This window comes from Eptesicus fuscus, chromosome 6, assembly GCF_027574615.1.
Source record: "Eptesicus fuscus isolate TK198812 chromosome 6, DD_ASM_mEF_20220401, whole genome shotgun sequence".
NCBI classification, from domain to species: Eukaryota; Metazoa; Chordata; class Mammalia; order Chiroptera; family Vespertilionidae; genus Eptesicus; species Eptesicus fuscus.
In genome coordinates, this window is record NC_072478.1 from 22,822,300 (window position 1) to 22,886,508 (window position 64,209).

The 64,209-nt window shown below is 43.1% G+C and overlaps 3 protein-coding genes across 3 annotated transcripts; all 3 read right to left on the bottom strand.

Annotated features, from left to right (window-relative positions):
* Positions 1-2,147: 2,147 nt before the first annotated feature.
* On the bottom strand, positions 2,148-26,257 carry LOC129147102 (zinc finger protein 791-like). Its single transcript, XM_054717402.1, has 4 exons — positions 26,201-26,257; positions 13,666-13,792; positions 13,187-13,259; positions 2,148-2,359 (listed from the first exon to the last, which is right to left on the bottom strand). The coding sequence occupies exons 1-4, from the start codon at positions 26,201-26,203 to the stop codon at positions 2,206-2,208; spliced, it is 357 nt and encodes a 118-aa protein (XP_054573377.1). The 5' UTR covers positions 26,204-26,257; the 3' UTR covers positions 2,148-2,205.
* LOC129149499 (zinc finger protein 14-like) lies at positions 7,962-10,136 on the bottom strand. The gene has a single exon (XM_054718006.1). The coding sequence runs from the start codon at positions 10,134-10,136 to the stop codon at positions 7,962-7,964; it is 2,175 nt and encodes a 724-aa protein (XP_054573981.1).
* A 14,947-nt stretch (positions 26,258-41,204) lies between the features above and the next one.
* LOC103301152 (zinc finger protein 791-like) lies at positions 41,205-60,202 on the bottom strand. The gene is made up of 4 exons (XM_054717405.1): positions 60,095-60,202; positions 46,235-46,361; positions 45,284-45,356; positions 41,205-44,454 (listed from the first exon to the last, which is right to left on the bottom strand). Exons 1-4 carry the CDS (start codon positions 60,095-60,097, stop codon positions 42,816-42,818), a joined length of 1,842 nt encoding a protein of 613 aa, XP_054573380.1. The 5' UTR covers positions 60,098-60,202; the 3' UTR covers positions 41,205-42,815.
* Between the last annotated feature and the right edge of the window lie 4,007 nt (positions 60,203-64,209).

The following is a 64,209-nucleotide window of genomic DNA, read 5'->3' on the forward strand; positions in this document are numbered from 1 at the left end:
AGTGGATAGTCAGGAGTGTAAAATGCACTGACATCGTGAAACTAATCTTTGGAATTGTTTTCATCTTGCAAAAATGAAACTCTACTTCTTAGATGACAATTCCTCCTTCTCCCTTTACCCCTGGCAACAAGCATTCTACTTTTTTGTCTCTGTGAATTTGACTATTCTAGGTACCTCATGCAAGTGTAATCAGTGTGATCTTTTGAGACAGGCTGAATTCACTTAGCACCATGTCCTCAGGGATCATCCCTGTTGCAGCATGTCAGATTTGCTTTCTTTTCAAGCTAATGCTCCTGATATGTGTATCCATTTTTTAAAAATTCATTCAACTGTTGGTGAGTGGTTATTTACTTCTCTTTTGGCTGTTGTGACTAATGCTAATATGAACATGAGTGAACATGTATCTGTTTAAGTCTCTGCTTTCTATTCTACTTCTAGTCTGAGAAGTGGAACTGTTCATCAGTTTGTAATTTTTTAAGTAATTACTATGTTGTTTTTCATACCATGACAAAATACCATATCCCCAGGAGTAGCACACCGGGTTCCAAAGAGTGTTGATGGTGCCCCTCAAGCATAAGTCATTAATTTGATGAATTTGATTACCTGTTTCCCCCTCACAAAATGTTCCTTAAAAGGGGGGCAGCACAGGGACCTTGAACCACAGACAGGTGACCTTGGAGACCCAACAAAACAGTGGAAGCTCTTGCAAGACCATGGGTGTGGCTCATTTCTGACTCTTCCTGCAAGTACAGGGCATGGCTCCAACAAGGGGACTGGAAATCAAAATGGTAGTTAGGCTAGTGTTCCAAGTAGTGTTTAATGTGCCTTTAAAAAGCCAGTATAACACCAGTGTCAAAATAAAATCTCAGAGCTCAAAACAACAGACCAGGGGAATGTGTCAGAGTCTCTCTAGAACTCTTGGAATACGTTTTAGAACCCGAACATCTCTACTGAATTTTGAAATACTGAGAATTTGTATTCAAAGCGCATTGTGTTTTTCCTCCTCCTGCACCTGTGCACTTCAGGGAAGGGGGAAATCACTAGCACTTTGAGCCCCTTAGTGAGGTGTGGTGCTGCACTGCATTCTGGGAGACAAGTGAGGTGAGACTGACCCCAGGTGTGCTGAGATGTCATTTGCCTCAGGCCATGGAGGTGAAATTGTGGAGCATTATTCCACAGGAGTAGGCACCAGCTTTGGTGGGTGGGCTGCACACTGTGGAGGCAGATCTGAGGTGAGGAGGCCGGGTGAGGCAGCACATGCACTTCTGGAACACAGAGGAGTGTGCACAGGACACAGGGAAGGCTCTTTAGTGACCGTAGGCTCCTGGAGGCTAGGAAAAGGCAGGGCATCCCCTTTGACATTGCTGATGGATTGGAGACTGTTGTGAAATGTGCTTCCTGGCATTGGAGCGGGGGAGGGTCATGGGACAGAGGGGTTATTGTTTCAGGGGCGTGTTCTTCATGACATGGGCTCTGGGTTCTGTCCTTGCTTTACCTCAGAGTCACCTGGGGCTACATTTTGCCAATACTGCTTATCTTCCCAAACACTTAGGAAGAAGGAATATGAACATTAAACTACAGGGACCACTTGTGCTTATTTTGACGTTAGATTTGGCTATTTCCACCTCACTGATCCCATAGCAGGAAATTGACAAAGTGGGACAGGTGTTGCAGTTAAACATGTTTCCCAGAGAGCAGGCACAGAGTCGGCTTGAGATGGCAAATGTAAGGACTGGAAAAGGCCTCAAGACCTGCCCTGGGAAGACATGAGGCTGATGCCCAAGGATTAGGTTAGGACATTCCCAGGCTGACCTCCCTTGTGCAGACCAGTTAGATTCCCCATTTCAGATCTAGCATTTCCTGAACAGGACTCGAGAACCCTGGCGTCACCTCAAAGGTGGGGGCCAGGAGCCCTATCCCTGTCTCAGCAGGTGTGTGAATGAGGGCAGAGGTTGCCTGAGAGGGTGTTTCACAAAGTCAAATCCAGTATCAAGAACATCTTGTTGTGGTCTGTGTTCTTCTCGAGACCTCTCAGTTCTTTATCAAAAGGATGCCCAGATGGTGGAAGGAAGTGTTACACATGCAGAACAAGCTTACCACTTTTGTTGTTTCACATTGTTTTTAATATTTACACATACTGTTTCAAGAGCAGTTATGAGTTTTCATAAATACAGTTACACCACCATCAAGACGGAAAGCACTCCATCAACCCAAAGGAACACAGTCATTGTGGCTGTTTATACTGTATCTGCTTTTGAACATGGATTTGTTAGAGGGTCCTCCAACCCTGGAGCTTTTCCGGAATGTCATGCAGTGGATGACCATGTTGTCTTTTAAGTCCTGTTTAGAAACTTTGACACTGCATTTGCAGTGTCATGAGACTCTAGCAACATTCTCCTGAATTAAAGTTTTTGATATTGGACAATATGGCACACATTAGGACTTCAAAATGGAGATTCTACTATATTAAGACTTATGTAAATCGGGACAAGATTTCTGCTTGCCTTTCTTCATTTGCATGGTGGGAGGAATGCTGGGGGCAGGCGATCATAGGAGATACCAATGATCATAAAATCATAAAATATCTATACCGCTAAGAAAACAAATTAGCACTGAAAAAAAAAAAAAAAAAAAAAAAAGAGGGACCAAGTCTGGATGTCCTTTGCTCTCAAAAGAAAAGCAACACCTTTCCCCCCATGTTTCATAACATCTCCTGGAAGTGTAAACATGGAAATGATCCCTGAGAATGGCATAAATGAGCACAAACGGCTTGGTGCCTTCTGCTGAAACAAAAAATTTTCAGCCATTTTTATCAGAGGCACAGAAAAGGCCCCAGATTGAGGATATCAAATATACCTGCTTTGCTGATACTCTGCCTGCAGGTCACCTTAAACTTTCCTTAGATCATTGTCCTCTGAACAGCAATGGCTTCCTGGTGTTTAAACCAGAAAATCACCTTAGACATGCACAGGGATCACTGTACTTACAGAAAACCTATGATGGGTACAACCGTGCAGATGACCAGAACTATCAACTGGGAGGAACTCAAAAGTTTCAAAGGGTACACAAATTGTGTCACTCCGTTTGAATAGTGGCAAAATGATATGCCATTTCATAAGTAACTTTCAAATGATTTCCATTGGTTTTAAATAGAAACACCATGGCCTAAAGCAATTAGAAGTCCCTCACGTCACATACCCATGCCCATATTTTAAAAAAAATTTTTTTTAAATATATTTTATTGATTTTTTACAGAGAGGAAGGGAGAGGGAGAGTTAGAAACATCGATTCAGCTGCCTCCCGCACACTCCCTACTGGGGATGTGCCCGCAATCGAGGTACATGCCCTTGACCGGAATTGAACTTGGGACCCTTCAGTCTGCAGGCTGACGCTCTATCCACTGAGCCAAACCGGTTAGGGCCCATGCCCATATTTTTCATCAAGTAGCACATGCTCTGAAACTTGGAACCATGTCTAGAGCTTTCTGGAAAACCATTGCTATGAAACCAGGAAGGCAGTACTTTGGGGTTGTTTGTCCATTGTTTAAATCCACTCTAGCAGATCCACAAGACTTTAAGAAGCATTACATGGGAGGAAAGATGATCAATGATGACACTCCCATTTACTGAGGCCCCTACCCTCCATAATGAAGATATATAATCCACCTCAGTTCACCATTATCTCACCTGTCAGTGTTTGCACTTACTTTCAACTTTTTTTCTTTTCTTTTTAAAGTATCTATTTTTTGTGTGTTTCGAGATGGACAGTGAGACAAAAACATCAATGCGAATGAACATACATCAGCTGCCTCCTGCACACACCATACTGGGGATCGAGCCCCCAACCTGGGCATGTGCCCTGAACATCAATCAAACCATGACCTCCTGGTTCATGGGCTGATGCTCAACTACAGAGCCACACTCACCTGGCAACAACTTCATGTTCTAATACAGGAAAGCTTTTTTATTTAACCATTATCTCCTTTCCCACAAAAACATAAACACCAGCAATGCTAAAAAATTTTTTCTTTCATGACTGGGGCAGGTGTGCTAAATTGGGCATGTTTTCCATTAAATTGCCTGGAACATGCAGGATGTTGACATTATCATCATGATCATACTTCCACCTGGGCCAGGCAACTCAGATGATTAGAACGTTGTCTCCATATGCCAAGCTTGTGGGTTCATTCACAGGTCACACACAGGAATCAACCAATAATTACATAAACAAATTGATGCTTCTCACTTTCTGTCTCTCAAATCAACTTTTTTTAAAAGGTGGGGGGGAAAGGGAATTTCCATCAGCAAGAACGGCTTCTTGGAAGAGAGATCCTAACTTTGTTTTCTTTTCTTTCTTTTTTTTTTAAATATATTTTATTGATTTTCCACAGAGAGGAAGGGAGAAGGATAGAGTTAGAAACATCGATGAGAAAAATCAATCAGCTGCCTCCTGCACACCCTCTACTGGGGATGTACCCACAACCAATGTATATGCCCTTGACCGGAATCGAACCTGGGACCTTTTAGTCCGCAGACCGACGCTCTATTCATTGAGCCAAACCGGCTTCGGCCTAACTTTGTTTTCTTGCTAGGTTTGTTTTCTTTGACAATATTCCCAAATTTATAAACCTCAAATGACCCATAAAGGAGTTAACAAGTCACAGATCTTGTTAAGAAGTATGTGCTTTTATATTAAAATTTATTTAATATAAGTACTAAACTGAAGTAATTTTTGGAAAAGTGCCCAATACATCATAGCAAATATTTCAGTATTTGGATAACAACTGGTTGCTGGCCTGTTGAAAAGAAATACATCTTATTGAAAAGAAAATGTCACACGTCCATCATCACACAGAGCTACTCCATGACCACAATGAATCAAGACAGAAGCAAAGGCATTCATGTCTACACATTTGATCAAGGAGGAGAACAGGTTTTAAAGGAATAAAAATAACGAATATTGCTTTTCTCACTAATATGATTTGTGCTTCTTACAATTTTGGTTTAGCATTTTTTTAGCCTTCTAAAAAAAAGATTATCATTATGCAAGATAGAATTAAGTTCATTTCATCCCAGAATTCAATACAGAAAAATGTATTGCTTCCTTGAATGGAAATCATATTGTCTATTACAGTGGTCGGCAAACTCATTAGTCAACAGAGCCAAATATCAACAGTACAACGACTGAAATTTCTTTTGAGAGCCAATTTTTTTTTTCATTTAAACTATATAGATAGGTACATTGTTATTAACTTAATTAGGGTACTCCTAAGCTGGCCTTTGCTAAAAACTCAAGGGGCCAAAGAGCCACATGTGGCTCAAGAGCTGCAGTTTGCCCACCACTGGTATATTATAAAGCAAAATATAACCAGAAATCCTTTTAAGGCTGCTGTTACTGTTACATCCTCAGGAAGTTAACAAAACACCATAACATGTCTTAGCATAGGAGTGGTTGGGAAACAGTTAATATTTCATTAAAAATTACAGAAGCACTGCCCTAGATGGTTTGTCTCAGTGGATAGAATGTAAGCCTGGAAACTGAAGGATCACGGGTTGATTCTGGTCAAGGGCACATGCCTGGGTTCCAGGCTCAATCCACAGCAGGGGGCATTCAGGAGGCAGCTCATAAATGATTTCAATCATTGATGTTTCTCTCTCTCCTTATCTCTTGCTCACTGAAATCAATAAAAAAAATTTAAATTACAGAAGCATATATTAGAAAAAAATGCTCATAATTTGAATCACATACAACCAAAGATACATGAAAACAATGAGACTAGGCTCAGCTCTGAGTGACAGCACACATCAGAGTCTGCCTGAAATGAGGAAAGTGGCGATTCTCACATGGAAGGACTGGATCAGAGCCCTCACTGCAGAGGGTGGCACAAGAGCAAACTGTCACGGGGCTCCTTGGCACTGCACCATTGCAGCTGGCACAGTGGGATCTGAATCACAGTCAGTAATAGTGTCAACAGGACAAGGTGATTACTAGTCAAATTAGACCTCATGCAAATGCAATCTAGAGAAGAGAGCGTACCCTTCAGAAAACAGCCCCAACCATGACCGTCTACGTTTGTTGCCTGGTGGACACCTATGGGCTTGCAGGAAAAGCCAACTTATGCTGGAACTTTAATGTTGAATTGTGAACAGCTGTAAAGCTTCCACCCAACATCAAGGGAAATGAAGCGGTAGCTGGCTATTTTGAGGATATTCTTGGCTGGCAGAGCAAAGATTGAGAAAAACAAACTAAAATATTCTCCTCTTAATGTGAATTCCATACACAATTCTCAGCCAAAAGCAAAACACACACACACACACACACACACACACACACACACGAAACTAAAACACAGGAGGACTCTACAGTGAACAGTAAGTATGTACAAATCTATGGTAAACACTTATTGACTCAAATAATAGTGAATATCAAGTGCAATTGAAAAATTAAAAAAGAACATACAGGTGTGTAGGGCCTATTCATTCAATACCTGTCAGGGCACAGGAAAGAAAACCCATCAATGTTTCTCTCTCAAATTGATTTTTCCCTCTACTTCTCTGTCTTCCTCACTCTAAAGCATCAGTTTAAAGAAACTAACAACAAAAGAATGAGTCCTGATAATAAAATCTGTCAAAAGTTTATAGGACTTCTTTAATGCTGTGAGTTTTGGGGAGTATATGACTTAATTCGAAACAGGCTTACATGTACCAGTTAGTTACACTAATAGGATTTCCTTCTAGTGCAGTTTTCAAACCACTCTGAAAGTATTTGTTAAAATTTTTTTTTTTTTTTTTTTTTTTTTTAGTTGTCGATTATACAGTGTACATGCTCACATGGTATTGTAGGGATATGAGGCAACATGAAGGTTTTCTTACATTTTTACATTCAACACAATTCTACACTTTTGTTTTTTCATGACCTGAGGAAAAGGGACAGCTGAAGGCTTTCCCACCTTCTCTATATATTTACACTATTTCTCCAGGTGCATTCTCACATGTCCAAGAAAGGCTCTCCCACATTCCTTATGTTCATACACTTAGACTTGGATGAGAATCTCTTCATGATTTTGTAAAGAACTAGGATGGCTGAAGACTCTTCTGCAATCTTTACATGACAGGGCTTCTGTTCAGTGAGTTCTTTCATTCTTTCAATAAACTAGAAGAAATTAATGCTTTCTAACACTAACATTTCTAGGGTCCATCCCCAATATGGATAATCATACATGATGGCACAGCTGAGAGATAAATGAAGGCTCTTTACTACTCTTTACATTAACAGTGTTTATCATTACTTTTTTTCCCCCACATATCTGAAAAAAAAACTAGTTGGGAACCTAAAGGCTTTACCACATTCCTTACATTGATAAGGCTTCTCTTCTTTGAGAATTTTTGTGAATTTGAAAGGATCTGGGATGACGATGGGTTATTCCACATTACTTGTATTCATAGGGTTTCTTCCCAGTATACATTTCATGTATCTAAGAGAAAAGGCATGGCAAAGAGGTTTACTTCATTCCTTATCCATGAGGATTCTTTCTATCATGACTTCTTTTGTCTTCCAAGATGTGTGATGCAACTGAAGGCTTTCCCCTAGTGTGTTCTTCCTTGCTTTCTAAGAGACTTGGAGAAACTGCAAATTTTACCAAACTCCTTACATTGTAAGAGCTTTTCTCTACTGTGTGTGTTTTCATGTCTGGGCACATGACTGAGGCAACCAATTGATGTTTCTCTTACATCAATACTGCTCTTTATCTTTCTCTTTGATTTCCACTCTAATGGAAAAATATCCACAAGTGAACATTCAGAAAAAAAAAGAACGAGGATGGTCAAAGGCTTTTCTACAATCTTTACATGACATGGCTTATTTTCAGTGTGCATTCTTTCATTCATTATGCTTTCTCCACTATGAGAATTTACATAAATTTGAAGGGAACTGGGATGAATAAAGGCTTTCCCACATTGCTATCATTCATAGGGTTTTTTCTTACTATGAGTTTTTTCATGAAATCGCAGTAAAGTTGGATGAGAGAAAGCTTTACCACAATGGTTACATTCATAAGGTTTTTCCCCAGTATGAATACTTTCATGAACTCGGAGGGCACAGAGATCACGAAATGTTTTACCACATTCTTTACATTCATGAGGCTTCTTTCCATCATGACTTCTTTTATGTCGTCGAAGAGAGGTGCCAAAACTGAAGGCTTTGCCACATTGGTTACATTCATAGGGTTTTTCCCCAGTATGAATCCTCTCATGAAGTCGGAGATAATATGGATCATGGAAAGTTTTACCACATTCCTTACATTCATGAGGCTTTTTTCTGTGATGACTGCTTTTATGATTTGCAACAGAGCTGAGACAACTGAAGGCTTTCTCACATTGCTTACATTCACAGGGTTTTTCCTTATTATGAGATCTTTCATGACGTCGGAGGTAAGTTGGATGAGAGAAAGCTTTACCACAATGGTTACATTCATAAGGTTTTTGCCCAGTATGAATACTCTCATGAAGTCGGAGGCAATATTGATCACTGAAAGTTTTACCACATTCCTTACATTCATGAGGCTTCTTTCCATCATGACTTCTTTTGTGTCTTTCAAAAGAGCTGAGATAACTGAAGGCTTTCCCACATTGCTTACATTCATGGGGTTTTTCCACATTATGAGATCTCTCATGACGTCGGAGGTAAGTTGGATGGGAAAAAGCTTTACCACAATGGTTACATTTATAAGGTTTTTGCCCAGTATGAATACTCTCATGAAGTCGGAGGCAATATGGATCACTGAAAGTTTTACCACATTCCTTACATTCATGACGCTTCTTTCCATCATGACTTCTTTTATGTTTTTTAAGATCGCCTCGATAACTGAAGGCTTTCCCACATTGATGACATTTATGGGGTTTTTCCTTATTATGAGACCTTTCATGACATCGAAGGTAACTTGGATGGGAAAAAGCTTTACCACAATGGTTACATTTATAAGGCTTTTGCCCAGTATGAATACTCTCATGACATCGTAGGCAATATGGATCACTGAAAGTTTTACCACATTCCTTGCATTCATGAGGAATGGTTCGCTTTTTTCCATCATGACTTCTTTTATGTATTCCAAGATATTTCAGACAACGGAAGGTTTTCCCACATTGCTTACATTCATAGGGCTTCTGCCCAGTATGCATTCTTTCATGATATCGAAGGGAACTAGAATACCTGAAAGCTTTCCCACATTGCTTACATTCATAAGGGTTCTCCCCAGAATGCATTATTTTATGATTTTTAAGAGATGTGGAAAAAGTAAAATGCTTACCGCATTGCTGACATTCATAAGGTTTTTCACCAGTATGAATTCTTTTATGTTTTCGAAGGGAAGTTGAATGCGAGAAAACTTTACCACAAAGCTTACATTCATAGGGTTTTTCCCGAGTATGAATTATTTCATGACTTCTAAGGTAAGAGGGATAAGGAAATGTTTTACCACATTCCTTACATTCATGAGGCTTCTTTCTGGCATGACTTCTTTTATGACTTCCAAGAAAGGTGAGAGAACGGAAGGCTTTCCCACATTGTTTACATTCATAAGGTTTCTCACCAGTATGTGTTCTTTCATGATTTCTAAGAGAAGTGGAACTGAAAGCTTTACCAGATTTCTGACATTGATAGGGCTTTTCTGCATTGTGTGTTCTTTCATTTTCTTGAGAGTACTTGGGAGAACTGAAAACTTTTCCACATTGCTTACTTTGATATGGTTTCTCTCCACTATGAGTGTTTTTGTGAAGTTTAAAGTAAATGAGACGACTAAAGCCTTTCCCACATTGCTCACACTCATATGGTTTCCTAGCGATATGTGTTCCTTCATGATTTCTAAGGGAAGCTGAATAGTGGAAAGCTTTCCCACTGGGGCTGCCTGCATGTCTTTCACTATGTTGGTGATGCCTGAAAGCTTTCTCAGGTTCCGTACATTTATAAGGGTTTTCTTCATATTCCTGACACAGGTACAGTTTTGGTCCAATGTGAGAGCTCAGGTGGTTATTCAAGGATAAATAATGCATGAAGATTTGCCTACACAACCTGGACTTAGGTTGTTTTATATCAGTAGGAGTTTCCTTCTTTTCAGTATGATTTGGAGTCTGGCTGAACATTTCTCTGCAGTGACTACCATCCTTTCTTGTACCGAGTCTCTCTACCATATGATTGCTGTAAAAATCATAAGTATATTATTAATACTCTGTTAACGAATTAATATTTATTACTAGTATGATAAGGACATTTTTACCATTTTCAAGGAAAGTGGGGGGTTTCTGTACATTCTGATTTTTGAAAGTGGATATCCTAAAACTTCTGAAATAGGCTGGATCATAAATATTATGAAAACACTTATACAGTAGGTCCTCAGGTTACGTTGGAGATTCATTCCTACGGCACGATGGGACGCAATTTTCACCGAGAGTCAGAACCCACCTACATAAGCACCTACGTCAGTCACATGGAGCATGTACACAGCAGTAATAAAGTGAAACAGAGTAAAAAAAATTTTAAAAGAAAGATAACAATTCCTTACCTTTACTTGTGGTAAATACAGTTCTATATAATAAAGAGTAATTTGCAAACTAACCATCACACCCTCACAATATGGCTGCCTACAACCAGGCGGGTAAGTGTGGGATGACCAAATGACTGAACAAGCTGGCTGTGTGGGTGACCAGGCCAGCTAGGGGGGCTGTGAGGGGTGACCAGGCCTGCATGGGGGGCAGTTGGCAGCCACCAAGCCAGCAGGGGGAGCATTTGGGGGTGACCAGGCCATTCGGGGGGCCATTTAGGGGCAATAAGGATGACAGAGGGAGGCAGTTGGGGTCAACCAGGCCAGCGGGGGGGGGGGGCGGGGGCGGGGGGTTGTTGGGGTTATTAGGCTGGCAGGGGAGGCAGTGAGGGGCGACTGGGCCAGTGGGGGGGGGGCGGGGGGAGGTGGAGGTGTGAGACAGTTAGGAGTGACCAAGCCAGTAGGAAGGGGACAGTTGGGGACAACCTGACCGGCAGGGGCGCAGTTAGGGTTGATCAGGCCAGCACATAGAGGCAGTGAGGGGTGATCGGGCCAGTGGGGGGATGGTGGGGTTAGTTAGGGGCCACCAGGCAGGCAGACAGGTGAGCGATTAGGAGCCAGTAGTCCAGGATCATGAGAGAGATATCCAATCAGTAGTCAGAGGGGTCCTGGATTGGAGAAGGTACGGGATGGGCTGAGGGGACCCTGCCCCCATGCACAAATGTTGTGCACTGGGCCTCTAGTAAATAATAAAAAACATATAGCACATATGTACATATGTCAAAATGACAATTAATTTTTCTAATAAATAAACTAGATGCCTGGTACATGAAATTTGTGCGGTGGGGGGTGTCCCTTAGCTCAGCCTGAACCCTCTTCAATCTGGGACCCTTTGAGGGATGCCCAACTGCCCGTTTAGGCCTGATCCTGGTAGAATTATGCCTAAATGGGCAGTCAGACATCCCTCTCACAATCCAGGACTGCTGGCTCCAAACTGCTCACCTGCCTGCCTTCCTGATTGCCCCTAACCGCTTCTGCCTGCCAGCCTGATCACCCCCTAACCACTCCCCTGCCAGCCTGAATGATGCCTAACTGCTCCCATGCCAGTCTGTTTGCCCCTAATTAACCTCCCCTGCAGGCCTGGTCACACCTAACTGCCCTCCCCTGCAGGCCCGGTCACCCCTAACTGCCCTCCCCTGCAGGTCTGGTGCCCCCGTACTGCTCTCCCCTGCAGGCCTGGGTCCCCCCAACTGCCATTCCCTGCAGGCCCAGTAGCCCCTAACTGCCCTCCCCTGGAGGCTTGATCGCCTCCAACTGCCCTCCCTTGCAGGCCTGGTCCTTCCCAACTGCCCTCCCGTGCTGGCCTGATCGCCCACAAGTGCCCTCCCTTGCAGGCTTGGTCCCTTCCAACTGCTCTCCCCTGCTGGCCATCTTGTGCCGGCCATCTGGTGTCCACATGGGGGCAGCCATCTTTGACCTCATGGGGGCAGCCATCTTGTGTGTTGGAGTGATGGTCAACCTGCATACTACTCTTCTATTAGATAGGATTGAGGCCTGGTGCACGGGTGGGGGCCAGTTGGTTTGCCCTGAAGGGTTTCCCGGATCAGGGTGAGGGTTCCCTTGGGCAGTGGGGTGGCCCGGGCAAGGGGCCGGTGGTGGTTTGCGGGCTTGCCACGCCCTCCAGCAACCGAAGCGAAGGCGCTGGTATCTGGGATTTATTTATCTTGTATAATTGAAACTTTGTAGCCTTGAGCAGAGCCAAACCTTCTGCTTACTCTGTGGCTGCAGCCATTTTTGTTGGGATTTATTTATCTTCTATAATTGAAACTTTGTAACCTTGAGTGGAGGCCTGGGCCTACCGGGTGTGTGAAAAGCTTAGCTTCCTCCATTGCCGGGGAAACCCAAGCCTCCTGCTCACTCCATGGCCGCAGCCATCTTGGTTGGGTTAATTTGCATAATCGCTCCTGATTGGCTGGTGGGCGTGGCTTGTAAGTGTAGTGGAGTGATGTTTAATTTGCATAATACTCTTTTATTAGATAGTATGGGAGATGGAGACATAATCACAAAATGATGTACATCGAGTCCAACTTAACCCAAGGACTGCCTGTTTTCATTACCGGTACTTCTGTATATTGATTTTGATGAGATTATTCTATGAATCAATAAATTGAAAACTGGGCTGATACAATTGGATTACCTATTTTTAAGATTGTTTTATGGACTGGGCCCATGTGGCTCAGTGGTTCAGCATGGACCCACCTACCAGGGGGTTGTCAGTTCAACTCTCTGAAAGGGAACATGGCCAGGTTCCAGACTTATTAATCCCTGTGCAGGGCATGCAGGAGGCAGCCAATCAATGTTTCTATGTCTTCCTCTCACCTCCACTCTAAAACCAATAAATACATATTTTCGCACCACCGGCATTGCTCAGTGGTTGAGCGCCAACCTCTTAACCAGTAGTTCACAGTTCGATTCTCTCTCATCATTGATGTTTGCCTCTCTTTCCCTTTCTCCCTAAGTCTCTGAAATAAATAAATACATATTAAATAATTAAATAAGTAAATGAAATAAATATATAAAAAAACATATTAACAACAACAACAAAAAAGATGCTCTTACAGGGTAATGCTTTCTCATGTCAATGCAACTCACCTAAGATTCATCCCATGATTTTCATACTGATCTTCACAGTCATGGTCTTCCCATTTTTCTTCTAAAATACATGCTAGAATAAGCATTAAAAACTATTAAAGGATATTAGAATGGTTAGATTTTTAAGTACACAATGAGCTGTGATCATTCATAGTTTAATTAGCAATGTATTCCGTTTCCACATTAAATTCTTGAAATAGCATTGATGAGCAAGCAACACTAGTTTTACAATTGACTAAATAAGTAACAAATCGTTGCAGGTCAGAGTTGCTATGTAGTCAACCTATTGACCAGGAGGTCAGGGGTCAAATTCCCAGTAGGCCCAGTTTGCAGGCTAGATCCCCAGTATGAGGCATACAGGAGGTAGCAAATCAGTGATTCTCTCTCATCATTGATTTTTCTATCTCTCTGTCCCGCTCCCTTCCTCTCTGAAATCAATAAAAACATATTAAAAGAAAAAAAGAATTTATGATACCTACCTACTGATGCCAGGTTCCAGAAGATTTCCAGCATCACATCTGTGTAGAGTTTCTTCTGGGTCGGATCCAGAAAAGCCCACTCCTTCTTGGTGAACTCCACATTAACATCCTCAAAGGCCACTGAGTCCTAAAACATCCCACATATGTGTGTGTGGGTGAGACAGACAGCACTGGGGAGCTATACATACTTCATAAGAAGTTTGCATAGGACACATGGTCCCCAACATTCAATCTGCGACTTGATTGTAAGACTATCAAGACTTTATTTGGCCCTAACCGGTTTGGCTCAGTGGATAGAGCATCAGCCTGCGGACTGAAGGGTCCCAGGTTCGATTCCGGTCAAGGGCATGTACCTTGGTTGTGGGCACATCCCTACCAGGGGGTGTGCAGGAGGCAGCTAATCGATGTTTCCCTCTCATCGATGTTTCTAACTCTCTATCCCTCTTCCTTCCTCTCTGTAAAAAAAAAAAAAAAAATCAATAAAATATATATTTTTAAAAAGACTAGTTATTTGCCACATTCACTTCCTGATGAACACATGGAATTTATTGATATGATTTTAGTGTGATCACATCAAGTGTTCATTGCTCTCTAATGTCAGGGTAAAAAAGCACCTTGAACAATTTCTATATTAATAGATAAAAATACTTCCATTAAGCCCATGGATTCCTTGTTAGAAAACTCCTCTTCATTATAACCACCATTTGATACAGCAGACCATGAAACATACTGTCATATTTGCATAAATTTTTAATGACTATGAATACAATAAAGGCCTGGTAGCTTTCTCTTCTATTCTTATCACCAATCAGGAGAGGCCAGGAGGTGTGTGGAAAGTCAATTTAGAACAAAATGTACTTGGCCATATTGTCCTGAAGTACTTCAGAGTACAGTAGGTCCTCGGGTTACATCGGAAATCCGTTCCTACAGTGCGACGTAATGTGGTTTTCACTGTTAAGTCAGAACCCACCTACTTAAGCACCTACGTCACTCACATGGAGCACATACACAGCAGTAATGAAGTGAAACAGTAAAAAAAATGTAAAAGAAAGATAACAATTCCTGACCTTTGTTTGAGGTAATTACAGTAAATGATATAAAAAACAGCCCTAACCAGTTTGGCTCAGTGGATAGAGTGTTGGTCTGCAGACTCAAGGGTCCCAGGTTCGATTCCGGTCAAGGGCATGTACCTTGGTTGCAGGCATATCCCCAGTGGGGGATGTGCAGGAGGCAGCTGATGGATGTTTCCCTCTCATCGATGTTCTAACTCTATATCCCTCAGCCTTCCTCTCTGTAAAAAATTAATAAAATATATGAAAAATAATTAAATAAAAAATAAAGCATATGTACATACATCGAAATGACAGAACTTTTTAAAATATATATATATATTTTATTGATTTTGGAGAGTAAGGGAGAGGGAGAGACAGAAACATCAATGATGAGAGAGAATCAAGGATTGTCTGCCTCCTGCATGCCCTCTACTGGGGATCGAGCCCGCAATCAAAGGCATGTGCCCTTGGCTAGAATCGAACCTGGAATCCTTCAGTCTGCAGGCTGACGCTCTATCCATTGAGCCAAATCAGGTAGGGCACTTTTTGTTTTTTTTTTAAATAAATAAATTGGAGATGGAGACATAACCATGAAATGACATACGTCGAGTCTGATGTAACCCAAGGACTGTCTGTGTTAGAAGTAGTCAGATACACCTGAATAAGTGAAAATATTCTTGAGGATTATGAATGATCATTTCTTGTAGTAATATTTGTTAGTTTGACCTCCTTTTGCCTCTCTCATTTCATGGAAATAGGACGTTAGAGTTAGAGCTCAGGCATGAGAAAGACACAACAATTTCGCCCTCTACTAAATTCCTCTACTGATGATTTTTAGGACATATAGACACATAAATTCTATCTAATCTAATAATAGACAAATATGCAAATTGACCACACCTTCGCTACACCTAAGCCACGCCCACCAACCAAGCCACGCCCACCAACCAATCAGGACGAGTATGCAAATTACCACAACAAAGATGGCGGCTAATTTGCATATCAAGACAGCGTCAAAATGGGGGGGAGGGGAGGAGAAGGGAGGAGCGAAGTCAGGGCTGGGGGCGAACGGAAAAGCAGGCGGGCTGGAGGAGAAGGCGGGGCGGGAGACAAGGGCGGGGCGGAGGCGGGGCCGGGGGCGAACGGAAAAGCAGGCGGGCTGGAGGAGAAGGCGGGGCGGGAGACAAGGGCGGGGTGGAGGCGGGGCCGGGGGCGAACAGAAAAGCAGGCGGGCTGGAGGAGAAGGCGGGGCGGGAGACAAGGGAGGAGCGGAGGCGGGGCCGGGGGCGAACGGAAAAGCAGGCGGGCTGGAGGAGAAGGTGAGGCGGGGGACAAGGGAGGAACGGAGGCAGGGTAGAGTGCAGCAGGAAATCCTATTGCAGGATTTTTCCTGCAACGGGAAAGCTAGTCTATATATATAAAAGGGTAATATGCTAAGTGTCCCTCAACCCATGGCTATGACACACACTGACCACCTGGGGGCAGACGCTTGACACAGCTGTGACGCACACTGGCTATTAAAAAAGAACGGCACCACAGACCTGGCACTGACAAAGCAACACTCGGCTTCCTCCAAGTGGGACACAGGTTCCGCCACCACGCCGGAGCAACAGCCCACCGAATCATAGCTAACAATGCCCATGGTACATAATTCAGCCACAGCCCAGCCCATCCTGGAAACGGTGGGTGGGGGTGCCAGGTAATGACCTCATGTAACAACGATCGGCTTCCTCTCCCTAACGACAGGGCATCCTATCTAATAATAGACAAATATGCAAATTGACCATACCTCCGACATGCCCACAAACCACGCCCACCATCCAATCAGAGCAAGTATGCAAATTAACCCAAACCAAGATGGCTACAGCCACAGAGAGCAAGGTTTCCTAGGTAACAGAGGCAGCCAAGCTTTCCGCCTGCCCTTGCCAGGCCTAAGCCTCCACTCAAACTACAAAGTTTCAATTATAGAAGGTAAACAAATTCAAACAAATGGCGGTAGAATGGAGCTTGAGAGAGCAGGCCAGGGTTGCCACCGGCAACAGGGGAAGCAAAGCTTTTCGCACACCCTGGCCGGGCCCACCCGCTTAAAGCAACAAAGTTTCAATTATAACCCCAACAAAAATGGCTGCCGGCCGCAGAGGGAGCAGGAGGCTTGGCTCTGCTCCAGGCAACAAAGTTTCAATTGTAGAAGGAAAATAAATTCCAGATACCAGGGCCTCCCCTTGGGTTGCCATGGGGCGTGGCCGGCCTGCAAACCACCACAGGCCCCTCGCTCAGGCTGCCCCATGCCCCAAGGGAACCCCCACCTGATCCGGGACACCCTTCAGGGCAAACCAGCTGGCCCCCACCCCTGTACCAGGCCTCTATCCTATCTAATAAGAGTAATATGCAGATTGATCATCACTGCAACACACAATATAGCTGCCCCCATGTGGTCAAAGATCCTGCCCCCATGTGGACACAAGATGGCCACCACAAGATGGCCAGCAGGAGAGGGCAGTTGGGAGGCACCCGGCCTGCAAGGGAGGGCAGTTGAGAGGGACCAAGCCTGCAAGGGAGGGCAGTTGGAGGTGATCAACCCTGCAGGAGAGGGCAGTTAGGGGTGACCAGGCCGGCAGAGGAGGGAAGTTGGGGGCAAACAGGCTGGCAGCAGAGTGGTTAGGGGGTTATCAGGCTGGCAGGCAGAAGCAGTTAGGGGCAATCAGGAAGGCAGGCAGGCAGGCAAGCAGTTGGGAGCCAGCAGTCCTGGATTGTGAGAGGGATGTCCGACTGCCTGTTTAGGCCTGATCCCTAAACAGGCAGTCAGACATCCCTCAAGGGGTCCCATATTGGAGAGGGTACAGGCTGGGCTGAGGGACAACCCCCATCCGTGCACGAATTTCGTGCACCGGGCCTCTAGTTTAACAATAAACGGCAATACGGACCTGGCGCCCAGAAAGCAACACTCGGCTTCCCCCAAGTGGAACACAGTTCCCGGCACCACTCCAGTGTGAAACCCCACCAAATCGCAGCAAACGCTGCCGAGATCCAATGGTGCAAAATGTGGCCCACAGCCCAGCCGAGCCCAGAAGCAGTGGCTGTGGTCAACAGGTAATTTTGTCACGAAGCAACACCCGGCTTCTTCTCCCTAGAGAGGAGTATCCTTGGAATTTCTTCAGCCCAGGAACATGACTTGTTTATAGCCAGGTGCAAAGATTTTACACTTTAACCAAATATCTGTGAAACATTTTCAGGTGCCTCATCTCATTTGATCCTCAGAGAAGTCCTGGACAAGGTAGATAGGAGACTCGGTAGAATCCTATTTTCTTTTCATTAGCCGGAAAATGAAGATTTATAAAGGTTAAAAACTTAACCCAACTGAAAAGAAGTAAGAAATGGTGGACTAGAAAATGACTTCAGGTTTTCTCACTGTGCAGAAAACAGTTTAACACTGCTAGAAGGAAATATTTCACCCTTTGTTCTCCCTGCGTGATCTACAATAATATTGTGCTTCATGTTGATATTTACTGCTGTGTTACTGACAATTACCTGAACGAGAAGCTGGGGTGCTTCACTGGGCTGGAAAAACTTTAGTTAAATCAGAAAGCAGGTCTAATTAAGCAAGTTTATCTATATACATAAAGCTCTTGCTGGCATCAATCACACGTGTGTGTTTCTATCTGTCATCATTGTTTGTGAATTTTGTTGACACTTCTATTATGGAGAGCAGGCAAATAATGATATTAAAATATTTCTTCTAATTAATTTCCCTACAATGTGCACAAATTTGTGCACTGGGCCTCTAGTATACATAAAAGCCTCAGCGACCATCTGACTGCTAGTTATGAAGCACAATGACCACCAGGGGGCAGTTGCTCAACACAGGAGCTTCTGAGCTGCAGTGACTTGGTAGCTGTGGTTCTCGGGTGACATACCCAGAACCAGAGAGGAGGGAGCCCGAGTCCGGGGTGCGTCACCTAAGAATGGCCCTCTCGCAATCCAGGTCCCCTTGGAGGGTGTTGTAGAGCTGGTTTCGATCCAATCCCCGAAAGCCAGGCTGAGGGACCCTACCAGTGCACAAATCTGTGCACTGGGCCAATAGTGAAATCATAAGATCACATGCAAAAAAGTCTTTCTGACAGAATTTAACAATGTAACCAGGGCCTGGACCTGAGGAACAATTTAAAACTTGGCATGTATAAGGCCCTTTATTAAAATATGCTACTAGTATATTTTCATGTTGAAACAGCACATGATGACAAAATATATAAGGATCCAGGGGATACTGAAAATACCAGGTGTGAAACTCTGTAAAATTTACCTAAACAGTATGTTCTACATCTGAAATATACAAAATAAAATTAAATGTAAACTGTAATTGGAATGTACACTGTATGTTTTTTATGGTTGGGAAAAATTAATATCACTAACATGTTCATACTACCCAACGCAATCTATAGAGTCATTGCAATTCCTACCAAGATACCAAGGGTGTATTTCACATGACTAGAACAAATATTCAAAAATTTTATATGGAACCACAAAACAATATTACTGAATACCAACAGTAATATTGAGAAAGAAGAACAAATGTGGATGAATCACCCTACATAATATCCAACTCTACTACAAGGCCATAGTAATCAAAACAGCATGGTCCTGGCATAAAAACAGCATATAAATCAGTCGAATGGAACAGAGAATCCAAAAATAAACCCATGCCTTTAAGGTGAAGGAATACTAGACAAAGAAGGCAAGAACATACAATATAGTATCTACATAATAAAAAAGCCCAGTGACCATTACGGCGGAATGACCAGAACGGCCAGTTGCTATGATGCACACTGACCACCAGGGGGTAGACACTCAACACAGGAGCTGCCCCCTGGTAGTCAGTGCGCCAGAAGCCAGGCTCACGGCTGGGGAGCGCAGGTGAGGCGTGCGAGCATCTCGCGCCTCCAGCAGGCCAACAGACTGCAGTCCCGACACTCAGGTGGTGGGGGTGCAGCCACAATGACCACGGATCACCTACTGCCGGCCCCTGGAACTCTCCTTTCAGACCCTGCGGCTGCTCTGTGCACCTTACCTATTGCTCTCTGGGTCTGCGATTTGGGCTCAGGAAAATCCCAGAGGTGCTTCTCGCACATACTGCCTGGGCCGGCTCCCATCTCGAGAGGGAGCCCAGGTGAAGTCCAGCCCAATGACCAACACCCACACATGTCCAACACCCACACATGTCCAAGAGCCAGCCCTTCGCAACTTCCACCTACCACCCAGCCTCGGTCCCATCTCCAGGAAAGGTGGGAGAAATGGATAGAGAACATGTTTGAAGAAATAATGGCAGAAAACTTCCCTAACCTGATAAAGGAAAAAGTCACACAAGTTCAGGAGGCACAGAGAACCCCAAGCAAGAAGAACCCTAACAGGCCCAGGCCGAGACACATAATCAAAATGCCAAAAATTAAAGACAAAGAGAGAATCTGAAAGGCAGCAAGAGAAAAGCAAACTGTTACCTACAAAGGAGTTCCCATAAGGATGACACCTGATTACTCATCAGAAACTCTACAGGCCAGAAAGGAAAGGCATGAAGTACTCAAGGTAATGGAAAGCAAGAATCTGAAACCAAGATTACTATATCCAGCAAGGCTATCATTCAAAATCGACGGTCAAATAAAGAGCTTCCCAGGCAAAAAAAAAATGGCTAAAGGTGTAAATCCCCACCAAGCCAGCTTATAAGAAATGCTAAAGGGGGCAAAGGACCTAAATAGACACTTTCCAAAAGCAGACATACAGAAGAACAAGAGACATATGAAAACATGCTCAAAGTCACTAATCATACGAGAGATGACAATCAGGTACCATCTCACACCTGAAAGAATGGCTACCATCAAAAAGTCAACAAATGACAAGTGCTGGTGAGGATGTGGATAAAAAGGAACTGTGGTGCACTGCTGGTGGGAATGTAGACTGGTGCAACCACTGTGGAAAAGAGTACAGAGTTTCCTCAAAAAATTAAAAATGGAACTCCCATTTGACCTAGTAACCCCACTTCTAGGAATATTTCCTAAGAAATCAGAAACACCAATCAGAAAGAATATATGCACCCCTATGTTCATAGCAGCATAATTTACAATAGCTAAGAGTTGGAAACAGCATAAGTGCCCATCAGCAGATGAGTGGATTAAAAACCTGTGGTATCCCTACCTGGTTTGGCTCAGTGGATAGAGTGTCCACCTGCTGACTGAAAGATCTCAGGTTCAATTCTGGTCAAAGGCATGTGCAGGTTGCATGCAGGAGGCAGCCAATCAGTGATTGCCTATTATCATTGATTTTTTTTTCTCTCTCTCCCTTCCTCTCTGAAATTAATAAAAAATATATAATAAATAATAATAAAAAATAGTAAGTAAAAAACTGTAGTACATCTACACAATGGAATACTACACTGCTGTAAAAGAGAACTTCTACCATTCGTATCAGCATGGATGAGCCTGGAGAGCATTATGCTAAGCGAAATAAGCCAGTAAGAGAAAGATAAATATCACATGATCTCACTCATTTGTGGAATATAATGAACAACATAAACTCATGAAAAAAAAAAAAAGATCTATAAATAAAAAAGCATCGAACAGACCGTCAAACCTCACAGAGATGGCAGGGGAGGGAGGTGGATAAGACATCAACCAAAGGACTTGTATGTATACATATCAGCATAACCAATGGACACAGACAGGAAGGGATGAGGGCATGTGCTAGGGGAAGGAGCAGCTGGGAGAGGTCAATGGGGGAAAAAGGAGATATATGTAATAACTTAAACACTAAAGAATTTAAATTAAGGGAAAAAAGAAATGCTAAAGGAATTATTGTAATGAGTAGAAGAAATAAAGAAACCTAGGTATACAGAATTAAAATGGCAATAAATAACTACCTAGCAATAATAACCCAAAATGTAAATGGATTAAATGCTCCAATCAAAAGGCATAGGGCAGCTGAATGGATACAAAACCATGATCCAACTATATGCTGTCTACAAGAGTCCCTCCTCAAAATATACCCAAAAAAAACCCAGCATGGTACTGACACAAGAACAGGCATATAGATCAAAGGAACAGAACAGACACACCAGAAATCGAACCAAGCCATTATGCTCAATTAATATTTGACAAAGGAGGCAAGAGCATACAATGGATTCAAGAGAGTCTCTTCAATAAATGGTGTTGGGAAAATTGAACGGACACATGGAATCAATGAAACTACACCACCAACTTACACCATAAACAAGAATAAACTCAAAATGGATAAAAGACTTAAATGTAAGTCATGAAACCATAAAAATCCTAGAAGAAACCACAGGCATCAAAATATCAGACATCTCTCCTAGCAATATGTTTATAGATACATCTCCTAGGGCAAAGGAAATAAGGAGAAAATAAACAAATAGGACTACATCAAAATAAAAAGCTTCTGAACAGCAAAAGTAAACATCAGCAAAACACAAAGGAGCCCACTGTATAGGAGAACGTATTTGCAATGATACATCTGATAAAGGGTTAACATCCAAAATATATAAGGAACTCATACAACTTAACAGAAAAAAGACAAACAATCCAATTAAAAAATGGGCAAAGGACCTAAAAGACACTTCTCCAAAGAGGACAAGCAGATGACCAGGAGACATGAAAAAATGCTCAAAGTCATTAATCATCTGAGAAATGCAAATCAACATGGCAAGGAGGTATCATCTCACACCTGCCAGAATGGCAACCATCAACAAAGTGCTGAGAGGATGTGGAGAAAAGAGGACCCTAGTACACTGCTGGTGGGAATGCAGATTGGTACAGCCATTATGGAAAACAGTATGGAGTTTCCTCAAAAAATTAAATATGGATCTGCCATTTGACCCAGTGATTCCACTTTTAGGAATATATCCTAAGAAAACATGAAATACCAATCAGAAACAATGTATGCACCCCTATGTTCATAGCAGCACAATAGCTAAGATCTGGAAACAGCCCAAGTGCCCATCAGTAGATGAGTGGATAAAAAATCTGTGGTACATTTACACCACGGAATACTTTGCAGCAGTAAAACAGAAGAATCTCTTACCCTTTGAGACAGTATGGAAGACCTGGTGAGTATCATGCTAAGTGAAATAACTCACTCAGAGAAAGACAAGTATCACATGATCTCACTCATATGTGGAATCTAAGTAACAAAAAAGTAAACTGATAAAAGGAGTGGATCCAGAGACATGGAAGCATGGAACAGAGTGCAGAGTCTCAGAGGGAAGATGGGGGAGGATAGTAATAAACCAAAGGCCTTGAATGCATATATGCATAACCAATGGACACAGACGATAGAGAGCTGAAGACCTGAAGTGGGGGGATGGGGGTGCGGGCGTGCGGGGACGGGAGAGGGATGGAGAGGTTCAATGGGGGAGTGGGAGGAAAGGTGACATATGTAATACTTTTAACAATAAAAAATTATTTTTTTTAAAAAGAAGTACAAATGGGTAATTATAAAATAGTGAGTAGCATGTAAAGTATAGCACAGGAAATATAGTCAATAATATTCTAGTAACTATGTGTGGTATCTCATGGGTATTAGACTTTGTAAGTTATGTACATGTCTACCAGTAATCACTATGTTGACACCTAAAACTAATATATTTTGTCAACTGACTGAAAAATATAAAACTTAAGTCCTAGCCAGTTATCGCTCAGTGAATAGAGCATCGGCCCGTGGACTGAAAGGTCCTAGGTTTGATTCTGGTCAAGGGCACACACCTTGAATGCAAGCACCCATCCCCGGCCTGGGCCCTGGTAAGGGCACGTGCAGGAGGCAACCATTCGATGTGGTTCTCTCACATCAATATTTCGTTCTGTCTTCCCCTTTCTCTTCCCCACTCTCCAAAAATCAATGGAAAAATATCCTTGGGTGAGAATTTTAAAAAAGGAAATGGTGCAGGATTTGGAAACACCCTAAGTGTCCATCAGCAGATGAGTGCATTTGAAAACTGTGGTACATCTACACAATGGAATACTTCGCTGCTATGAAAAAGAAGGAACTTTTACCATTTGCAACAGCATGGATGGACCTGGAGAGCATTGTGCTAAGCGAAATAAGCCAGTCAGAGAGAGATAAATATCACATTGTGATCTCACTCATATGTGGGATTATAATGAACATAAACTGATGAACCAAAATAGATCCAGAGACTAAGAAACACTGAACAGACAGTCCAACCTCAGAAAGAAGGGAGGAGAGGGGAGAGGGGTAAGAGGTCAACCAAAGGACTTATATGCATGAATATTAGCATAACCAATGGACATGGACAAGGGGGCAGTAGGGGCTTGTCTTGGGGACAGCGGATGGGGGGGAGGTGTCAATGGGGAAAAAGGAGATATATGTACTACTTCAAACAATAAAAATAAAGAAAATGGTGCATACACACACACAGGAATATTACTGTATTATTCAGCCATTAGAAAAGGAAATTATTCCATTTGTAACAACACATTCATGGACGTTGAGGGCAGGATGCTTTGTGAAATAAGTCAGAAAAAGAGAAATGCCATGTGTTCTCACTTATCTGTGGAACCTTTCAAAAAACAACTCCATAGATACAGAGCACAGACTGATGGTTGCTAGAGGTTGCAGGAGTGGTGTACGGGGGTGCGGTGGGGGTCAAATGGATGAAAGGTGTCAAAAGGTACAAACTTCCAGTTATTAAATAAGTCATGGAAATGCAGCTTACAGCACGGTGACTGCAGTGAGTAATACCATATTTCAGATTTGAAAGTTGCTAAAAGTAAATTTTAAAAGTTCTCTTTTCAAGAAAAAAATATTCTGTAAGTCTGTATGATGACAGCTGATAACTAGACTTATTCTGATGATCACTTCACAATGCAATACATATAAACATCAAATCATTATGCTGTACACCTTAAACTAATATAATGTTGTATGTCAATTGTAACCTAATGGAAAATAAAATCCCTTCTATAAAACAAAAATATTACAGTGAATTTGAAAAACTGCACTCATCTAGTGATGCCATACCCATCACAATGTCATCGGGAAATGCATTGCTCAGATGCTTATGATGATGCTGGTGTAAACAAGCTTCCTGTGCGGCCAGTCCTGTGAAAGTCCAGCACATACAGTTACGCTCACTACATAGAAACCTGATGATGATGAACTGGTTCCTGTATTTGCTATACTATCCTCTTTATCTTTGTGAGCTTTCTACTTAGTGAAAGAAAACTTTGCTGTGAAGCAGTATGCTGTTTGATGCGGGCAGCAGCCTCAGAGGTCTTGTGTTGACTGAGCCTTTTGATTGCATCATTGCCTCCTGGGCTTGATAGAATCTGTTTTTTTGTAAATTTCCTGGCCTAAGTGTACAGTGTGATAAAGTCTACAGTCGTGCACAGTAACGTCCTAACCAGTGGTCGGCAAACTAATTAGTCAACAGAGCGGCAAACCGCAGCTCGCGAGCCGCATGTGGCTCGAGAGCCGCAGTTTGCTGACCACTACAATCCTAAACCCCATCTTCCCTTCTCTGAGTCACAGCATCTTTATCAGCTATTTGTTTTGTGGTAATTTTCAAACGCTTAAAAACAAAATTCAGCTGAGTAAGTGGAAGGTCTAATTAGCTTGATTCCCATTCACAAATCAGGCCGCATCCCATCTAGTAAATAGAATCTGAGGAGCTGTTCAAAATGGAAGGCCTTTACTATTATAGGCAAAACGAAGTGGCTTTGACAGTTTATTAGTAAAAGAAAAGAGGGGATTGCTTCAGGCAGGGTCACCTTTCCTTAGGGGAAGGAACAGCAGGAGGCTTTTAGACAGATTAGTGTTGAACAGCAAGTTGCAGAGTGACTGGGTTAGAATTTTACTCCTGGGAGAGGTGAAACTGCAGGGACATTCAGGCATGCACCCCTGAACCTGGGGAGTCCATCTTGAGGCTGTTTTGTTGTTTTCAGTTCTCTTACACACACCTGCATGGTGTTTCCTATTTCACACCTAGGGGGAATGAATAGAAATGCAGGCATTTGCTGCAGAGCAGGGCCTGGGGGACAGAGGGTGGACTTGAGAGCCTGCTCCACAAACATCAAAACCCAGGAGAAAACGGGATCCTTCTGGGGAGAAAGGAGGGGCAGGGGACCCCACACACCACAGCTCCTCCCAGGCACGAACCGCGGAGACCGAGTCCCCACTGTCCCCACTGACCCTCCCCGTGGTCACCGCACCAACTGCGGAGCCGCGGGGACGTGGGTGCAGAGCTGCCCAGACTCGCTCCGCAGCCGAAGGCCCTGCCGCGGGGACAACCTGGACCCCGGGTCCCGGCTGGGCCCCACACTGCGAGCCCGAGGGGCCTGCGGTTTCAGCGGAGCCCCCGGGCGCCTGGGGTCCGCAGGCCCCGGACCTGACCGAGGAGAGACGGTCCCGCCCCGGCGGCTCCACCCGCCCCTCCTCCCCGTCTCCGCGCCCGACCGCACACTCACCATTTCTGGTTTCCTGGGCCCCCTGAGTCCCGCCTGCGGCTCCCACCACCTCACAGACCGCAGGTGGACGAAAGACGGAAGTGCGAGGGAGACTTTATTTGAGTGAACTTCCCTGGAGTAGCAGAGCCTAGCCCCACCCACCTGCTCCCCAATAGCCCCACCCTCCACCCGCCCTCACAGCAGCTCCACCCACCTGGCGCCCAGCTCAGATGACAGACACTTCGCAAACATCGCCCCCTAGCGCTTGAGGTGCACAGGCCTGAGCCCAAAGCAGCCAAACCCCTCTCCAGGGACTTTTGCACTGAGAGGCAGCGCTGACAGTCCCCAGGGAATGGTGTTCCTTCCTTGCAAACACACACTGAAAAGGCACCTAATGAGGAGAGAGAGAAGAAAAAAAAAAAGGAGATATATGTACAACTATATGTAATACTTTAAACAATAAAAAATAAATAAAATCTTACCTAATAATAGACAAATATGTAAATTGACCATACCTTCACTCCCAGGGGTCCCTGGGAACAGCGCCGCCCCAGGGAGGTGAGGCCAGACCTGCCTAGATGCTCCCGGAGGTCCCTCGGAACATCCCAGGCATGGGGTTGCTGAGACACAGACATGGGCCTCTGGCCACAGATTCATAGCTTTGGACCTAGGGCAGGGATCTGCCTCATCTGCAGATGTAAAATGGATGAAGTGTGTCCCAGTGCCTTCACTGAGCTTTGATGGCCAAATGAGATACTATATAAATAAAATGAGGGAAGAAGTGAGAAAGAAAAGGAAGGATGAGCAACACAAAAGAAACACTGAAAGGAACCTGTAAACCCATTGTCACTTAAATAGGGAATATAGTCAATAGTGTTGTAATGATGGTAAGATGCCAGGTGGGTACTAGAAATATCGGGGAACACTTTGTAAAGTATATGATTGTCTAACCACTATTCTGTAACTAATATAAAACCTGAAACCAATACAAAATAATATTGAATGTAAAGAAATGAAAATTGGAGTGAAATTTTTATAAATTTCAAAGTTTAAATAAAAGCTGTAAAGGAAGGAAGGGGAGAATAAAAATAGTGTTTTTCATTTTACCACTTCATTAAAAAGACAGTTGTCTTTATATGGTGCTTTTATACTTTTTTTTTTTTGGTGCTTTTATACTTTTATACTTTTCTAAGTCATTATCTCATTTTAATTTCTGGGCAACTTAAAGACAAGATAATTACTCCCTCCACTATTCAAAGAAAAGAAATCTTGGTGTCTGGTCCTAATGATTCAATCGTCAAGCCCTTATTGTACAGCAGGGTTAGTAAAATTTTCTGTGCAGGGTTATATCTATACTAATAAAAGCCTTGGGGGTGATCAGGCCAGCAGGGGAGGGTATTTGGGGGCAATCAGGCCCTCAGAGGAGCAGTTAGGTGTCAATCAGGCCAGCAAGGGAGCAGTTAGGGGGCAATCAGGCAGGTAGGTGAGTGGTTAGGAGCCAGCGGTCCCAGACCGTGAGAGGGATGTCCAACTGCAGGTTTAGGCCCGATTCCACAGGGATCGGGCCTAAACCTGCAGTTGGACATCCCCCTAGGGGTCCCATATTGGAGAGGGTGCAGTCTGGGCTGAGGGACACCCTCCCCAGTGCACGAATTTCATGCACCGGGCCTCTAGTTAAAAAAATAAAAGGCACCTAATGAATCTGGCTCAATTTTGATCTTTGTTGACAATTGGAGTTTGATGTGTGGATTAGCAAAAAGGTGCACAGGCTCAAGGACCAGGGATGCCTTAGGGTGGTATCCTTCCAGAACTACAGCCAGATTCCCAAAAAGAGCATTGAGACCAGAAACAAGCCATCGTGTCCAGCGGGAAAAGTGACTTCTGCGTATTTAGAATGGTTAACTTTAGAAAATGTTTTTCACATGAAAAGATGTGTTCCCACTGGTGATTCAGTCACGGTCCTCCGAGGTCATGAGCCACCCCTTACTTGTGGTTATCTTGTAGGCAGTTCCACAGACCCACGCAGAGCAAGGAGATGGGCCAGGTACAGAGGTCACCAGGGTGGGAAGCCCAGGTGTCCAGCAATGGGCAGTCAATTGTAGGGTGGGACCTTGTCCCAGGGTGACTTTTTCTCCTCTAGTTCAGGGCCCAAATAAGCATCAAAATGCCAGGGCTGACATCAGGACCAGCTGCATTGAATAATGACCCCTGCTCTGGTGCCGGCCAATCCATCAGTGGAGGCCACATCCCTGAATGGACACACCTGGAAAGCTACAGAATATTCCATTCAGCTCTTCCCCTGGGACCTCCCCTGAAATCTCCACCCTAAAACCTTTAGGAAGGAGGACCCAGTGCCCTCTCCCTCCCTGGAGCACACCTGTACCTTTCCCTTCCCTTCCATCTCCTCCCCCAGGCAGGTTACCATTAGGTTGCACTCCCAATCTCCACTGGCCCTTCCGTTACCTCCTTAACTCCTTTCCTAAGCCCATTTCTTCTAAGAATTACTTCTCACACCTCTGTAATTTACCCAGTAAATGTTCTCTTACCCTTTGGGTCTTGCTCTGATTTCTTTCCTAGCCAGAACCAAGTACCCAGGCTGCTGAACCCATGTTTGGTCTGAGCTCAGTCAGACACCTGGTGCCATTCCTGTTGCCTAACACAGTTATACTGTTTAATCCAGTAATAATGAGATTCATCAGAAACTGGGTTTCATCTGTCAATGTAAGAAACATTCAAACCTAAAGAGAATTTTTGTGAGTTTATTGTCAGGAAGCAAAAGGTCAATGGATTGAGATATCGTTCCAAGGAATGGTGGTTTTGTAACTTATCTATAATAATAAAGTGTAATATACTAATTAGACGAGATATCCTTTTGGAAGAAGCCAGGGATGCGAGGGAAGCTAAGGTCCCATGTGCCTGTCCGCAGCCAGAGGGAAGCCTGGGTCCCGGTTGCCAGGGGAAGCCGGTGCCAGTAGCCAGGGGAAGGAAGGCCTACTCTTGCAGGAAATTCATGCGTTGGGCCTCTTGTTTTATATATTACAATCAGAAGAGAAGATCCAAGGGGGTTACATGAAATCCATTGGTGATACATTAGGGGGTAAGAGCAGGTGGTTCCTGTAGTCTCCATAATGGCAAACGCAAGGGCCAGAATAGACTTAGTGTTGTTGCATCCACCTGGAATCCATGAGGTCTCAAGACTCACCCTACAAGATGATCTTTTCATCAAAGAGCTCCACTGAAAAGGCACAAGGAGTTCCTGTATGTATAGAGAGATTTTCCCCGTAGCCTTGGTATGTGGCCCTAATGGAAAGAGTCACACACGGTTCAAGCAACTGCTCTGTGGGAGGGTCATTGAGAAGATGCCACTGCTGGTCAATCAATGAGATATAACTGGGCAAACAGATTCCTTCCTCCCACTCCTGTCCTTGGGATGTTCTGCCCACTGATGGAGAACTAAGGGGCATTTCAAGGACGGAAGTTTGAGAAAACAATGTGTTGCTGACTCCATCTAATGGGGTGACCCAATGAAGGCTTCTAGGTAAATTTTGAAGATCCTGGTGGGCAGTGTAGAGGTCTACAGCTCTCATGGCCACCCAAGACCTCCCTGGTATGCAAGTTCCTTTGCTTATTAGAACGGCCACTTAAAAATCTGGAGTGGTCTGTCTCTTTCTTTGGTCTTTCCTTTTCCTTCATGTGTGGGGGCCAGTCTCAGTGCTCACTGGAGAACTCCCAAGTTGCACTCCAGCATACCTTATATCTGAGTGAAAATAAGGAAGCAATGGATCCTTTTTGTGGTAGAAAGCATGAAGTACCTTTAAATGGCAGAAAGACAGATATTTGTTTGTACCTAAAAATATTTTTCCTTGTGGTCTGACTGAAATGTAGACATGGTGTTTGAAGCAGTAGTGGAAGAATCAATGACATTTTTCTATCTGGTTAAGAAGGCAATACATCCTAATCACAGCATGTATTTTGAAGATTTCAGAGGAGGAAAAATAACCACCCATAGATGAAATCAAAACAGTCATCACAGAATTATACTAAAAGCATTACTTCGTAGTTATTTTACCGGCCAGTTTAGATTTACATTTTTAAAATGATATGTATGTATGTCTATATCTACACTAATAAAAGAGTAAGACACAAATTGACTGTATCTTCACAATGCCCACCAGCCAATCAGGAGTGAGTATGCAAATTAACCCAATAAAGATGATGGGTTAATTTGCATATGCAGGTGTCTAGTGGCTGGGGGAAGGGCAGGACGCTTGTGTTGTCACCATGACAACAACACAGGCATTCCCCACCACCCCAGCTGCTCTGGACCTCTGGGCAGTGTGGGAAGGGGGAAAGTCAAGGTAGGGGCTGTCGCCTTCAGCAAGTTCCCCTCAAAAGCCCCAGACCTTTGGAGAATCCTCCTTACAGACATTCCAACCAAGTCCTGTGCTTCCCCACATCTCCCCCCTTTTTGTTTTGCTGTAGAAGACAGAGCGAGGCAGTGAAGTTTCTGCTTTGAAGGTCAGGGTCTGCGAAGTGTGTTCACTGCTCAATTTCTGATTTTGTAGATTATAAAAAAAACAAAGAGAATTACAATGACAGCAATGGTTAGTGTAATTAAGAATTTAGTGTGCTTACAAGCATTAAATCTTGCCTTCTAGCAAGGTGTAGGGGACAGGATTATAAAGGGGAAAGGGGTAGGGTGAGGAATGTAGCTACCTGTAGGCCTGGGGTCTGCAAACATCAGCTATTGTTAGGCGATGAGATGATGTTGATGAGATGATGTTGACTCCTAGTGGGTCAGTCTGACCAAGTTTATGGGTTCTGCTTGCTGAATTCACAGATGAATTACTTCCCTAATTACTTCTAACAGGCCTTGAAAAGAAAACTTTAAGAAAAACTTAATCCCTTACTCACATATAAATATATGTTTTCTAAGATTTGAAAGAATAAGATTACTTTTCAGAATAATTTAGTAGCTCTATTATTAGATTTGTTATTCAGTATATTTCTAATTCCTTTACAGATTTCTTTTTATAAATACTCTATGACCTTTATAAACATTCTTATAACTTTCATAATAAACATTCTTATAACTTTCACAAAGTATTCCTACTCTAATTTCCTTTTTTCCTGTTATATTTCTTTCTTTATATCCCTTCCCACAATTTTTACTTCATCAATTTTAGTTATTTTTTACTTATACAGACCCTTTGTAACTTATACATACCATTTATAATTTATATACTAGAGGCATCTGCACAAAATTCATGAACAGGATGGGGTGGGGTCCCCTCAGCCCAGCCTATACCCTCTCTGATCCAGGACCCCCCGTCAGACATCTTTCTTACAATCCAGGACTGCTGGCTTCTAACTGCTCACCTGCCTGTTTGATCGCCCCTAACTGGCCCCATTGCCAGCCTGATTACCCCTATCCACTCTGTCTGCCAATATGATGGCCCCTAACTGCCCCCCCTCGGCAGCCTGGTCACTCCTCTCTGGCCCCCTGCCGGCCTAGTCACCCCCAACTGCCCCCGTTCTGGCCTGAGCTCTCCAACTGCCTCCCCCCACTGGCATGGTCACCCCCAACTCCCCCCTTGTCAGCCTGGTCTGCCACTCAATGCCCCCACTGCCAGCCTGATCACCCCCAACTGCTCCCCCTCTGCCAGCCTGTTTGCCCCTCACTGGCCCCTTGTGGCCTAGTCGCCCCCAACTGCCCCCCCCCCACCGACCTGGTCACCCCTGACTGCCCCCCTTGTTGGCCTGATCGCCCCACACAGTCTGCTGTTTGGTCATTTGGTCACCCACCCCTAACTGCCCACCCTGCCAGTATGGTCACCTCACGCAGCCTGCTGTTCAGCCATTTGGTCATCTCTCACTAACCCCCCTGCCAGCCTGGTCGCCCCATGTAGCCTGCTGTTCAGCCATTTGTTCGTCCCTCACTAACCCCCTGCTGACCTGGTCGCCCCAGGATGCCTGTTCAGTCGTCTGTTCAGTTGTTTCGGATCTGACGGCCCCTGGCTCGTTATATATATAGATATTTTCTGTAACTTACACTTACTTTCTGTAACTTACACATACCCTTTCATTTTGTCTACTTCACATTCTTTTTCCTTTATCTTTATGCCTTTTATTACACAAAAATTATAAATTCCTTCTAATTAGTTATGATTAAAGGTTAGTTCTACACAGGTTCCTCTATTACTAGCTTCAGAGCAGTTGGAGTGGTGAGAAGTATCTATCTAAGTCTCAGAGTCTATCTCTTCTCTAATTGGCCTATCATCCTTGCTCTGGTCATGTCTATCTAACTGCCTGTTATATCCCCCTCAAGGATCTTGGCTCTGAATTCTTTTAGGGAAAGGGGAAGCGGGATTTCTTCTGTAATTACTTCCTGCTGAGGCGGGTTGAAGGTCTTTCTCAGAGCCAAGAGATCCTTGCTCTCTGTCAGAGGTCATGATGAGGCCTGAATACAGAAGGAGGTGGCAATGGTGCTGACCACTGACCTAAGGAATACCAATGGTATTCCTTAGGTCAGTGGTCAGCAAACTCATTAGTCAACAGAGCAGCAAACCATGGCTCATGAGCAAATCACTGCCCTAGGTGTAAGTAGGGCTTGTAATCTGGTAAAGACACACTGTGTTGTAAAATTTAGGATTATTGGGGAAAAATTAGAACAGTTTCTAATAATTTCCTGTTGAAATAATTTTTCTCCCTAAAATTATTCTTATTTTTATTAAAGACTCATTTCTTTTTTTTTTAATATATTTTATTGATTTTTTACAGAGAGGAAGAGAGAGGGATAGAGAGTTAGAAACATCGATGGGAGAGAAACATCGATCAACTGCCTCTTGCACACCCCCTAACTGGGGATGTGCCCACAACCAAGGTACATGCCCTTGACCGGAATTGAACCTGGGACCCTTGAGTCCACAGGCCGACGCTCTATCCACTGAGCCAAACCAGTTTCGGCTAAAGACTCATTTCTTTACTGTATTAAGTCTTGTTATAATTTGGCCTGATTGTTTGCTTGAACACAATTAACAGTTGATTACATAGACCATTAAAAAATACGTTTTGCTGAAATTTCATGAGAAAGTTTACTCCTAGGGCCAAGAAGCCAAGCTACACAGTTGCCATCAGGCTTCGCCGGCAATACCTACAGAATTGGGGTGCATTCCTCAAGTTGAGGTCCCTACAGGTGTTTTGAGGTTTCTGTCATGACATCTCTCAGGAAAGCAACCTTAGTTCCTTACCTGGAAAGACTGCCATGAAGTATGTGACCAAGCAAGGTACCAGAATACTTATCCAAGGGGCTTATTGGCTTCCAAGGCACTTTTCATTCCTTAGAGCTTTCTGGTGACATCCAGAGTCCTGGCATGTCTCTCTTTCAGACATGATATTTCCGTAAAGTTTTGGTTAATGAAACTTCAATTGGAAACTGACCTATGTCCTGTTATTAAGAAATTCAATTCTTATGGAATCACGCAAACAAACACATTGCTAGGAGAACAATACTTATTAAAACTATAATTATTTTTAGTTCATTTAGTCCTTTAGTTAAATTTTTTTTCTCCTGATTTTCTTGCCAGTATTTCTATAAATCTAGATATTTTATAGAGTAATATAAATGATATGGAATCCTGTCGTGTTTGTAAAACACAATATTCCACAATATTATGTTATAACAATTAGTTATAAATGAAAGTATATTAGAATCTTAATATGTATATATAAATAGAATATAATTATTATTTCTTTATTTGACATAACTTCCCATATACCTTAAATACAAAACTTTCCTTTATGGAGAGAAAGCAATTCTTAAAATTCAAACCCTGGGAAGGTAGTCAAATACATTATACACTGTGTGGTCAGATTATTATGACCACCTGACATTTGTAGGCAAATTAGCCGTACACTGCATCGTATGGGATATGGAAGCCGAAGGCCTGTTCGAACACCTTTGCTGTCTGCAGTTCCCAAGATAAAAGGTCTCCAATTCGCACAGTCGAGCATTGGAAAAAAGTCATATGGTCCGATGAATCACGTTTCAAGTTACATCATGCAGATGGCAGAGTGAGAATTTCGCGGAAACAGCATAAAAGCATGCACCCCACATGCATGAGTACAACCCTTCAAGCTGGTGGGGACAGTGCTATGGGTTGGGGCATGTTTTCCTGGCATAATTTGGGCCCTTTAATTCTTGTGCAACAACGTCTGAATAGCACAACATACCTAAGTATCATTGCTGATCAAGTTCATCATATCACGTTAATGGCACATCCCAATGGAGATGGCTTCTTCCAACAAGACAATGCGCCATGCCACGGTGCTCGTATTGTGCAGGAGTGGATTCAAGAACATGAGGGAGACTTTACCTTGCTTATGTGGCCCTCAGATCACCAGATCTCAATCCATTTGAGCATTTGTGGGACAAAGTTAAAAGAGCCATCAGGCAACTGGTTCCACAACCATGAAATCTCATGGAACTGGATAGTGCTATTCATCAGGCATGGTGTCAGATTCCTCAAATCAACATGCAACATCTCGTGGAGTCAATGCCAAGAAGAATCGCCACAGTATTGAAGGCAAAAGATGGCCCAACGAAGTACTGATGGAGTGGTCATAATAATCTGGCCACTCAGTGTATAGAACTAGTGTCCCGGAGCACAAAATTCATGCACATTAAAAGAAAATTAATTGGAGGAAATATTTTAATATTGCTATTTCCCCTTTCTATTTAATAGAAGTGTCTGGCTGGCCCCAATCCCAGTGGGCCACACCAAGACCCGTCCAGCCCAACTCCCATCAAGGTCCGCTGGGGTGGGGAGCACAACCTCAGGGGGACCTTGGGCATCACATCGCAGAGCCGTAGCCGCCAGGACTCGCCTCTGTGGCTCTACATGCACGAAGCCCCGCCCACCCGAGCGCACCCACTCTGCGGGCATCCTCTTGGTAGTGGATTGTGACGAGGTGAGGGCATGATAACCATTTGCATATTAGCTCTTTGTTATATAGGAGTATTATTATTATTATTAAGCAGTATTAAAGTAATCAAGTTTCTGATTACCATACATAACTTTTTAATAATATCTATAAAACCTTCTCTTCCTATGCAAATACAGAAAAAACTTTTTTTTCCTTACTTTTAGAAATAGTTTTATTTTTCTAATAGAAAACATATTGACATTCCTAAAAAGCATAACAGAGAAAATGAATTCCTTAGGTGAAAAACAATTTCCTCAAACTTGGAAATCCCAAGTGGGCTTCAATGACTTACTGCGCAGTCACGTTCATTTTCTTATGCTTAGTTTTCGAGGGTTCCGTCACATTTCGTTGTATTCCTGGCTCCTCATGGGAGCACCACTTTGGTGTGGCTGACCAGCAGCCCCTGAGCAACCAATGAATGATGCTCTAACACACATTTCTGTGAAAGAGAGGGCTAAGGTGCTACGTGGCTATCGCTGCCAAGTAGCCCCCGTTCGCCTGCCTCCTTTGGCCCTTATTGTCATAACAGCTTGAACTAAAATTAAGCTCTAGATACAATCAGCAAGGTGAGCATCCTTGAGAAAGCATATGCTTCTACAAGGCCAGGTCTAAATGACTAAACATAGAGATTCTAGCAAAACAGCCCGGGGAATCGGCCTTGTTTGGAAAAGTCCAGGTAGGGGCTGCTGCCTTCGGCAAGGTCCCCTCAGAGGCCCCCCCAACCTTTCGGAGAATCCTCCTTACAGACATTCCAACCAAGTCCTTGCTTCCCCACATCTAACAACTGAGTGTGTACTCCAAAAACCAATATATAAAAATGAATAATTAAAATAAATGCACTTGATAGAGGCTTACTAAGTGTAAGACACTCAGCACCACGGGAGGATTGGCTCAATACTTTTCATCTTCACAGACTCCTAAACATAAGCACCTTTGGTTAGAGAGGCAACTGAGACTTGGGGAGCTAAATGACTTGTCTCACTTACATAGGCAGTCAATAGGGCAGCTCCCATTCATCACCACAAAAAACAAACCATGTTTCTTCTGTGAATATAGATTATAAAAAAGAAAATACCTTAACCAATAGTAGGAACTAACCCACAATATCTGAAAAGAAGTATGCAGCATGACCAGGTAGATGTGTGGGGGTGGATTATGTCTCAAAATCAATTAATGCAATACATCAGATTAATAGAGTAAAAAGCAAAAATATCATGGTCATCTTAAGAGATTCAGAGGAAATTTTTGACAAAACCCAACATCCTTTCATGATAGAGATACTCAGCATATCAGGACTTGAGATTTTCCTGACCCTGAAAATGACTGAATATGGGACATCCACAGGTAATTCTATGTTTAATGGTAAAAGTTTTCTCCTGAAAATGAGGAATAAAACCAGAATGCCAACCCTTTCCACTTCTATTTGCAATTTACTGGTGATTTTAGCCAGAACAATCTTCTATCTTACTAACAAAAGCCCAAGTGGTCCTCACACCATCACGCATGATGCCCTCACACCATCACAAGATGGCTGCCCCACACAGTGGGCTCGCGCAGGTGGGTGGGGCGGGGCTTGACACTGTGGGCACAAAGGCACTGGAGGGAAGTTGACCAGGAGGTGCACTGGGGGAGTCCCACGTGATACCACGGGGCAGGAGTCATGGGAGTCCTACAGCAACTTGGGGCCAGTCCCACCATCTAAACAGCAGGGCAAAGGGCACCACCCCGACTCCACCTCCACCAGAGGGAAATGAGATTCAGCTCCAGTGTTGGGTTAAACATGAGGAAGCGGGAGCTGCCCACACTCCATGTCCACCCCCCAGTCTTGATCTGGGGTATGAACATGACACAAAACCTCCCTGGTCACTGCCTCGTCCCCTGTCCTGAGCTTCTCCCCACACAAAAGCAGTGATTTCATTTCCTTACAAGAGCAGTGACCTCACTTCCTGACGATGGAGCCCAACAGAATGTGGAACCCTGGTAGCCAGGCAGCCACATTCTAAAACAGCCCCTTCCCAGCTCATTTGATACATTCCCACCAAGGCATGTACTGCTGTTTGCCGCAATCCTGCTGCTGTGATAGGCACAGAACCAGCCATGATAGCTTCTTCCACCGCTGCCGCTGCTGGCTCCGCAGTCAGCCCGGATGCCTCTGGCCTTTTTCACAGGGGAACTCAGAGGAAACACAGGGAGGCTCAGGGCGGTTTTCTTAGAGCCAGGCCACCACTCTCATCCTCTCATCAGCCCCGTGTCTGCTGTGGTGCCGGCCCCATGGGGCTGTGAGACTCCAGGACTCTGGGCAGTCCTGTAGTCCCACGGGGTGCCGGATTTGATGCAGTGTCCCCGCAGGTGCCATCACAGACTCTGAAAGCCGGACATCCACACCCAAAACTTGGCAAATAGTGATATTAAAATATTTCTTTTAATTCATTCCCTTTCAATGTGCACAATTTCGTGCACCGGACCACTAGTCCATATAATAAAAGCCCAGCAACCATTATGGCGGAAAGACCAGAACGACTGGTCAACCATTCGCTATCATGCACACTGACCACCAGGGGAGGAGCAGGAAAGGGGTGCAGTGAGGCCTGGAGGCCCACGCTATGGCCCAGGGATCCCAGGAACTGCAAGCCCAGAGCTTGCTTTCCAATAAAAAAATAAACTGAAAAAAAAGGGGGCCCCCGTGTCGACACCCTGGGAAGAACGACTCCAGGAGGGAAAGTCTTCCCCAGATCGCACCCTGCCCAGCAGCCATGCCATGGGCTTCCTCGCACTCACTGGAGATGTGCAGGAAGCGCAGCCCCTCCAACTCCAAAGCCAGTAGCACCGACATCTGCTCCTGTCCAGCTCCATAATGAATGCAGCACTGCCAGGCTGCCTCAGCTCCAACATCCAGCTTCTGGCTTCCTGCCCACCCCTGCCTATGCTATGTGCACTTGGGGGTGTGACTTCAGCCTCCCCGGCCAGTAGCGCTGCAGCACAGCCAGAGAGTGGCAGGACATGGCCACCAGGGCTGTCTGGGCATTGATTTGGCTGCTGACTGCCGTCCATGTGCAGTGACACTGTGTGTTTACATTTGTAGGGAAGCAGGGCAGCCCATTCCTGCCACCAGCCACACCTTCTAGGCTAAGAAAGGCTCACTGATTTCCGTGTTTCTCCTCCCCTCCGGAATAAAAACCTCTTGGGGATGAATGATCCCAGGGATGGCCCCAACACAGGCTCGTGGTCACTGTCACAGACATTCCCAGTCATTACAGGCCCTTCCTCAGCCACAGTGCCCTGTTCCACCCACTGCCACTCCTCACCTGTCACCCCCTGAGGACCAGCTTATCTGAAATGTGAGCAGATCTCAAATGTCCCCCTGTCAATAGCTCCCTTGCCCTACTTTTCTTCCTCTAAAAACATTACATTTGAAAAATATATATTTGATTGATTTCGGAGAAGGAAATAGAAATAGAAACATCAATAGAGAATCATTGATTGGCTGCCTTCTGCATGTTCTAAACGGTGGATTGAAACTCCCCCAGCCCTTTCCCCTGTCCCTCCCCCTCGCCAGCGGCTCTGAGGGAAGGAGGAGTGGGGGAGACCGGGAACTGCAGTGTGGTAGGGCACCCAGGGCAGTGTCAGTGTCTGCCTTATGTTCCTTCCCTGCCCGGCCCAGCGACAGTCACGTCCTCTCCTCACCCCACCAGGGCCTTTGGGCCCCCAATGGCCTGGCCCTGATCAGCTCTGATCACCCATTAGACCTAGGGACCCCATCCATGCACCTATTTGCATGGGTGTCTCTGATAATAGTTCTCTTCCAGGTACAAAGGTCCCTTTTCTAATGTACATTTCCTTTATAATTGCTGATTATCTCACAAATGGGGAAATGTTATATTTCTTGGGCGTGGGGAGGACAATGAGGAAAGAGCTAAGGGCTTTTCATGAATCTATTGGGTTTTGATTGCTCTCAACTCAAAATAAGCCACATCCAAAATGGTGAAAGGAGGTTTTAGGGGTAAAATAGGCAGATTTAGGAAATTTTTTAAAATGAAGGGGTCCATGGGAAAGCACAGGGCTGCAAAGAGTATACAGTCACTGAATAAGGGAGCTGCCAGAAGGTACACATTTCCATAGAATAAGGGAGCCCAGAGCTGCAGGAGGTCTACATTTATAAAATAAAGGGAAGGGAGGCCCTCCTTTATGGTTTATAAAGGCTGTAGTTTTTTGTTCCTTGATATCCCCTTCGATTGGTCACTATCCTCTCTGAGTTGTCACTATAGCAACTCCAGAGCTCGAACCACAGTTGAGGTACCTGAGGTTCTCCTCCACTTCTCCCTTATTGTCTTCCTATGCCCTTGTGGGTCCTGACCCTCTTCTGAGAGGAGGACCTACAGCTGTTGTGTCCCCTGTGCACTCAGCCCCCTGACCACTAGGGCCACCAGGTGAGGCCCCTGGAGGAGGCTGCCCGTCATCACAGGCAAAGGCTCAGCAGTTACATTGAGCCCCTGAAGAAGCAGGTGTCAGATGTTCAGAAATTAATAATCATTCAAAGCAAAAAACTCTTAGAACGTAGAGAAGGTGGAAAACTTTTGGAAAACTAAAGGCTGGAATTACTCTGTGAATCTGAGCACCTGAGGCGGATATTAGAACATGATCAAGAAGCAGATCTTTCAAGATTAGCTGATGAAGAAAAGGCTCTTGAAAAGAAACTCGGCATTAGTATAACTGCATTTTCAAAGTACAATTCCACATCCAAAGACCTACTAAGTAAGGTAGTAGAGTGCACTGCACCGAGGGAAGTTGAATGGCGATTTATCTATGTTCCATGACTTCCATTTCATGCTCCTTCTCCTCTAGCCTGAATGAGCTATCTGGAGTGCCTCACAAATACACTCTTCTTCCTTTTCAAAATCCAACTCATCTTTCAAGATCCCAAACAAAACTTGTTCTCTGTAAAACTTGTCCAGACAAGTCTTTTCTAGCTACTTGAAAACTCCTATGAAACATACTACCCTTAATATTTAGTTGCAATATTTCTCATGCTGCCTTGTATTATTTTGCAAGACTGCATCGAAGGTGTTGGGTCCTACAAGTTTCTTCTGTCTCCCATCTGGTGTTCAATAAATACATAATGTCTATATTATATACACTGTCCAATTGATCTGACAGGAAATATAATAAATCCATACAAACAGCACCCATCATTCTCTAATTAACATCTGCAAGTGAATGGGAAAATGCCTCCTGAAGTCAAATAATTTCATTTTCACCATTAATAACTACATTCCTATATCTCTTGTTTTGCCCATACCATATCTCTTCTCTCTTCTTTTGTGATAATGACTCTACTTTCGTTCGGGACCCACCATCTACCTCTGCATTAAGTCTCAATGGGAACATCTTTCAATACTCTTCCCCCTCCTCTGGCCTAGGGGTGGTCATGGGACTAAAGAGATCTGGGCAATTCAACTGTGTGGGCAGTAAAGCCAAGGGAGATCCTGGTTAACAGGGATCCATTCCAGGGCAGACCCTGACAGGACTTGAGCTGCCCTTGTTGGGTCCTTTCAGAGGCCTGTGTTCATCTGCCCCATTTCAGAGAAATGCCTGCCTTCCTTAAGTTAGACAGAGTTGGTTTCACTGCTTGCAAACAATTAACTTCAACTAAAAAGCCTTCACCTTTTTGAAGTCATTGAAGTATCTGGGCCCATGACATGGCAGGTCATTTTTAGCTTTTTACTGAATGGTAGGATTCATATCCACAAAATACCAAAGCAGGCAACTTGCTCAGATTGACAGTGATTTCGCTATGTAACTGTTGGTGAAACAGATTTCTAGGATTGTACTCATTGTAAAGCTAAAAGCTACAGATCCAAGAACTCTGTGGTAGCTTAGCATCAACCAAGAAGCATTTACTAAAAAAAAAAAAGAACCATTTACTGCATGCATTTTTCTAAGTCTCCCAATTTACTTATTCATTTTATTTTCATACATTGTCAGTTCATGAATCCCACCCATAAAAACTTAAGAGACAATCAAATTGTCTTTAAAGTTTATTCTCTAGAAGATATACTGTTTAAAAATATATTTTTATTGATTTCAGAGAGGAAGGGAGAGGGAGAAAGAGATAGAAACATCAACGATGAGAATCATTGATCAGCTGTCTCCTGCAAGCCCCCTACTTGAGCCTGCAACCTGGGCATGTGCCCATGAACGGAATTAAACCTTGTACCCTCCGTCCCCAGGCCAACACTCTATCCTCTGAGCCAAAAAACTGGCTAGGGCCAAATTGTCTTTAAATATGAGTCTCAAATCTACTTCCAGGTAAAAATTGAGTAATTTTTAGTCTCACTAGGAATTGCTTGGTCATTAGTTACTCGATTAATTTAACAATGGTAACTGTTTACCATCAAAGCTCTTGTAGGGCTGGAACTGTGTTTCATGTCTTGCCTGATGGAGCTCATTCAGTGATAAGATCACATTAGTATTTCTATTTATTAATCCAAATTAGTGCTTTAATGTCTCTCAACTTGGCATTTTTCAAGGTCACTTATTTTATTTCATGACAGTAGGGTAACTCAGTTAATTCTAGGTACAAATATGTTTCCCCTAAATATGTTGTAATATACTTAAGATTTTTTGCAATTATGCTATCACTCCGTACATTGTAAAATAAGGCACTATATTCCAGTAATCTGCTTTGAATCCATCTAAGAAAGGAGACTCAAAAATTCTTGCATTCCTAACATGTGTGCCTAAATTCAAAACATCCCTTTGTGTTTCTTCATTCAGTTTCCTTGTGATGATAGCCATAGGTCTGCCCGTAGGATTCTGGTGGCTGGCCTGATTGTTGCAGCCGCTCCAAGTCCCACAGGCCTTCTGAGCCAAGGCAGAGGACCTTCAAAGAAAGCAGATTCGCCCCAGGTGCCCAGTGGGATAGAGCAGAGCCCAGCGGATGGGCGCCCAGGATGCACACAGAGCCAGGACTGTGAGGCCAGGTGCACGGCAGGTGAAGCGCTCAGTTACCAGAGCAGATGCGCACTGCATTTGGGCTGGGTACCTCCCTGGGATCTGGCACCTGCTCAGCCACCACCCAGCAGCCCATCCCAGTGGGGACCCAGGAAAATAAGGCCGAAGCCAGTGTGTCAGGGACCCCACCCCACCCTGGTGCCTCCTAGTACAACTCCACACCCGGGACCGGCCCCTCTCATGAGGCTTCTTTCTATTACTTCTTTTATGTCTTCCAAGATGTGTGAGACAATTGAAAGTTTTCTCACATTGCTTACATTCATAAGGTTTTTCCCCTCTATGTGTTCTTTCTTCCATGCTTTCTAAGAGACTTGGGAAAACTGAAAGCTTTACTGCATTCCTTACATTCATAGAGCTTGTCTCCACTTTGTGTGCTTAATGTCTGGGTGTGTGCAAGAAGCAATTAATTGATGTTTCTCTTACAGCAATATTGCTGTCTTTCTGACTTCCACTATCTCAATGGAAAAATATCCTCAAGTGAGGATAAAAAAAAAGAACTAGAATACTCAAAGGCTTTTCTACAATCTTTACAATAGGGCTTATTTTCAGTATTAGTTCATTGTGATTTGTCTACACTATAAATGTTTATGTGAATTCGAAGGGAACTGGGATGAATAAAGGATTTCACCCATTGCTTACATTAATAGTGTTTTTCCTTATTATGAGTTCTTTTATGACGTTTGAAGGAACTTGGATCAGAGAAAGCTTTACCACAATGGTTACATTCATAGGGTTTTTCCCCAGTATGAATTCTTTCATGAATTCTAAGATACATGGAAAGACTGAAAGCCTTACCACATTGCTTGCATACATAGGGTTTTACCCCACTATTTCCAGTGTGTTCTTCCATGTGTGTTCTTTCATGCCTTCGACGGGACTGTGGATAACTGAAGGCTTTTCCACAATGCTTACATTCATAGGGTTTTACCCCACTATGAATTATTTCATGATCTTGGAGAGAAGATGGATAATCAAAACTTTTACCACAATGCTTACATGCATAGGGTCTTACCCCAGTATGAGTTCTTTCATGACGATGGAGGGCACCTCGATCACAGAAAGCTTTGCCACAATGCTGACATTTATAGGGTTTTTCCCCAGTATGAATGCTTTCATGACGTCGGAGGGAAGTTCGATTAGATAAAACTTTATCACAATGCTCACATTTATAGAGTTTTCGCCCAGTATGAGTGCTTTTATGATGTCGGAGGGCATCTAGATCACAGAAAGCTCTACCACAATGCTCACATTTATAGGGTTTTTCCCCAGTATGAATGCTTTTATGAAGATGGAGGGAAGTTCGATTAGATAAAACTTTATCACAATGCTGACATTTATGGGGTTTTTGTCCAGTATGAATGCTTTTATGACGTTGCAGGGCACCTAGATCAGAGAAAGCTCTGCCACAATGCTGACATTTATAGGGCTTTTCCTTAATATGAATTCTTTCATGACGTTGGAGGGAAGCTCGACAAGATAAATTTTTACCACATTGCTTACATTCAAAGAGTTTTTCACCAGTATGAATTCTTTTATGCATTCTAAGTAAAGAGGGATAAAGAAATGTTTTACCACATTCCTTACATTCATGAGGCTGCTTTCCGAAATGTCTTATTTTATGTTTTCTAAGAGAGCTGCGCCAATTGAAGACTTTGCCACATTGCTTACATTCATAAGGTTTCTTGCCAGTATGTGTACTTTCATGATTTCTAAGAGAAGTGGAACTGAAAGCTTTTCCAGATTTCTGACATTGATAGGGCTTTTTTCCACTGTGTCTTCTTTCATTTTCTCCAGAGTTCTTGGGAGACCTGAAAGCATTGCTACATTGCTTACTTTGATATGGTTCCTGTCCACTATGAGTATTTTTGTGAACTTTAGAGTAAATGAGACGACTAAAGCCTTTCCCACACCCATATAGTTTTCCAGCAATATGTGTCCTTTCATGATTTCTATGGGAAGTTGAATAGTGGAAAGCTTTTGCACTGGGGCTGCCTTCATGTCTTCGAATATGTTGGTGATGCTTGAAAGCTTCCTCAGGTTCCTTACATTTATAAGGGTTTTCTTCATATTCTTGACACAGGTGTAGTTTGGGTCCAATGTGAGAGCTCAGGTAGTTATTCAAGGATAAATAACCCATGAAGATTTGCCTACACAACCTGGATTTAGGTTGTTTTATTTCAGTAGGAGTTTCCTTCTTTTCATTATGATTTGGAATCTGGCTGAAGTTTTTTCTGGATTCACTACCATCCTTCTTTGTACAGAGTGTCTCTACTGTATGACTGTTGTAAAAATCAGAAGCATATTATTAATACTTGGTTAATTATTTAATATTTATTAATAATATGACAATGACATTTTTACTGTTTTCAAGAAAAGTGTGGTGTTTCTGTACATTCTGATTTTTGAAAGTGGATATCCTAAAACCTCTGAAATAGTCTGGATCATAGATATTATGAAAACACTTATATTCATTAATGGTACTTCTGTATATTGTTTCCAAGTGTAATTATTTTTTTATACACTAAACATTAGGTCATATTTTAGAAAAAAACATTTAGAGATAATTCTAAGAACCAATATATTTAAAACTGGGCTGATGCAATTGGATTACCTGTTTTTAAGATTGTTTTGTGGACCGGGCCCATGTGGCTCACTGGTTCAGCATGGACCCACGCACCAGGGATTGATGGTTCAATTCCCTGAAAGGGAACATGGCCCGACTATAGACTTATTAACCCCAGAAAAGGGCATGCAGGAGGCAGCTAATTGATGTTTCTATCTCTCCCTCTCACCTCCACAATCTAAAATTAATAAAATTTTAGTACCATCGGCATAGGTCAGTGGTTGAGTGCCAACCTCTGAACCAGGAGGTCACAGTTCGATTCCCAGTCAGGGCACATGCCCAGGTTCTGGGCTTGATTCCAAGTGAGGGGCATGCAGGAGGCAGGTGTCAATAATTCTGTCTCATCACTGATGTTTGTCTCTCTTTCACCCTCTCCCTACCTATCTGAAATAAATTAAAAAATATTAAATAAAAAAATAAGTATATAAAAACATTTAAAAACAACAAAGATGCTCTTAATGCTTTCTCATGTCAATGTAACTCACCTATGATTCATCCCATGATTTATATACTGATCTTCACTATCATGGTCTTCACATTTTTCTTCTGAAATACACACTAGAAAGAACATTATAAACTATTAAAGAATATTAAAAATGGTTAGATTTTAGGGACACAATGAGCTGTGATCATTCCTAGTTTAATTACCAATGTACTCCCTTTCCATATTTCAGTTCTTGAAACGGCATTGATGAGCAAGCAACACTATTTTTCCAATTGACTAAATAAGTAACAAATTGTTGCAGGCCAGAGTAGCTCAGTGGTTGATGGTCAACCAATGAGCCAGGAGGTCACAGGTCAATTCCCAGTAGGACCAGTTTGCAATCTAGATCCCTAGTGCCAGTGAGGAGGCTAAAAGGCTAATTCCAATGTAACCCTGATATTTTGAGGGGGTTGGGGGAACAAGCAATATGAATCAATGCCAGCAAGCTCAGTGTACATTCTTGATAATCTATAATTAAGTCACTACCTCTCACAGAAACTGGTTTTGAGGAACCTGTTACAGAGGCCATAAAACTGTGAACAGTGCACTGCCCCAGAGGGAGGGCTATTAACACTGGGGCCAGGCCAGATCATTAGATATAGCCTGGAGACCCCCAACACCTGGGGGCTTCTTAAAAAGTCTACGAAAAAGACCAGAAGCATAATCCATATTTGTGGGACAAAGACCCCAGAAAGATATAAAAGAGAAGCCCCCTGCATATTACTTTACTCAGATTTGGAAAGTTATTCCCTGAGTCCGCCGGCATAAATAAACAGTGTCACTCCTTTTCTTTAAATCGTTGCTTAGCTTTTCTCTGGTCTTTTGCAACATGAGGCTCACAGGAGATAGCCAATTAGTGACTCTCTCACATCATTGATTTTTTTCTCTCTCTCTCCCTTCCTCTCTAAAATAAATAAAAATATATTTTAAAAAAAGAATTTGTCATAACTACCTATTGATGCCAGGTTCCAGAAGGTTTCCAACATCACATCTGTGTATAACTTCTTCTGGGTCGGATCCAGGAAAGCCCACTCCTCCATGGTGAACTCCACATTAACATCCTCAAAGGCCACTGAGTCCTAAAACATCCCACATATACATAGAGGAGAATGGGTCAGACAGACAGCACTGAGGATCTATACATAATTCATGGGAAGTTCACATAGGACATGTGGTCCCCAACATTCAGTCTATGGCATGATTTTAAGACTATTATGAATTTGCCACAATCACTTCCAGAAGAACACATGGAATTTATTTATTTATTCTTAAAATATATTTTTATTGATTTCAGAGAGAAAGGGAAAGGAAGAGAGAGATAGAATCATCAATGATGAGAATCACTGATCTGTTGCCTCCTACACACCCCGCACTGGGGAATCCAAGCCCACAACCTGGCCATGTGCCCTTCACTGAAATCAAACCTGGGACCCTTCAGTCTGCAGGCCGACACTCTATCCACTGAGCCAAACCAGCTAGGGCACACATAGAATTTATTAATATGATTTTACTGTGATCACTTCAAGTCTTCATTGTTCTCTAAAGTCAGGTTAAAGAGTACCTTGAACAACTTCTATACTAATACATTAAAATACTCCTATTTTAAGCCCATCAATTCCTTGTGAGAAAACTCATCTCCGTTATAACCACCATTTGATGCAGCAATCCATGAAGCATACTGTCATATCTGCATAAAGTTTTAATGACTATGAATACAATAAGGGCCTTGTAGCTTTCTCTTCTATACTTATCATCAAACAGGAGAGACCAGGAGGTGTGTGAAAATTCAACTTGGAACAAAATGTACCTGGCCATATTGTCCTGAAGTACTCCAGATTCTTAGAAGTAGCCAGATACACCTGAATGAATGAAAATATTCTTGTGGAGGAGTATGAATGATCATTTGTTTTTATAATATTTGTTAGTAACTCAGTTTGACCTTCTTTTCTCTCTCTCATTTCAAGGAGATAGGACGTTAGAGTTAGAGCTCAGGCATGAGCAAGACAGGACAACTTAGCCCTCTACAGAAGTCCTCTACTCATGATCATGAGGGTTACTTCATACTGATTTTTAGGACACATAGACACGTATATTGAAATCATAAGATCACACTCAAAAGAAGTCTTTCCAGTAGAATTGAACACTGTACCCGGGGCCTGGACATTGAGGAATAATTTAAGACTTGGCATGTACAAGACCCTTTATTTAAATCTGCAATATTTTCATATTGAAGTGGCACATGATTCCAAAATACATAAGGGGTGTTAGAGGTACTGAAAATATCAGGCAGAAAACTGTAAAATCTGTCTAAACACTATGTTCTCCACCTGAAATAATACAAAATAAAATTAAATGTAAACTATAATTGGAATGTAAACTATAAGTGGAAGCACATATGGTGTTTATGGAGAGGAAAAACTAAGATCATTAAAATGTTCATATTATCCAAAGCAATCTATAGATTCAATGCAATTCCTTTCAAGATACCAATGGTGTATTTCACATAACTAGAACAAATATACAAAAATTTTATATGGGACCACAAAACACCCTGAATAGCAACAGCAATCTTAAGAAAAAAGAACAAATGTGGATGAATCACACTCCCTAATACCCAATTCTACTACAAAACAGCATGGTCCTGGCGTAGAAACAGCGGAATGGAACAGAGATTTCAGAAATTAATCATCTATCTCTGCTGTTTGGGTTTGTGCCACTCAGAACCCATTTGCTGTGCTGGGTTAGTGTGAGATAAGATTCTAAGGCTAATGTCCCAGTCCACTCTTTTAGGGGTACTCATTTATTTACTGTAGGATTTTTTCTTTTTCTCTTTTTAAGATTTCTTCTTATATGTAAGATTTCATGTTGTTAGACTACTCAGAAGAAAAAAAAAGAGAGAAAGAGAGAGAGAGAGAGAGAGAGAAATAATCATTTAAACCTCCCCAAGTCTTTTTCCTAGGAGGATTCCAGCAGGCTGCAGAAATAGCACAGGGGGGGTGGGTGGGTGGGGGGAGGCCACTCCCATTTATGTAAAAACAAAACAAAGCTTTAAAGCCACTGGAGGCCAACGAGTTATCCCTGTTACAAAATTTACCAAGAAATGCCTTCAATAATATTAATTGGCTTTAAAATCTCAAAAGTTGATAAGGCAAAATAAATATAACTAAAATGAAGGGTATATGATAGAGCTTTTTCAGTGGTAATTATATATGCCTAAACATAGTTTTCCAAAGTCTTTGGTAACTTAAAACTTTGGAGTTTGCTGGATTAAATAATAAAAATTATTAAATATTTATTTTGAAATAACAGGATACTGAAATATTAATCTGAATTTGCCTCATATGAAGAATCTAGAGGATGGATTTGAATTTGTTAATGAATAAGTCTTGTATTTTATTTGAAACAGCTCTTAAAATGTGAATGTATTGCTAATCTGAGGAATGTTAATTACATGCTACCTAAAAATTAAGATTTTTAAGGGTGAAGCATTCTAACTAATTGGAAAGAAAGTATGGCTTTGGTGTAATAGAAGGCATGAGGCATGGAGATGCATTTTGAAGGGAAAAGAAAGTGGAATCTAAAGCTGGTTATTCTGAGTTATAAGGTGTCTGAAGAAAGATTTGTGAAAGTTATAGAAAGTTTGTGGAAGTTGTGGAATTTTGTGATGAGAAATGTGGAAAACAAATTGTATAAATGACACAGGCCAGTAAGCAGGAAAGGTGGAATAAGAAACTGAGATGGTTAAATAGCAATTTGGAGCCATCTAATAAATTCTATCTTCCCTAAACCAAGGACATTTAAGAGTAAATGATTTGCATTTTTACTCCCTAACCAGGGGGTATAACCAGATGGTAAACAGCTTATATCAATGTACTCAGGGAGACAGATAGCAGAAATCCAATTAGTGTCATTTGCTGACCACACCCAAGGACAAATGAAGTTAGAGAATAAACCTTATTTTGGGTAGTCCTTTTCTAGTCTGTTAAAGGGAAAAGATCTTTCCTGTTTTTTACCCAGGAAGCAAAAGTTCTATAAATTATTAAAATGGTTATATGTTGTATTAACCAGAAAGTTTCTTAAAAGCCATCTTTTAATCATGGAAACTGAAGTTTGCTAGCCTATGTTTGTGCCTAATACACTTTGATATATGAACTTTTGGTAAAATAAATTTCACAATCCTTCCAGAGTTTGAATTTTAAGAAACTTTTTCTTTAACTAGAATTGGCTTTAGATCACTACAATTGGCTCTGGAATGCCTCAAGTATTTGTTTTCTCTCTCTCATAAAGGAAAATTTTCTCCTTAAAGAAAATGGGAAGCTTTGTCAAATAATAACTATATTTGGTTTCATTTGCAGCTGTGTTATTCAAGAATATTGTGTTTTGCAGAAAGGAGAAGATTCCATGTCATTTGCAAGTATTACTGATTCTTAAACTTTTTGTGTTTCAGATATAAGAAAGCATTTTTAAAGCAATTTGGTAAATTATATATTTCTCTCCTTACCCATCCCTAGAGTATTTGGCAATTCTTAATAAATAGCAATACAGTTCTTGGCATGAATCCAATAAGACCTGTGTCCAATTGTAGCTATCCTACCTAATAATAGACAAATATGCAAATTGACCATACCTCCGACACACCCAAGCCACACCCACCAGCCAATCAGGGTGAGTATGCAAATAAACCGAACCAAGATGGCTACAGCCACCGAGAGCAAGGTTTCCCAGGCAACAGAGGGAAATAAGCCTCTAGTATCAAGATAAACTGATAATGGGCCTGCTTATAGCAGCCTTGGCTTCACCACCTTTTGCAGAACTTTGTCTATCCAGCATTCCATGGGAATCCCTTACATCCAAAAGGGCAGGCCACCATTGAACATGCCCATGGTACCCTGAAGGGTATGCTGGTAAAACAAAAAGGGGAATATAGGACTCAAAGACCCTGCTGTAATACTATCTAAAGCATTCTTTACCCTTAATTTTTTGAATCTGAATAATACTTTTCAATCCTCTGTAGAACAGTACTTTACCTCAATAACCCCATCTCAGATCCACAAGTCTTGAGGCAAAATGTGGACACTAATAACTGGATGGGACCCAATGAATTATTAACATGGAGGAGAAGATATGCATGTGTTTCAATCCCCCAGGGCTGCTGTGGTTTCCAGCTCGCCAGATTAAAACCTGCCATGGCGTGGCATGGGACCAATCCTCTTCCAGAAATGAAGAATTTGGACCTGTGGACTCTGCAGCCCCAAACTATGCACCTTCCCCGGACCCAGGTGGCCCCCAGAATAACCTGGGAAATCATGACGAAGCTGATGGCAGAGGCTGAGCAATTATTGGATCATATTCACACTCCACCCATTCCAGATAACTGAGCATTACTCTTTTTCTTATAATCTGTAAAATTGGAACTGGAGCAGTAAATGCACTTCACGGGCCCTGACATTCTGAAGCAGAAAGTTCACCACCTCCCTCTGTCTTCTTTATTCAGCAAAACAAAAAAGGTGGAGATGTTGGGAGGCACACAAGACTTGGTTGGAAAGTTTATAAAGAGGACACACTGAAAAACGAAGGCCGCCTGCCCTGTTTTTTGGAATTCTGACTTAAGGGAGTGCCAAAGGCGATGCTTCTCATTATTTCTTGACCTTTCAAAAACAAAACTGTGCATGTGCTGACACCCAGGTGTTTACAGGAATCCTTATACTTAATATTTGGATGTTCTTACTTAAAGGACATTACAAATACATGTGTCCTCCCAAAATTACTTATCCTACTAATTGTATCTAAAAGATAAACTTTATCTCAAACTGCTGTTACAATAAAAGCCTAATGAGGCAGGCAATCAAGGCTATCTGGTTCCTTTAACAGGGCAGTCCCTTAACCTCTCTTTCACAGCAAATGTTGTGTCAAAGTAATCCATAAATCCGTCGTTCAGGGTCTGCTGGTCAGCCCTGGTAATGAACCAGCAATTTCACTTTTGGTAATATATATATTTTTAAAAACCTCAAAACACCAAAGCAAAAGAAAATATGCACCCCCCGCGTTCATTGTAGCAGTATTTACAATAGCCCAGATTTGAAGGAAGTTCAAGTGCCCATCAGTAAGTGAGTGGATAAAAAAGCTACGGTACAATTCAACTGAATATTACTCAGCCATAAAAATGAAGGAAATCTGACCCTCTGTGACAACATGGATGGATACGGAGAGCATTATGCTAACTGAAGTAAACCAGTAAGAAAAAACACAAACATGATTTCATTTATATTTGGAATGTAAAGAAGAGAAATTAACAAAGTCTACAGGGACTCATAGATACAGAGAACAGACTGACAACTGTCGGAGGAGAAGGGGGTTGGGAGACTAGATGAAAAAAGGGGGAGAGATTAGGCAAAACAAACTCTTAGACTTAGACAACAGTGTGGGGTACCAGAGGGAAAGGGGAGTGTGAGGAGGTAGAAGAGGGTAAAGGGGAGTATTAAATGGTGATGGAAGGAGACTTTGGGTGGTAAACACATAATACAATGTACACATGATGTATTATAGAACTGTACATTTGAAACATATAATTTCCTAGCCAATGTCATCCCAATAGGTTTGAAAACATAAAACACACAAAAGTGATTTTCTCCAAAAAGTTGATGCTAAATTGGATCCAGCATTACATTAGAAAGATCATACACCATAACCAAGTGAGAATTATCACAGGGACGAAAGGCTGATACAATATCTGTAAACCAATAAACATAATACATAATATTTACAAATTGAAAGACAAAAATCACATAATTATATCAATTGATACAGAAAAGGCATTTGACAGAATCCAACAACCTTTCATGATAAAAACTCTCAGTAAAGTGGGAATAGAGGGATCATACCTCAACATAATAAAATCCTTATATGACAAGCCTACAGCCAACATCATACTCAATGGGCAAAAATTAAAACCATTTGCCCTAAGAACAGGAATGAGACAGGGATGCCCACTTTCACCACTCTTGTCTGACATAGTACTGGAAGTGCTAGCCATAGCAATCAGACAAGAAGAAGAAATAAAAGGCATCCAAATTGGAAAAGAAAAAGTAAAATTGTTATTATTCACAGAAGACATGATATTGTACTTAGAACGCCCGAAAGACTCCATCATAAAACTACCACACTTAATAAATGAATTTGGCAATGTAGCAGGATACAAAATTAACACCCAGAAATCTATGGTTTTTTTATTCACCAATAATGAACTCACAGAAAGAAAACTAAAAAAACAATCCCATCTACCATTGCAACATAAAAATTACGGTATTTAGGAATAAAGTTAGCTAAGGAAGTAAAGGACCTGTATTCAGAAAATCACAGGACACTAAAAAAAGAGATAGAGGAAAACATAAACAAATGGGATAATATTCAGTGTTCATGGATAGGTAGAATCAGCCTCTTTAAAATGTTCATCCTATCAAAAAACATTCTATTGATTCAATGCAATCCCTGTTAAAATACCAAAGGTATACTTCAAAGATATACCTATTCAAAAATTCATCTGGAATAAAAAAAGACCCCAAATAGCTGTAGCAATCTTGAGAAAGAAGAACAAAAATGGAGGGATCACAATACCAGATATCAAGCTATATTACAAAACCATTGTTCTCAAAACTGCCTGGTACTGACACAAGAACAGACATATAGACCAATAGAACAGAACAGAGAACCCAGAAATTGACCAAGGCCAATATGCTCAATTAATATTTTACAAAGGAGGCAAAAGCATACAATGGAGTCAAGACAGTCTCTTTAATAAATGGTGTTGGAAAACTTGGACAGATACATGCAAAAAAAAATGAAACTATACCACCAACTTACACCATACAGAGAAATAAAGTCAAAATGGATAAAGGACTTAAATGTAAGACAGGAAATCATAAAAATCTTAGAAGAAGCCATGGGCAGAAAAATAGCAGACATCTGTTGTAGAAATATCTTTACTGTTACAGCTCCTAGGGCAATGGAAACTACGGAGAAAATAAACAAATGGGACTCATTCAAAATTAAAAGCTTCTGCACAGCAAAAGAAACCATCAACAAAACAACAAGAAAGCCCACTGCATGGGAGAACATATTTGCAATAATAACCCTAAAGGTAAATGGATTAAATGCTCCAATCAAAAGGCATAGGGCAGCTGAATGGACACAAAACCATGATCCAACTATATGCTATCTACAAGAGTCCCACCTCAGAACAAAAACAGCCTGGTATTGACACAAGAACGGGTATATAGATCAAAGGAACAGAACAGAGACCCCAGAAATCGAACCAAGCCATTACGCTCAATTAATATTTGACAAAGGAAGCAAGAACATACAATGGAATCAAGAGAATCTCTTCAATAAATGGTGAGTGGAAAATTGAACAGACATATGGAAACAATGAAACTACACCACCACTAACAACATAGACAAGAATAAACTCAAAATGGGATAAAAAACTTAAAAATGTAAGTCATGAAACCATAAAAATCCTAGAAGAAATCACAGACATCAAAATCTCAGACATCTCTCCTAGCCATATGTTTATAGATACATCTCCTAGGGCAGTGGGCGGCAGACTCATTAGTCAACAGAGCCAAATGTCAACAGTACAATGATTGAAATTTCTTATGAGAGCCCAATTTTCTAAACTTAAACTTCTTCTAATGCCACTTCTTTAAAATAGACTCGCGCAGGCCATGGTATTTTGTGGAAGAGCCACATTCAAAGGGCCAAAGAGCCACATGTGGCTCGAAAGCTGCAGTTTGCCGACCATGGTCCTAGGGCAAAGGAAACAAGGAGAAAATAAACAAATGGGACTACATCAAAATAAAAAGCTCTGCACAGCAAAGAAACCATCAATAAAATGAAAAGAGAGCCCACTGTATGGGAGAACATATTTGCAATGATACATCTTATAAAGGGTTAATATAAAAAATATGTAAGGAACTCATACAACTTAACAGAAGACAAACAATCCAATTAAAAATGGGCAAAGGACTTAAATAGACATTTTTCCAAAGAGGACAAACAGATGACCAGGAGACATATGAAAAAATGCTCAAAGTCATTAATCATCCGAGAAATGCAAATCAACATGGCCAGGAGGTACCATCTCACACCTGCCAGAATGGTAACCATCAACAAAGTGCTGAGAGGATGTGGAGAAAAGAGGACCCTAGTACACTGCTGGTGGGAATGCAGATTGGTACAGCCATTATGGAAAACAGCATGGAGTTTCCTCAAAAAATTAAGTATAGATATGCCATTTGAACCAGTGATCCCACTTATAGGAATACTAGTGGCCCACTGCACAAAATTTGCGCACATTAACCCTTTGCACTCACTTTTTTCTCGATTCCTTTATTCTACTCGGGATTTAATTTTTTAAATATCCCAGATTTTACAAAGCACGGCAGTAGAATAAAAAACTAGAGTTTCTTTTCATACAAACTTATTTATTTGGATTTTTTTATATTTCAAATTATTGATAAATTCAATACAATTCGACATACGAGCTGCTACCGATGCTAACAGTGTCAAGTCACACTCGACATCCGAGTGCAAAAGGTTAAAAGGGGATTAAATAGAGGAAATAATTTAATATTGCTAATTGCCTTTTCTCTATAATAGGAGTGTCAGAGGTAAAAGAAAATTAGTAAAATGTATATGAAAACCTTCCTCCTATCAGAGTCTGGGGTGCATCCTGGGACCCAGAGTCAAGTCCCCGCCCACACACGTGCCTCAAAATCACGTGAGACCCAGACCCAGCCGGCCCCACCCCCAATGGGCTAGATCAGGCGTCCTCAAACTATGGCCCGCGGGCCACATGCGGGTGTTTTTGCCATTTTGTTTTTTTACTTCAAAATAAGATATGTGCAGTGTGCATAGAAATTTGTTCATAGTTTTTTTTTAAACTATGGTCTGGCCCTCCAACGGTCTGAGGGACAGTGGACTGGCGCCGTTTAAAAAGTTTGAGGACCCCTGCCGAAACCGGTTTGGCTCAATGGATAGAGCGTCGGCCTGCGGAATGAAAGGTCCCAGGTTCGATTCCGGTCAAGGGCATGTACATTGGTTGCAGGCACATCCCCGGTAGGGGGTGTGCAGGAGGCAGCTGGTCGATGTTTCTCTCTCATCATGTTTCTAGCTCTCTATCCCTCTCCCTTCCTCTCTGTAAAAAATCAATAAAAATATATATATAAATGTAAAAATAAAAAGTTTGAGGACCCCTGGGCTAGATCCAGACCTGGCCAGTCCCACCCTTGTCAAGCTCCGCTGGGCAGGGGACATAGCCTCAGGTCCCCTGGCCCAGTGCCAGGACGGGGGGCATGGCCTAAGGTCCCCCATCCCAGACCTGGTAAGGGGGCATGCCTTGAGGTCCCCCGTCAAGCCTCGCCAGGTGGGGAGGCGCAGCCTCAGGTCCCCCGGCCTGGTAACGGGTGGGGGGCGCAGCCTCAGGTTCCCTGGCCCGGTGCTGGGGCAGGGGGGTGCGGTCTGAGGTCTCCCGGCCTGGTGCTGGGGTGGGGGGCATGGCCTGAGTTCGCCCCAGCACCAAGCCAGGGAACCTGAGGCTGCACCCCACATCCGTTACCAGGCCGGGGGACCTGAGGCTGCACCTCCCCATCTGGCGAGGCTTGACAGGGGACCTCAGGCCATGCCCCCCAACCAGCACTGGGGGTGCAGCTTGAGGTCCCCTGTCAAGCCCCACTCAGTGGGGGGCACAGCCTGAGGTCCCCTGTCAAGCCCAGCCTGGCAGAGGGGCACAGCCTCATGTCCCCTGGCCCGGTGCTGGGGCTGGGGGTGCGGTCTGAGATCCCCCGGCCTGGTGCCCTGCCTAGCCCCACCTGGTGGGGAACTTGGGAACTTGGCCTCAGCTGTGGGTGCAGCCATCTTTGTGACAGTGACAGTCAATTAGCATATTCCCTCTTTATTAGATAGGATATCCCAAGAAAACATGAAATACCAATCAGAAACAATGTATGCACCCCTATGTTCACAGCAGCACAATTTACAATAGCTAAAATCTGGAAACAGCCCAAGTGCCCATCAGTAGATGAGTGCATAAAAAAGCTGTGGTACATTTATACCATGGAATACTTTGCAGCAGTAAAAAAGAAGAATCTCTTACCCTTTGAGACAGCACGGAGGGACCTGGGGAGTATCATGCTAAGGGAAATAAGTGAGTCAGAGAAACACAAGTATCACATGATTTCATTCATATGTGGAATCTAAGTAACAAAACAAAAAAATGATGAAAAGAGTGGATCTAGCCCTAACCGGTTGGCTCAGTGGATAGAGCGTCGGCCTGCAGACTCAAGGGTCCCAGGTTCGATTCCGGTCAAGGGCATGTACCTTGGTTGTGGGCACATCCCCAGTAGGGGTTGTGCAGGAGGCAGCTGATTGGTGTTTCTCTCTCATTGATGTTTCTAACTCTCTCTCTCTCCCCCTTCCTGTCTGTAAAAAAATCAATAAAAATATATTAAAATTAAAAAAAAGAAGTGGATCCAGATACATGGAAGCATGGAACAGAGTGCAGAATCTCAGAGGGAAGAAGGGGGAGGATAGTAATAAACCAAAGGATTGAATGCATATATGCCTAACCAATGGACACACAATAGAGAGCTGAAGACCTGGAGTGGGGGAGTGGAGGCGGGGGGTGAGGGGGAAAGGGGGAGAATGGAGAATGGGAGAGGGATGGAGATGGTTAATGGGGGGTGGGGGAGATGACATATGTAATTATTTCAACAATAAAAAATTATTTTTTTAAAAAAGGAAATGGTGCATGATTTGGAAACAGCCTAAGTGTCCATCAGCAGATGAGTGCATTCGAAAACTGTGGTATATCTACACAATGGAATACTTCGCTGCTATGAAAAAGGAACTTTTACCATTTGCAACAGCATGGATGGACCTAGAGAGCATTGTGCTAAGCGAAATAAGCCAGTCGGAGAGAGATAAATATCACATTGTGCTGTCACTCATATATGGGATATAATGAACATAAACTGATGAACCAAAATAGATCCAGAAACTAAGAAACACTGAACAGACAGTCCAACCTCAGAAAGAAGGGAGGGGAGGGGAGAGGGGTAAGAGGTCAACCAAAGGACTTATATGCATGAATATTAGCATAGCCAATGGACATGGACAAGGGGGCAGTAGGGGCTTGTCTTGGGGACAGCGGATGGGGGGGAGGTGTTAATGGGGAAAAAGGAGATATATGTACTACTTCAAACAATAAAAATAAAGAAAATGGTGCATACACACACACAGGAATATTACTGTATTATTCAGCCATTAGAAAAAGAAATTCTGCCACTTGTAACAACACATTCATGGACGTTGAGGGCAGGATGCTTTGTGAAATAAGTCAGAAAAAGAGAAATGCCATGTGTTCTCACTTATCTGTGGAACCTTTCAAAAAACAACTCCATAGATACAGAGCACAGACTGATGGTTGCTAGAGGTTCCAGGGGTGGTGTACGGGGATGTGGTGGGGGTCAAATGGATGAAAGGTGTCAAAAGGTACAAACTTCCAGTTATAAAATAAGTCATGGAAATGCAGCTTACAGCACGGTGACTGCAGTGAGTAATACTCTATTTCAGATTTGAAAGTTGCTAAGAGTAAATCTTAAAAGTTCTCATTTTAAGAAAAAAATATTCTGTAAGTCTGTATGATGACAGCTGATAACTAAACTTATTCTGATGATCACTTCACAATGCAATACATATAAACATCAAATCATTATGCTGTACACCTTAAGCTAATATAATGTTGTATGTCAATTGTAACCTAATGGAAAATAAAATCCCTTCTATAAAACAAAAATATTACAGTGAATTTGAAAAACTGCAGTCACCTAGTGACGTCATACCCATCACAATGTCATCGGGAAATGCATTGCTCAGATGCTTATGATGATGCTGGTGTAAACAAGCTTCCTGTGCGGCCAGTCCTGTGAAAGTCCAGCACATACAGTTACGGTCACTACATAGAAACCTGATGATGAGAAACTGGTTCCTGTATTTGCTATACTATCCTCTTTATCTTTGTGAGCTTTCTACTTAGTGACAGAAAACTTTGCTGTGAAGCAGTATGCTGTTTGATGCGGGCAGCAGCCTCAGAGGTCTTGTGCTGACTGTGCCTTTTGATTGCATCATTGCCTCCTGGGCTTGATAGAATCTGTGTTTTGTACATTTCCTGGCCTAAGTGTACAGTGTGATAAAGTCTACATTCGTGCACAGTAACGTCCTAGACTATAGTCAGGAAACTCATTAGTCAACAGAGCGGCAAACCGCGGCTCGAGAGCCGCAGTTTGCCAACCACTACAATCCTAAACACCATCTTCCCTTCTCTGAGTCACAGCATCTTTATCAGCTATTTGTTTTGTGGTGCTTTTCAAATGCTTAAAAACAAAATTCAGCTGAATAAATTGTGAGGTCTAATTAGCTTCATTCCCACTCACAAATCAGGCCGAATTCCATCTAGTAAATAGAATCTGAACGGCTGTTCAAAATGTAAGGCTTTTACTATTATAGGCAGAAACGAAGTGGCTTTGCAGTTTATTAGGGAAAGGATTATTAAAACAAAGGATTGCTTCAGGCAGAGTCACCCTTCCTTAGGGGAAGGAACAGCAGGAGGCTTTTAGAGGGATTAGTGTTGAACAGCAAGTTGCAGAGTGACTGGGTTAGAATTTTACTCCTGGGAGAGGTGAAACTGCAGTTACATACAGGCATGCACCCCTGAACCTGGGGAGTCCATCTTGAGGCAGTTTTGTTGTTTTCAGTTCTCTTACACACACCTGCATGGTGTAGCCTACTACACACCTAGGGGGAGTGACTAGAAATGCAGCCACTTGTTGCAGAGCTGGATCTGGGAGAAAGTGGGTGGACTTGAGAGCCTGCTCCACAAACATCAAAACTCAGGAGAAAACGGGATCCTTCTGGGGAGAAAGGAGGGTGTGGGGAGCGGTCTCGGCTTGACAAGGTCCGGAGAGGACCGCATTTTTCGAGGTGGGCTGTCTGGCACCCGCTCTCACGGCCCCCTGAGGCTTGCCAGTTTGCAGACAAAGCAAGATATTATACAATAGCCAGCACAGCGTGCAAAGAGCAAGGAAGTAAGCAGGATATTTTGGAACAAGGAAGCTAGCTACAGCCACAAGGCGGGGTGAAGGGACGGTTATGGGGAAGTTGGCTAAGTCTCGGGTCCTGTGTAAAGGTTAACAGGAAAAAGCTGTGCAAAAGTTATGAAAAATTGCTTATGCTCTCCATAATGCTATGTAAGCAGAGCTGTATAAATATGCTGTGTAAAATAAACTCTGAGCTGCAGTATTGAACTGTGAGCCCTCCTGATCCCATCTTTTGTCTGTCTTTCTTTTCTCAATCCTCACTCCCCTTTCAGGTACTGTTCGACTGAAGCCGGCAGGTACCGGCAGGAGGGACAGGGGACCCCACAGACCACAGCTCCTCCCAGGCACGAACCGCGGAGACCGGGTCACCATTGTCCCCACTGACCCTCCACGCGGTCACCGCACCAACTGCGGAGCCGCGGGGATGTGGGTGCAGAGCTGCCCAGACTCGCTCCGCAGCCGAAGGCCCTGCCGCGGGGACAAACCGGACCCCGGGTCCCGGCTGGGCCCACACTGCGAGCCCGAGGGGCCTGCGGTTTCAGCGGAGCCCCCGGGCGCCTGGGGTCCGCAGGCCCCGGACCTGACCGAGGAGAGACGGTCCCGCCCCGGCGGCTCCACCCGCCCCTCCTCTCCGTCTCCGCGCCCGGCCGCACACTCACCATTTCTGGTTTCCTGGGCCTCCTGAGTCCCGCCTGCGGCTCCCACCACCTTACAGATCACAGCTCCACAGCTGAGGACAGAATAAAAGAGATGTGATCCCAGGGAACTTCAGAGCCTTAGAGCAGAGCGTAGCCCCACCCACCTGCTCTTTAAATAGCCCCAACCACCCACGCACAGCGCAGCCCCACCCACCGGCCCCACAGCAGCTCCACCCACCTGGCACCCAGCTCAGACTACAAGACACTTCGCACCACGTGCTGCCCAGCGTCTGAGGTGCGCAGGCCTGAGCCCAAAGCAGCCACAACTCCTGTCCAGGGACATTTGCACTGAGAGGCAGCGCTGAGAGTCCCCAGGGAACAGTGGTCCTTCCTTGCAAACACACACACTGAAAAGGCACCTAATGAATCTGGCTCCATTTTGATCTTTCTTGACAACTGGAGTCTGCCGTGTGCATTTGCCAAAAAGGTGCACAGGCTCAGGGACCAGGGATGCCTTAGGGTGGTGTCCTTCCAGAACTACAGCCAGATTCCCAGAAAGAGCATTGAAACCAGAAACAAGCCATCATGTCCAGCGGGAAAAGTGACTTCTGTGTATTTAGAATGGTTACCTTCAGAAAATGTTTTTCACATGAAAAGATGTGTTCCCACTGGTGATTCAGTCACGGTCCTCTGAGGTCATGAGCCACCCCTTACTTGTGGTTATCTTGTGGGCAGTTCCACAGACCCACGCAGAGCAAGGAGATGGGCCAGGTACAGAGGTCACCAGGGTGGAGAGCCCAGGTGTCCAGCAATGGGCAGTCAATTGTAGGGTGGGACCTTGTCCCCAGGGAGACTTTTCCTCCTGTAGCTCCAGGCCCAGATAAGCAACAAAATGCCAGAGCTGACATCAGGACCAGCTGCATTGAATAATGACCCCTGTTCTGGTGCCAGCCAATCCATCAGTGGAGGCCACATCCCTGAATGGACACACCTGGAAAGCTACAGAATATTCCATTCACATCTTCCCCAGCAACCTCCCCTGATATCTCCCCCCTTAAAACATTTAGGAAGGAGGACCCAGCACTCTCCCTCCCTGGAGCATCCGTGTACCTTTCCCTTCCCTTCCATCTCCTCCTCCCCTGGCAGGTTACCATTAGCTTGCACTCCCAATATCCAAGGGCCTTTCCTTTACTTCCTTAACTCCTTTCCTAAGCCCATTTCTTCTAAGAATTACTTCTCACACCTCTGTAATTTACCCAGTAACTGTTCTCTTACACATTGGGTCTTGCTCTGAGTTCTTTCCTAGCCAGAACCCAAGTCCCCAGGCTGCTGAACTCACGTTTGGTCTGAGCCCAGTCAGACACCTGATGCCATTCCTGTTGCCAGAACAGTTACACTGTTTAATCCAGCAATAATGAGATTCATCAGAAAACTGAGTTCCATCTGTCAATGTAACAATCATTAAAACCTCAGAAGAATTTTTGTGAGTTTATTGTCAGGAAGCAAAATGTCAATGGATTGAGATATCGTTCCAGTGAATGGCAGTTTTCTACCTATTCTATAATAATAAAAGCATAATATACTAATTAGACCAGATATTTTTCTGGAAGAAGCCAGGGATGCGAGGAAAGCTAAGGTCCCAGGTGCCTGTCTGCAGCCAGAGGGAAGCCTGGGTTCCAGTTGCCAGGGGGAAGCCGGTGCCAGTAGCCAGGAGAAGGAAGGCCTATTCTTGCATGAATTTCATGCATTGGGCCTCTAGTTTTATATATTACAATCAGAAGAGAAGATCCAAGTGGGTTACATGAAATCCATTGGTGATATAGTCGGGTGTAAGAGAAAGTGGTTCCTGTAGTCTCCATCATGGCAAACGCAAGGGCCAGAATAGACTTAGTGTTGTTGCATCCACCTGCACCATGGAATCCATGAGGTTTCAAGACTCACCCTACAAGATGATCTTTTCATCAAAGAGCTCCACTGAAAAGGCACAAGGAGTTCCTGTATGTATAGAGATTTTCCCCATAGCCTTGGCATATGGCCCTAATGGAAAGAGTCACACACGGTTCAAGCAACTGCTCTGTGGGAGGGTCATTGAGAAGATTCCACAGCTGGTCAACCAATGAGCTATAGCTGGGCAATCAGATTCCTTCCTCCCACCCCTATCCCTGAGATATATGTTCTGCCCACTGATGGAGAACTAAGGGCCATTTCAAGGACGGAGGTTTGAGAGGACAATGTGTTGCTGACCCCATCTGACCGGGTGACCCAGTGAAGGCTTCTAGGTAAACTTTGAAGATTCTGGGGGGCAGTGTGGAGGTCTACTGCTCTCATGGCCACCCAAGAACACCCTGGTATGCAAGTTCCTTTGCTTAGAAGAACGGTCACTTAAAAATCTAGAGTGATCTGACTCTTTTTTTGGTCTTTCCTTCTCCTTCATGTGTGGGGGCCAGTCTCAGTGCTCACTGTAAAACTCCCAAGTTGCACTCCAGATCTCTTATATCTGAGTGAAAATAAGGAAGCAATGGATCCTTTTTATGGTAGAAAGCATGAAGTACCTTTAAATGGCGGAAAAACAGATATTTGTTTGTACCTAAAAATATTTTTCCTTGTGGTCTGACTGAAATATAGACATGGTATTTGAAGCAATAGTGGAAGAATCAATGACATTTTTCTATCTGGTTAAGAAGGCAATACATCCTAATCACAGCATGTATTTTGAAGATTTCAGAGGAGGAAAAATAACCACCCATAGATGAAATCAAAACAGTCATCACAGAATTATACTAAAAGAATTACTTCTTAGTTATTTTACCAGCCAGTTTAGATTTATATTTTTAAAATGATGTATGTCTATATCTACACTAATAAAAGAGTAAGATGCAAATTGACCATATCTTCACGATGCCCACCAGCCAATCAGGAGTGAGTATGCAAATTAACATAACAAAGATGGTGGTTAATTTGCATATGCAGGTGTCTAGTGGCCGGGGTAGGGGCAGAACACTTGTGTCATCACCATGGCAACAACACAGGCATTCCACACTGCCCCAGCTTCTCTGGGCCTCTGGGCAGTGTGGGAAGGGGGAAAGTCAAGGTAGGGGCTGTTGCCTTCGACAAGATCCCCTCAGAGGCCCCCAGACCTTTGGAGAATCCTCCTTACAGACATTCCAACCAAGTCCTGTTCTTCCCCACATCTCCCCCCTTTTTGTTTTGCTGGCTGTAGAAGACAGAGCGAGGCAGTGAACTTTCTGCTTTGAAGGTCAGGGTCTGCGAAGTGTGTTCACTGCTCAATTTCTGATTTTGAAGATTATAAGAAAAACAAAGAGAATTACAATGACAGCAATGGTTAGTATAATTAAGAATTTAGTGTGCTTACAAGCATTAAATCTTGCCTTCTAGCAAGGTGTAGGGGACAGGATTATAAAGGGGAAAGGGGTAGGGTGAGGAATGTAGCTACCTGTAGGCCTGGGGTCTGCAAACATCAGCTATTGTTAGGCGATGAGATGATGTTGATGAGATGATGTTGCCTTCTGGTAGGTCAGTCTGACCAAGCTTATTGGTTCTGCTTCCTGGATTCACAGCTGAATTACTTCCCTAATTACTTCTAACAGGCCTTGAAAAGAAAACTTCAAGAAAAACTTAATCCCTTACTCACATATAAGTATATGTTTTCTAAGATTTAAAAGAATACGATTACTTTTCAGATTAATTCAGGAGCTTTATTTATTAGATTTATTATTCAGTATATTTCTAATACCTTTTCAGATTTCTTTTTATAAACATTCTATGACCTTTATAAACATTCTTATAACTTTCATAATAAACATTCTTATAACTTTCACAAAGTATTCCTACTCTAATTTCCTTTTTTCCTGTTATATTTCTTTCTTTATATCCCTTCCCACAATTTTTACTTCGTCAATTTTAGTTATTTTTTACTTGTACAAACCCTTTGTAACTTATACGTACTTTTTATAATTTATATACTAGAGGCCCCTGCACGAAATTCGTGAATAGGACCGGGGCAGGGGGGTCCTCTCAGCCCAGCCTGCACCCTCTCCGATCCGGGACCCCCCCGTCAGACATCTTTCTCACAATCCAGGACTGCTGGCTTCTAACTGCTCACCTGCCTGCCTGCC

Coding starts and splice junctions, on each gene's coding strand:
- LOC129149499 (XM_054718006.1), bottom strand. CDS start 10,136: ATGTTCAGCCAGACTCCAAATCATACTGAAAAGAAGGAAACTCCTACT.
- LOC129147102 (XM_054717402.1), bottom strand. Junction 13,260..13,665: donor CTGGAACCTGGCATCAGTAG/GTAGGTATCATA, acceptor TGCTTATTCTAG/CATGTATTTTAGAAGAAAAA. Junction 2,360..13,186: donor AATCATGGGATGAATCTTAG/GTGAGTTGCATT, acceptor CTGCAAATGCAG/TGTCAAAGTTTCTAAACAGG.
- LOC103301152 (XM_054717405.1), bottom strand. Junction 45,357..46,234: donor CTGGAACCTGGCATCAATAG/GTAGTTATGACA, acceptor TGTTCTTTCTAG/TGTGTATTTCAGAAGAAAAA. Junction 44,455..45,283: donor AATCATGGGATGAATCATAG/GTGAGTTACATT, acceptor TTTTTACAACAG/TCATACAGTAGAGACACTCT.